A 72089-nucleotide genomic window follows, 5' to 3' on the forward strand; every position below is an offset into this window, starting at 1 on the left:
AAGAAGAAGAAGAAGATACTTCTTGAAGACGTAGCTTGATTGAGTTGATTGTAATAAAAAATTTTCATGTAAGTTAAAACACTATACAAATAATCAAACTTAATCAAATGCATTAAAATTATTAAATTATTTTTTTGAAAACTGTTGACTTTACAACAAAATTTTATCAGACTTTTTTGCTCTAAATCGTGCACTTAGCCCGTACCTTGAAGGAACGCACTATTTTAAGGGACTAAGTATATACAAATATTAGAGGCAGACTTATTTTAGTATATTTTATCGACATTTTAATTGTTAGTTATCGGTTAATGTAAAACGACAAAAATAAAGTCTTTTACAATTTCAACGTATTTTATACTCAAAGCTCAAGTTTTTAAACCATATCACAGCATAAATTATTCTTTTTCAAACCTCTTTCACAAAATCTAAAAATTTTAACAAACACTGGTAATTTACTGAACACCTTTTAGTACTACCTTTCCCCAGGTATCAACTTTGGTTAAACAAAATCAAACCCTTAGTTATGATCCGCTCGTTTTCCATTCATATACCCAATCCACCTTTCCGCAGTCACTTTATAGAGCGGCTCATTTTCGATAGTACTTAACAACAAAAGTTGATTAACATGGGTAGCATGGTAGTCCCACCTGGCCAAATTAGGTGCAGTACTGATCGTGAAGTGCCTTAAATCATAAGAAGTAACGCTGCCCATATCAAACAAAGGTAACATATTTTTTAGAGAAATCATACCTTCATTGTATAAAATTTCCGCTTCCTGCGCTTCTCTGTGAGGTGCTATGGTTATCAAATCATACAAACCTAAGAGAGAATAAATGAAACCGTTGAGTACGAACGACGCTGGTTCGGTGGGGTACTCTTCGTACCAGTTGTAGGTGTTGAGGAACGTTGCTCGGACTCCTCCTTGGGAATTGGGTACTCGGAAAGGCTTGAGGCCTCTCAGCGCGGCTGTAAGGTACCTGATGTCGCCCCCGGAGTGATAGTAGGCTCTAGACAACACTGATAATGCGTGGCCCTGTCCCATTGATGAATACCAACCTAAACAATCATTTATATTACTTAAATAATAATCACTTTCTTAATACTTAAATAATAATAATTAAAAAAAACTAAGTTTTCAATCTAATAGCACATAAAACAACATCCAAAAATATTATTCTACATCCTACCAGACTGAAAACAATGGGAACCTTCTCTGGTAACACCTCCGAGGCTTCTACAATTTGCAAGCCATAACGGATGCTGAGATTAAGGAAGATGAGGGAATTTTACAATTTATAATTCACGTCCCATCTGCTCAGCGCGGTAAAGTTCCAACGAGAATGGTTCCCTTCGTACTCCAATCAGAGTAATCATGTTAATCAAAAATGAATAACCATTTTCAATTTCGTTGCAACACGAAACTACAGTCGCATAATCATTCCAGTTCAATCAAAAAATGCAGCAAGCACCTCTACCGGTTTCGAAACTTATAAGTCTCTCATCAGGAGGCACATATACTGCGCTCTCGGACCCAACTAGGACAAACCCCGGCGTAGGGAACCATTCTCGTTGGAACTTTACCGCGCTGAGCAGATGGAACGTGAATTATAAATTGTAAAATTCCCTCATCTTCCTTAGTCTCAGCATCCGTTATGGTTTGCAAATTGTAGGAGCCTCGGAGGTGTTACCAGAGAAGGTTCCCATTGTTTTCAGTCTGGTAAGATGTAGAATAACATTTTTGGATGTTGTTTTATGTGCTATTAGATTGAAAGCTTAGTTTTTTGCTAGCAGTTGCCGCTATGGCATCCTTGCCATTTCATTCGTTGCGATCCGTGACTGCACGCCGGGGTTTGTCCTATTTGGGTCAGAGAGAGCAGCATATGTGCCTCCTGATGAGAGACTAATAAGTTTCGAAACCGGTAGAGGTGCTTGCTACACTCTTTGATTGAACTGGAATGATGATAAAGCTGTAGTTTCGTGTTGCAACGAAATTGAAAATGGTTATTCATTTTTGATTAATAATAATTAATTTCTATTTTGTAATTGGTCGCTTTTGTAAAAAATAGCCGCTGAATATTTTCTTTGTCACTGCTATCCATACATAAGCAATGTCAGAAAAGTGTGCAATGCATATAAATACTACTACAGTTTTAGCTACAGCTAATAGAGAGAGGTGTATCAAAAGTATGACGTTATATCTGTACGAATTATAAGTCTATGTAAGACGGAGAACGTTGAGAAATATGAAAGGAGACAAGCAAATTCAATCTTTGAACTTTTATATCTGACCACAGTAGGAAAAATGAAAGAATACCCATGCGTCATCGATGATATGCATACAAATCAAATCAAAAATTTCTAGTCAAAACGTCTAAACTAAGTTAATACTGTAAAAAAACGGATGTGACTACTACCCCACCGTACGATTTTTCGATACGTAAATGTGTCAAAAATTTTTTGTGATGTTATTCTTTTTCTGATAATACCTATATATTTATTGGTAATAAATGTTACTTTTACTACCGTAATTAATTATTTGATATATATTATATATTAATAATACAAAAATAATGAGTAAGCAAATATAGTATTATGAATTTCTCCATGTTAAAGTTGCCAGATGTAAAGAGTAACAGGAATTTAAAAAATGTAATTTATGTCAGCTGCATTAAGTGATTTAAATGAAAGTAAACTTAATGAATTCAGATCATTTTGGTATCCAGATCATTTTCCAGACATTATCTGCAAATAAATGTACATTCGTAAAAATATACTAATCTGTAATTTTATACACTATGATTGAAAAGTCAGAGTAATATGTAGTATGATTACTTACAAATTTTATTGACGTATTTTAATTAAATAAATACTTACCAAACCAAAAATACAATATATGTAATATCAAAATAGCTTTTAAAAGAACTGAGTTTATTCAAGTAAATACGACTGATTATTAAAATTTATAAACTCTACCGAACCTAACCCAGTTTCACTGTCAAAGTGACAGAAATTGAATCTGTCAGATTATAGTTGACCAGCACGATTACTCGAATAGTAGTTTATACAACCATTATCTCTACTGATGTTGATCGTGTCTTTAAGAATGACATTAGAAGTACAGAAATAGTCAAATGTGAGTTTAAATTTTCTACTAAATTAATATAACTACGTTGAACAATTGTATCGTCGTCTCACTCTATCAATTATAAATATGTAACTGCGTATGTCTTGGATAACAATTTTGCTGTGTAGACAACACTTAATAATTTATCTCTCTCGTTTGTTATTTATAGAAAAAGGCAGCAAATCCAAAATATGTACTTGATATGATCGTTCATGGGTATTCTTTTATTTTTCCGACTGTATATTTGCTATATTTATCTGGTTATTTATCTCGTTGTTACAATCGTCTAAACTTTCCGTCTTGGATTTTTTTTTTTTTTGGTACAAGAATTCTGAGGATCGTCCTTTCTATTATTCTTACTTTGTCTTTTTCTCTAATAGCCAGGCATATTATCTCTGCTGGGTAGGTTATGACAGATCTGATTGCTGTTTTATATATTTTACTATTGTACTGAAGCTATTTCTTTGTGGCATTTATGTAATTTATTATTCTAATTGCGAAATAAACCACAATTTAACTTGAAAAAATAATAATTGTATTACGTTTCGACTTTCACTTCGGACGTCGTTGTCAAAATACAAAATATTAATATTCGTCCGAAGTGGAAGTCGAAACGTTAATAAAATCATTTTTCAAGTTAAATTGTGGCTAATTTCCCAATTAGAATAATAAATTATATAAACATTTTACTTTTGTGTTTTTACTGATATGTCTATCTTAGAAGTTTTTGGTATTTTCAATATGATCTATTGCCCGCTATTACGCTTTTAGTTATCTCTGCGTACCTGTTATTTGAGCTGTCTATTGTTTCGCCTGGTTACTTAAATCTCTCTACTTTTTGAAATCTCTATATTATCTATATTACAATTTTTCTTGAGATTAATATATACTTCTTCTTTTCATCATTTATTTTTAGTCCTTTAATTTTCGCTTCTTCTATCAGAGTCATCAGTGCGTATTCTAAGATTTTTATTCTCTTGAGGCTATTACCATGTCGTCAGCGTATCCCATAATTTGTGTAGAGCTTTGTATGATCATCTTATTATGATCCCAGTTTTATTATTCGCTTCGTCCAGTGCTATGTTAAAATAGTAGTAGACAGGCTGTGACCTTGTCATACTCCTCCTACATTTCTATGAAAGAAACTATATTGATAGTTTCTGTATTTCTTTCGTCTGTGATAGTCTAATCAGTTTTGCTAGTATATTCATGTTTTCCATTTTGAGTAAAAAATGGTGTCTACTCACGAAGTTAGTTAAAGGCTTGCCGGAAATATATAAATAGTAGGTGTATTTACGTCATGTTCGCAGCACTTTTCAATGAGCTCTGTTAGTAGCTGAATGGCGTCTATGGTCTATTTTCCTTTTCTGAAACCTTGGTGGGTTGCCCTAGTGTATTTTCGGTGTATTTATTCTATTTCTCAAGATGCTTGTCAATGTTTTGTATGTGGTGCACAGTAGCATGATTCCTCTAGAGTTACTGCTATCCCCTAGATCTCCTTTTTATATATCGTTATTATATGACCACTTCTACTCTCCATAGGCATTTTTAGAGTTCCATATATTTTTTATTAGTTTATGAATCCGGTGCACCAGTTCTTCCCCACCATTTTTCATTAATTTATTATTGATTTCATACGGTTCTGCTGCATTTCCTGATTTCAATGTTTTCACTGTTATAAGTTACTTGTATGTGAGAGGGTTTTCTTCTTTGTCTCTTTCACCCCTTATCTTTAGTTCCCCAATATTCGTGCTTTGTTTGACTGTATAAATTAGAAAAATGCTGTCCCCAGTTTTCTTTGCTGATTTTAGATGTTACTGGTATTTTATTGTTGGTTAATTATTTTTTTTTTAATATTCGTATTGTCTTTTGTTATCTTTGTTATTTGCTTCTATTGCTTCCATTTACTCTTTAATCGATTTTGATTTTTGTTCTTTTATGTCGCTTTGCCGCTTCTTGTTTTTTCTTTTGTATTTATTTAGTTTTTTATCTGTTCCGTTCTTTATCCATGTCGTCTACATTGTTTCTTCTGTACCTATGTATTTAGCTTTGCATTCTTCATCAAACTATATTTTTATTCACTCTTTTGTCTTTGTCCTATTGTTTCTCCTGCTGCCTCTATTGTTTTGTAGTTATTCTAGTCAGTTTCTCTGTCTTCTGTTTTGCCGTTTGAAGTTTTTTACTGTCGTCTGCGTATATATTGTTTACCTCTTCTGTCTTTAGCTTGTCAAAATTCCAATTTTTTCCTATTTCGATGAGCTTGTGCTCTTATTATTTTCATTTTTAATTTTGCTATTACTATGTGGCCTGAACCAGCGTTTACTCCCCTGTATGATCTGACATCTTGTATTAGTTTTAGCCATTTTTTTGACATAAGTACATGATCTATCTGGTTATCTTCTCTTCGGCATGGAAAGCCGAATTTTAATTTAATCCCCATTAGGCTAAGTAACCTGCGATATGCAGATGATACAATAGTGTTTTCCAATACCATAGAAGGGCTGCAAAACTTAATGGATAAAATAACTGAAACCAGTAGAACATATGGACTAGACATAAACACCCGCAAAACCAAGCTAATGATCATCAGCAAGCAAAACATAACTGGAGTAAATCTGTATGTGAACCAAATGAGAATTGAACGTGTCTCACAATACAACTATTTGGGAACTATAATCAATGAGTCGTGGGACAATACTCAAGAGATTAAATGTCGCATCGGAAAGGCAAAGAGTGCATTCTTGACTATGAGCTCTGTGTTCAAGAGCCATGACATCACTCTAAAAACAAAAATAAGGCTCCTTAAATGTTACGTGTACTCAGTGTTTCTATACGGAGTAGAAACGTGGACATTGAAGGCGGAAACTCTATCGAAACTTCAGGCTTTTGAGCTATGGTTGTATAGAAGGATCCTGAAGATACCATGGACAGACAAAGTCACCAATGAAGAAGTACTACGGAGGATGAACACAACCGCAGCTTTAGTCAACATCGTGAAGGGCCGTAAGCTGCAGTACTTGGGGCATATAATGAGAAATCAAGGCAGATACGGGCTCCAGTGCATTTTACAAGGTAAAATTGAAGGAAAAAGGGCTCCAGGACGAAAAAGAATATCCTGGCTTGCTAACCTGAGAGCATGGTATAGAAAGACCTCAACACAACTATTCCGTATAGCAACTAACAGAGTCATCATAGCCAGAATGATCGCCAACGTTCGGAGCGGACAGGCACCCTAAGAAGAAGAAGAAATAAAGTAGATACATACCTGGCTCTAGATCTTGAAAACCAGCGGCTAATTTCCGTTTGACAGGAATGGCCCATCCTCCGGTGTCGACGTCTTGGTGCCTAACGAACCATTCTGCGGCATCATAAAACTGCTGGATGTGCTCCGAAGAGGAGAGTGTAAGATTGTCGATAGCTCCCGAACCTCTCAACGTTATATCGATGACTTTCATCTTGGATCTGGACAGTTTGGGTTTCGATTTGTCTTTATCCAAATAAGCGAGACCTTTGTGAAGATCTATAATCAAATCTCGCGTCATTTTCTTCCAGCTCGGGTTTGTTCCGATGCCGTGGTAAATGTTATTATCCTAAAATAATATTAAGAAAACTTAAAAAAAAACGGAACAAATAAAAAAACCAAAAATATAAAGGAGTTTAGTACATTTCATTGGTTTAAATTGCATTTCCCCCACTGTTCTCCCAGAGTCTCACTTTACATTTAAAGCTTTGTAAAGGGTTTATTTTAAATGTGTTTTTTGCAAATTAGGTAGTAAAACTAGAAATATTAATTTACTAAATAACTTTTTTTTGTTCATTAAATTTATAAACAAAGCTATAGGTATAAAATTTTTGAAACAAAGGGCCAACTTTTGAAAATATGATTTCTTGATATATTTTTTTATTAAAGTTTATTTACTATATGCAATCAATAGATAAAAATTATTCGCCGTGTGCAAGTACTTGGAGGGGATACGAGAAACGATCGTGCGCGAATAGTGGAGAAATCTTGCAACTTTCGTAAATAATTCATTGTCAATTGAAATTGTCAAATTGACGTATATTTCATATCTACTGTCAATGAAGAAGAAAAATTATATTATGTTGCTCCACAATATTGATATGATATGTAATTATCATATAAAAGTAAATGTAATTAATTGCATTTTGCTTGTAGTAGTGCATTTTAATAATTAATTTTATTTACTACATACAATTGTTTACATTTTAATAACATAACCTTAATATTACTTTTTCTTCTTATATTTTTTTGAGCTATAGCCTTAACAATTGTCCAGTAACCAGGACCAATATGATTGGCCAATATAATTAAAAGTGCGAAAAATGTTGCCGAGCTATGAAACCAGGTGTCGCTTTTCCGAACTTGCACGGTCCCAATAAGAATGTTTTTGCTTGTACAAAATCGTGTATGTGTAAATTTGGATTTGTTATCCAGTGATAACAAAAACTCTACTAGTCTCTTTGATTATTGAAATGGCCTTTAATGCTAAGTACTTCACTACATTTCGCTTCACTTCACTGCTGCTTAGAACCTATATGGTAGCTCCAATGGTTTATGCCTCTTAAATCTCCGAGTCTGCTCACTATTATCTAGCAAGATAGTTTGTAGTAGTGCAAGATTGTTTGGGTGGTTTTCCAATTTTACCAAATAGAGGCTCTCTATTCTATTCACTTACTATTTCCTTAACTTTGGCAACTTGGAGATCGTCTCGGATTTCCCTGTTTGGTATAAACCAAGGTGAATTTGTTATGGTCCGTAGTACCTTCGACTGAAAGCGTTCCAATATCTCTATGTTTCGAGTTTGCGGCCGTACCCCATAGTTGTACACCATAGGTCCGTATGGGTTTTAAGGCTACTTTATAAACCAATAATTAGTTTTATAAGCTAAGTTTTGACTATCTTCCCAATAGCCAATAGTATTTGATGAGTTTCAAGCCAAGTTGTTTTCTTTTGTTGAAAATGTGTTTTCTCCAGGTCAGTCCTTTGTCCAAGTGCATCCCCAAACACTTGACACTGTCAGATTGAGTCAGATTTTGTCCATTTAGTGTAACAGGTGGCACTGTACCTCTGCACTTGGTAAATGTAACCTGAACTGATTTTACTTCGTTGACTTTGATTCTCCAGTTTCTTGTCCAATCCTGAATTTTCACTACAATTTTCATTATTAGATGTTGTTAGAGAATTCTTGCAGCTATGACTGGTCTTTGTGTTTGACCATTAACGCTTTATCATCTGCAAAAGAAGCTGTGATTGTTTGGTTGCTTACTGGAAGTTCAGCTGTGTACATAAGATAGAGAAGTGGACCAAGAACACTGCCCAGTGGTACCCCAACTTTCTTGTCTGTCTGTACCTCACAGTTAAATATATTTCTTTTAGCTAGGATTCCATAATAATGTACAGTGTATGGGGAAGTGATTTTTTTTTAATTTAAATAATAGACCATCATGCCAAACCTTACCAAAGGCTTGACTCACATCTAAGAAAACAGTCGTGCAGTAATTTTATTGCTCAAATGTTTCATTTATTTCGTCCACTACTCTATGTATCTGTTCAATTGTGCTATGATCCTTTCTAAATCCGAATTGGTGTTCAGGAATCAGGTGGTTTTCTTCTATTATGGGATTCAATCGGGTTATGAGTAGCTTTTGTAGGAGTTTACCAAGGACTGGCAGCAGGCTGATTGGTCTGTATGAAGTTACTTCATTTATAAGTTTTCCAGGTTTCTGAATAAGTATAAGCTCGGCAACTTTCCACTGCGCCGAAAAGTATCCTAGTCGTAGCACTGTGTTAAATATTGTTGTTACTAGCACGATCCATTTTCTTGGGAGTTATTTAATAAGACGGCCTTTGATCAGATCAAACCCTGGAACCTTGTCTGGATTTAAGTTACTTCTGATCGTTTCATGTACCTCTTTGACTTTGAAGAGTTTTGGAATTTGGGACATTTGGTGTGGAACTTCAAGAGTTTCTTTGATCTTAGCTTCTATTTCGGGCGTGTTTTGCGATGGAAGAGGTTGAAAGACTTCCTCCAGATAATTGGTATTAATATATGAATTCTTGATATATGAACTGATATAATATAGCATTCTAAAATTGTAAAAGACTTACCTGAGAAGTAATCCAAATATCCGACGTGATATAGTGCAAAAAATAAATTTCTTTATTTTCCCTGTTTTGCAACGTAACAGTAATACTGCTGTTACTATTCAAAAAAACATCCATACTCATAACAAAGTACAAAACATGATCCATCTTCAGTCTAATCCCCTCCATATAATTTTCACTGGTAACAAATTTTAAAATTTTATTATTAGAAGATTTTTCTAAGAGCCTTTCTAGCTTTGCAGTTGGCGGTACTGTCCACTTGGCTAAGTCTTTTTCGCAGTCTTCTACCATCTTCCTCCTAGGTTCCGGTTCAGTCAGGTTTTTGCTAAAGTGGGAAAGCCCAAACTGAGCTATCTGGGTGGGATAGTAATAACCTGGAATATATAGAAAGATTTTAATCTACGACCAATAAATGCTTATCGAACTGGACAAATTTTAAACTGTTAATTGGACTGATAGTCCAATCAACAGCCTTTTTCTCGTGGAATTTTGAGAACCAAGGTCGATTTCCTTGAAAATTTGGATTTAGATAGTAATTATTATCATCATCATCATCATCAGTAGCTCGACAACCCTTTTTGGGTCCTGGCTTGTTCTAGGATTTTCCGCCATTCTGTTCTGTTCCTTGCATTGTTTTTCCAGTGGGTAATCTCAAGTGTTTTCAGATCTTGTTCCACTTGTTCCATGTATCTAAGTTTTGGTCTTCCCTTTGACCTTCTCCCTACTGGTGTTTGCTTCATTATATGTTTTGGTGTTTCGGTCTCCAACATTCGTTCAACATGGCCCATCCAGCGCAGACGTCCGATCTTTATGGATGTTATGACATCGGGTTCGTTGTATGCTGCGTATAGTTCAAAATTATATCTTCTGCGCCATACGTCATTTTCTTTCACACCCTTATATATGTGTCTAAGGATTTTTCGTTCAATAGATAGTAATTATAACCTTTGTCAAAATCTACCCTATGCCGAACTGCGCTTTTGCCCTGGGGTGAAAACAACCCCATCTAGGTGATGAAAATTTTTTAATCAAAATAAGTATGGAAATCAATAGAGTCACCAATTCTGAGTAAATTTTGTTCTATACAATTTTTTTGGAAAATTGACACTTTCCAAGTTATTTGCGATTGAAACTATGCATTTTTTATTGAAAAAAACTCACGTTTTATAACCGTTTTTCATGAATAGCTTAAAAAAATTTAATTTTATGGAAAAATTCATTAAGAACAAAATTGTAGCTAATAAAGAAACAAAGAGATTCGCGTCTGAAAGACATATGTAACCCCATTAACGATTGAGTTATTGCTCTTTAAGAGATGGTTATTTTCGAAGAACATCGAAATGGAGAACCTTTAATCTCAAATAACTCGAATGTGGTGCAATTTTTTGGCAAAACTTAATAGACATCTTTTAAAGCTCATTAAAAAGCCTTTCAAATAAAGTGTGATAAAAGTTTTTTGTATAAGAACTGACTGACTTATGACGAAAATAAAGTCGCTCTCTACTTTTTTCTTTTTGAAATGTAAAAATTAATTCCTTGTCGTTACAATCCTAATAGAAATGAATAGCTTTTCACTTGAAAGTAACTTTATTTAGGTATAATTGATACGATCCATGTGATTTGACCGATTTGGAATGCTTAGTTTAGAAAAAATAGTTGATTAAATTGAAAATGACATTTTTAATTATTAAAAGTATTCATAATATGAAAAAATGTTTCAAATATTAATTGTAGAATTTTTTTTACTGAAAATTTTCTTTTTTTGTTTTTGGATCATGAATACTTTTAGGTTTATTAAAGAAAAATGCACTTTCTTTTTAATTATAATAATGTCATTTTCGATTTAATCAACTATTTTTTCTAAACTAAGCATTCCAAACCGGTCAAATCACATGGATCGTATCAACTATACCTAAGTAAAGTTAATTTAAATTGGAAAGCTATTCATTTCTATCAGGATTGTAACGACGAGGGTTTAATTTTTACATTTCAAAACGAAAAAAGCAGAGAGCAACTTTATTTTCGTCATAAGTCAGTCAATTTTTAAGCAAAAACCTTTTGTCAGAGCTTATTTGAAAGATTTTTTAATGAGCTTTAAAAGATGTCTCTTAAGTTTTTCCAAAAAATTGAACCACATTTGAGTTATTTGAGATTGAAGGTTTTCCATTTAGAGGTTGTTCGAAAATAACCATCCTTTTTAAAGAGCAACAACTCAGTTGGTATTGGGTTTACCTAGGTCTTTCCGACGCGAATCTCTTTATTTATTTATTAGCCACAATTTTGTTTTTAATTATTTTTTCTATAAAATTAAATTTTTTTAAGTTATTCATGAAAAACGTTTATCAAACGCGAATTTTTCAATGAAAAATGCATAGTTTCAGTCTCAAATAACTTGAAAAGTGTCAATTTTGCATAAAAAATTTATAGAGCAAAATTTACTTAGAATTGGTCACTCTATCGATTTCCATAGTTATTTTGATTAAAACATTTTCATCCCCTAGATGGGGTTGTTTTCACCCCCAGGGCAAAAGCGCAGTTCGGCATAGGGTAGATTTTGAAGAAGAGTGTCAACAGAGCTTAAAACCAAATTTTCATTAAAATCGGTGTTGGTTCTCAAAATTCCACGGTTTTACAGTTTTTTACCGCCTATGAGTGGTTTATAAACGATATCCACATTAATTGTACAATTTTTTCTGAAAATAATGAATTGAATGTAGGGAATATAGAACTATTTACTAGTATTGATGTGTTTGGAATATTGTATATTAAAATTCCAACATCTTTGGTATAAATAAAAACAGTTACCTTGACTCTCCCATTGCGTAGATACAGGTACTCCCTCTATTCCACTAACGCATTTAACTCTATCTCTGACTTCTACATTATAATTTTCAAAATACATAAATACCCCCCTGGGATCATATTTGGCTTTAGGACGATAGACTTTGCTGTAGCTATGAGACCACTCAAATCGTTCTGTCCCATCATACGTGGCTAGCTTTCCATACACTTCAAAATATCTAAAAAAAATTAAAATTGCAAAACATGCTAAATTATTTTTAGAAAAAGGCTGCACTCTAGTAGTGTCAGAATTACGGTTATCTTTGTATAGCAATCAATCACACAAATGATTATCTACATCAGCTGAAAAAGGCCTTAGGGTCCCAAGGCTTCAATGGCTTTCTTCCATTTCTTCCTATCGTGCTAGGGTTTTCCAGTTTTGTACTTCTAACAATCCCAAGTCTTCTTTTACCGATTCCGTCCATTTTCTTCATGGTCATCCTCTTTTCTTTTTTGTGCCAGCTTCAATATTTATTAATTCTGTGGGAACTCTTCCTTCCTGCATTCTAGCTATTTGTCTGAGCCATCTTAGTCTTTGAACTTTCGAAATGTTTGAAATTTTTTGTTGTTCATACATTTGCATCATTTCGTTATTTGTTCATCTTCTCTAGATATGTCCATCTTTTATATCTCCACGTATTCTTCTGAGTATCCTCCGCTCCCAACAATCTAGCATCAGTTATATGGTTTTACTTAAGATCCAGGTCTCGCTAGCATAAAGCACCATTGGTCAGATAACCTATTACTTGTATAATCACTTAAGTTACCTACTAATTCAGGTAATTAATAGAATAATTATTTTTTCACTATGTATTCAGTGATTACAATAATTTACATACTATACAATAAAAGCTAATAATAGATAATAATAGAATATACCCTGATGTATTCTGTGCTTGGATCTTCCATAAATACTAAACAATAAATAACTTTTTATTAATTTCACGTCTTAAATCAATTATTTATCAAATACACTATCAATGTTATTTAATAAACAACTCAAAATATTCCTGACGCCGTGTCAAATATTTAGTAGACTTATTTGTCACTGTCTTGTCACCACATTCTGTTCGAATGTGTTTTATGAGTGTGTTGTATGACAAAGATAGCGAATGTTCGATTTGGAAAATATCACCACGGACATAGTGTTCATTTTTTTCGAATACTGGAAAAACTAATAAATATTTTTAAAAAATTCAAAGCAGAATGAAATATTACATCATTACCAAGGGTAGAAAGTCCCTTAGAATAAATAAAAAGTTTCTTTTGAGAGAGATATTTGAAATTAAAAATCACACTCAATTTTCTCTGCTTTTTCACCCCTGTAACTTATTAAAATAAACATAGAAGTTTTCAGGGACTTTTTACCCTCGGTAATGATGTAATCTTTAATTCTGCGTTTAAATTTTTCAAAAATACTTATTAGTTTTCTCAGGATTCGAAAAAATTAATTCATTTAAAAATAATTGGAATGAAATTTTGCGCCTACGCTCTTAATAGAAATAAATTACAAATTACAAATAGTAAATATCAATTTTTTCTTTGGAATAATAAAAGTTTAACTTACTTGTGTAAAAATGAAAAGGGAATATAAACATCATCCCCCTCTTTGCGACAGCCAATGATATAATCGCCGTTTATTTCACAATCTAGTTCTTCAGTGACCTGAAGATCAAACGATTTTGAGCTAAGACTGTTCAATCTATGCCATTCCTTATCTGAGCTTCCACAAAACGAATACAACGTTAACACTGTTAAAATCCCAACAAACACAAGAAACAGTAGTGCTATTTTAATGTTAAATCGCATCATAATAAAAAAAAGTGGCGGATCCTGAAAAGATAAAACAAACTGTATTCATTACAAATGTTTACATACTAAATGCTATTTATAACATCGTATTACTTGACTAACAAATAGATTAATTAATCCTATGCATGTAGTGTCATACAAATAATAAAAATATACATTAGGAATAATAAACAGTAATGGTTCTTATTTAGATTAAGCTGTAGAGCTTTTTTTAGCTTTTAACAGCAAACCACCTCTACTATGTTTTGAAAAAGGGTTCATAGAACATAAAAACCGAAATGAGAACACAAATTAGTTTTTCCCCTAATTTTATACTACGGGCTGTCCCAAAGTCCAAAAGTAGCGGAACAGTCGAATATTTCGCGAAATGAACATCGGATCGAAAAACTGGAAAATACGTGTTCAATCATTTTCAAAAATCTATCGAATGACACTAAACACGAGCCTCACTCCACCCGCTGGAGGTGGGGTGGGAGTAACTTTGAAATCTTAAATGGAAACCCCCATTTCTTATTGCAGATTTGGATTCCTTACGAAAAATAAGCAACTTTGTGGAGAGAATTGTGGATAGATGACTAATGATGTGTAAACAATTTATCGTGATACCATAGATAAATTATATTATATAAAAGGTCTAATATCTCAAGAAATACACTTCCAAATGAAAAACCAACAAACACGTTTTTAATATTTTTCAAAAACCTATCGAATGACACCAAACACGACCTCCCACTCTACACCCTGGAGGTGTGGTGGGGGGTAACTTTAAAATCTTTAATAGGAACCCCCGTTTCCTATTGCAGATTTGGATTCTTCATGAAAAAATAAGTAACATTTATTCAAAACATTTTTTAGAATGGTTGATAGATGCTGCTATTCGTGATGAAAAACAAAGTATCTGATAGATAGATAGATAGATAAATTTATTGATCTTTTTGTATCATTTACATGACATAAGACAAGTCACAAACATGGTATACTTATAGTACAATAAGTAGGATATTAAAAAATACTACATTAAAGTAAAATAAAGTTATCTTATTAAAAACATTAATGGTAACAAACATTTAGTAGAGAACAAGATTACGAGACTGATAAAATATTGTTAAAAGTATAAAAATATCGGAATCAGTTGCTAGCTATTGTTCCAGCCAATGAATTCGTCTAGACAATAAAAACAATGTTCAGTTAAAAACAACTTTAACCTGGTTTTGAACTTGTTAAAATGTAATATTTCTTTTATTGAATTTGGTAGCAAATTAAAAAATTGTCCTCCGGCATACATTGGAGACTTTTTTAGTTGAAATCGGTTGAATTTGTTTAGGTGGATATCACTTCTATTTCTCGTGTGGTAATTATGGACATCACTATTTATTTCAAACTTATTCTTATTAAGAAAAGTGTAGGTTAATAGTTTGAAAAGATAGATGCATGTGCAGGTCATAATATTATTCTTTTTAAATGTATCTCTACAAGATTCGTTGTAATCTAAGTTAAAAATTAGGCGAATGAATCGCTTTTGAAGGACGAATATTCGCCCAATTTCCATATCTCTGCCCCACACAATTATATTGCAGCTGATGGCGGAGTATACAAATGCATAGTACAAGTTAAGTAGGTAAGATTGATAAAAATTTGATTTCAAACTATTGAAAGCAAAGTAGAGTTTATTTAGTTTTTTACAGAGAGAGTCAATTTGATGATTAAAATTTAATTTGGAAGCTAATTCCATTCCAAGGAATTTAGTGTGTTCGACAGTCTCAAATTTTCAATTATTTAATGTTAAGGTTATATTGTCACCTTCCTTAAGTGGAGATGTGAATTGGATAAAAATGGTCTTATTTTCATTGATAAGAAGGTGATTTATTTGACACCAATGAATGAATTCATTCATGGTTATTTGTATTTTCTTATGCAACTCGTCTAAACCATCAGCTACAATTACAATTGTTGTGTCGTCTGCATGTATAAAAACATGTCCATTTGTTATACTTAAAGGTAGGTCATTTATGTAGAGGAGAAATAAAAGTGGTCCTAATACTCCACCTTGCGGAGTTCCAATAGGAGTACTAAACTCATCAGACAACTCATCATCAACCTGCACTTTGAGTGTTCTGCCAGACATATATGAGTTAATCCAAGATTGAATTGGACCTCGAATACCCATGGCTTCAAGTATTATTGATAAGTAGTTATGGTTAATCGTGTCAAATGCACGGGTTAGGTCGAAAAATATGCCCACTAAGTAGTTGTTCTGATCAATATTTTCATGGACATATTGTACAAGCTCAATTGAAGCAGTTTCGATTGAATAGTTCTGGCGCAAACCATGTTGGGATTGAGTAATTATTTTATTGTGGTCTAAGTATTTAATTAACTGTTTGTACACTACCAATTCAATAATTTTAGAGAAACAGCTAAGTATACATATCATTCTGTAATTCTCGACACATTGTGGATCATCTTTTTTAAATAAAGGAATGGTTCTATTTACTTTTAGTTTTTTTTGGGAACTTACCTTGAGTAACAGATAAATTGGTAATGTGAGATAGTTGGACAGAAATTATTTCTACACATTCTTTCAATACGACAGCCGGTATTTCATCAATACCAGCAGGGTATTTCTTTTTAAGCGTTAGAATTATCTGCTGAATATCATCTTGAGTGACCGGTGAAAAAAACATTGAATTCAGACCTCGTATCTTACTTGATGTGCAAGAATTAAGGGGTAGATTTAAGCTGTCGATCTTATCAGAAACCGAATTTGCGAAATAGTGACCGAATGTGTTTGCGACCTCTTTTTTCCCAGTTATGCTCGACCCATTATTTAACAATATAATTTCTTTTTTTTTTTTGTTTCCCTCTATCCAGTTTTGAGTTAACCATATTCCATAGAGACTTAGCTTTATTATTCGAGTTGTTTATTATATTAGAATGGTATAATTTTTTCTCGTTGTAGATTTTTATATCGAGTGATTTTTTTTGTTTTTTATAATATTATGTTAAGGAGGAATCATTAGCTTTTTGTTTTAGCCAATTCAGGTCTTTTAATTGTTCAAGTTCAGAGTCTAATTGACTAGAGAAGGGTATTTTATTTCTGTGTTTGGCGTGTTTTGGCAAAGCACCACTGAAAATGTGACATGAAATCATCAAACACATTATCAATGTCCTTCAATGTTACGTCTTCAATTGGAAGTGTTTTTCCGTATAAGGTTTTAAATTCTAATAACGAGTTTTTATTAAATTTCCTTATTATTGTGTTTTTATATGACTTTTGCTTAATTGGGATTTGTAAAGACCATGATAGGATTTGCGCTCAGTGATCCGATGTACCTAGGCAGATTACCCTAGAGGTATGATTCTCGATGTTACTGACCTCCCTCACTGATGTTGTTTCCAATTACCCTCACTGCCCCTTCTACTAAACAAAACGAAGAGTTTCTGTAAAAAATATTATAGACTAATAATGAATATTTAAAAGAATTGATAATATCTAAGAATTGAAGAAAACAAATACTAAAACAAAACATTTGGGAAATGTACTGAGAGCAAGAGTTGATAAATACATATGCAAGAAATGGGTTTGTAAAAATGAAACCAATTCTCTGCAATAGAGATCTTAGCTTAGTACTGAGAATTGGAGCTCTCAGATGCTACATGTTTTCAATACTACAATATGGTCTTGAGAGCTAGACATTGAAGCAAGGATGCATAAATGAGCTATAGTCAGAAGTATTGCATGCAATGGGCAAGGAATATGAAATACAGTGGAACCCCGATAAGTCAGCCTTTGATAACCCAGAAGCCCATCTAACACGGACTGATTTTCACCAGACGAAATTGACACAACTGAAACTGACATGAGTTTTTACCAAGAAATGAAGAACACTGTATACAACTTTACGTAATTTAAGTAGATGTACTGTACATATGTACTTCATGTTTTTGCAATTATAATGGAGTTTATCTGTAAGTATACCATATTTTATTCATTTTTATCATATTCTCCAGCTAATCCAGATGGTGTGCTTTTAGGAGAAACAATAGAAAAATTGAACAGAGGGGCGTAGTGTTTTGAAGAACTATTAAATGCAAATAAACGAGCAGAACCCCAGGAAATAAAACAACAACATCAGGATAACAAATAACAGAAACGGGAAGAAGAACCGACACTACAAGAAGTAAAAGAAGCAATATTGAAGCAAAAAATAACAAAAGCGCAGGAGAAAGCGGAATTCCGGCAGAGATTTTTAAAGCAGGAGGAGAAAAGCTGCAAGAAAAAATTTTCACAATAAAAATAAGAAAGTTACAATATCTGGGACACGTAATGAGGGACAGCGATATGAAATGCGATTGATAATACAGGGAAAGTTAAGAGGAGAAGGAGTATATGAAGAAGGAGAGTGTAATGTTTGAAAAATGTGTAATGGGACTGGTTTAAATGCAATTCCAGAGAACCCTTTAGAGCAGCGGAAGATAGACTAAAGATAGGGATGATGATATCCAACCTCCGATTGGGAGGCGGCACTTTATAGAAGTAGAAGGAATAATAGCAACCAAAAACTATATTACTGAATTCTTTTAATACTCACCCCACTCCTGGTATATCCAGGTCTCTTGTCAACAAGATTCATTTAGTATTTTACATAATTTTAATCTAATTAAACAATCGGATTTATTTATTTATTGATTGGACTAATAATGTATTATCTTTATTTACCATTTACTTTTGGTATTTATTAAATAAACATTAATAAAGATATGTCACACATATGTCATTTATCATGTGTACATTTACAGAAACTGTCACTGTCGAAAAGAATATCTTCTTGTTCTATGTCCGTATACCTCTGGGCTTAACAACCACTTTCATTTATTTTCCTTTTTTTTGTGATTTTTTCTTTCGTAAATTGTTAAGTAAGAAGTATATTTTTGTATCAGGTATTTACACAATACGTACACTTTATAAAGATGGATATAAAAGAATACTCGAAGGTCTATATTTTCTCGTCAAAAGGATTTTTGAATCTTTTAAGTACGAAGCCAAGGAGTTTTTCTCGTTGGCCTAGATCTTTTACAGATTAACGAAAATTTAGTCAAAACTTTTTCAGTTATTGTAATTTAAAAATATACTTTTTTATTAACTTAATATAAATATGCGCCCACCACAGAATCGTCTGAAGAAAAATCTCTATCATAATCATATGCTTTCTTAAGTCCAATTATCGTCTGTTTATCTGATTTGCATAAAACCAAACTGATTATTGGATACCTATTTCGATTTCTTCACGTATCCGTCTATCAATTACTCTCTCACATATTATTAGGGCCTGATGTAGTTTTATGACACTGTAGTTTTGTGCAACCAGAAAGTCAAAATAAGAATTGAGAATCAAATATCGGAATAAATAGAAATTCTTCGGGGTGTAAGACATAGGGCTATATTTACTATATTATCACCACAGCTGTTTAATATAGCAAAGCCTTATCTCCCACGAAGCTTTATGAGAGTGTAATGGATAGGATGATCATAAATGATGAAATCCTTAATAATATAAGATATGCCGATGACACTGTTATATTTACTTCAACTCTACAAAGTCTGACAAACATATACTTTACTGGAACAACTAAACGAAAATTGGAAAGAAAAAAATTCATTATGGTCATTACAAAACATTCAAAAGACAATGAGACATTCCATATTAATAATATCCAGATGAAAAGGGTAGACAAACACAAATATCTAGTAAAATTAGAAAATCTACGGTTTCGTTTTGATTTAAATCCGTCTCCTGCCATCCCCGATAGTACTATTTATAGGTCTACCCATGATACTATAAATAAAGAGATAGTATTTTCCCGTAGCGCAAATACGTCAGAGCTCGCGCATTGATGATGTAACTGGAGACCGGAAGTTGAATTTGAATTCTTGTTAAAGTTAAATGGGATTTGTATGCATTTTGTGATGAAATTATTGAATTAGCAAAGTAAAATTAAACTTCAATGTATTCGAAAAAAATTTAGTGTCGAGATTCCAGTCAAAATAACTGTCAAAGATAAAATACAATCGCGAACAATTCAAAGTAATCGGACATTACGAATGATTACGAACCATTACGAACTTGCCGGTTTCCAGTTACGTCACGACTTCCGGATGTGCAATATATTATCTTGTTATTTATAGTATCATGGGTCTACCTGTTGTCAAAGAGGTTCTGCAGAAGACAAATTTACACCAAAACGTCCGTAGTTCTCGGTACAAAAATAAAATTATTTATACCGTAGCATGATACTATAAATAACATTTATAGTATCATGTGCCGTTATTTATAGTATCATGTACCGTAGTATGGTTAGAACGCCCTCTAACGGGGAATAAGTGAAATGAATGTCGACTTGATTCAAGTTCTCTGTTTAACCCAGATATGACAATATCAAAAGGCACCGCTACGAAAACATTCCAATATGCGGTTCAAAGAACCCGTATGAATCGAGTCTTCGTACCTACTCTAATACAGAGTATGGCATTAGTAAAATTAGAAAATCCTCCTTGACAACAGGTAGACCCATGATACTATAAATAACGAGATAATATATTGCACATTCGGAAGTCGTGACGTAACTGGAGACCGGCAAGCTCGTAATGGTTCGTAATCATTCGTAATGTCCGATTACTTTGAATTGTTTGCGGTTGTATTTTATATTTTATCTTTGACAGTCATTTTGACTGGAATCTCGACACTAAATTCTTTTCGAATACATTGAAGTTTAATGTTATTTTGCTAATTGAATAATTTCATCACATTAATTCATACAAATCCCATTTAACTTTAACAAGAATTCAAATTCAACTTCCGGTCTCCAGTTACGTAATCAATGCGCGAACTCGGACGTATTTGAGCTACGGGAAAATACTGTTTTCTCTTTATTTATAGTATCATGGGTAGACCTAGAAATAGTACTATCGGGGGATGGATTTAAATCAAAACGAAACCGTAGATTTTCTAATTTTACCAATGCCATACTTTGTATTAGAGTACAAAGACTCGTTTCATACAGGTTCTCTAAAACGCATATTGGAATGTTTTCCTAGCGATGCCTTTTGATATTGTCATATCTGAGTTAAACAGAGAACTTAAATCGAATCGACATTCATTTCACTTATTCTCCGTTAGAGGGCGTTCTAACCATACTACGGTATAGTTTTATTTTTGTACCGATGAGAACTACGGACGTTTTGGTGTAAATTTGTCCTCTGCAGAGCCTCCTTGACAATAGGTAGACTTAGAAATAGTACTATCGGGGGATGGCAGGAGACGGATTTAAATCAAGACGAAGCCGTAGATTTTCTAAATTTACTAATGCCATACTCTGTATTAGAGCACAAAGACTCGTTTCATACAGGTTCTCTGAACCGCATATTGGAATGTTTTCGTAGCGGTGCCTTTTGATATTGTCATATCTGGGTTAAACAGAGAACTTGAATCGAGTCGACATTGCGGCATAGTCTGTTGCGTTTGATTATAGAGGCAAAATAAAATGTAAAGAAATGTAGGAAGAAGACACGAACCTCCCGGTTACGAAATCTAAAGAAATGGTTTAGTCTGACCTCTAACCAACTATTTAGAGCTACTGTAAGTAAAATAAGAATTGCGATGTTGATATTCAACCTTCGATAGAAGATGGAACCTAGAAGATGGAAAGTTTGTGCATTGTTATATATATCTCCCTAGTTTTGGTAGATATTACCTATACTACTCTCCATTCGTCAACTTCCATAATTCTATTAAACCTGTTAACCAACTTGTTCCTGTCTCTGTCTAAAACTGTCCTCACTTCTCCAGGAATATCACCTGGTCCAACCGCTTTGCCTTCCTTTATTATTTGAAGTTCTTGAACAACTTCCTCGCTTATTTTGGTGACTATTTATGTTGCTTTCTTTGTTAGCTCAAGTGTAATTTCAATTTTCATTGCTTTAAATTCACATTTTCCCCACTATTCTCCCAGAAACTCGTTTAATGACTTATGTTAAATGATTTGTTCTTTAATATTTATAAATCTGTCAGTTTTGAAAAAAAAGGGCTAACTTAGTTCTTGTGAGTACCAGGCCAACTTTTTTTAATTCTTAAAAAAAATGGACAGTTTCTAATTTTTTTTTGGCAGTTGCTATAGGGCTTTTCATCGATTGTCATTTGTTTCGAGCTTCTGTAAAATGTCGTATTGGGTCCGTACAAGTTCGGAAAAGCGACACCTGGCTTCATAGGTCGGCAACTTTTTTCGCACTTTTAATTATATTGGCCAATCATATTGGTCCTGGTTTCTGGATAATTGTCAAGGCCGCAGCCGAAAAAAAATTATAAGAAGAAAAAGTAAGATTTAGGTTATGTTATTAAAAGGTAAACAATAGGGAACTTGCATACATTTTTAAAGATTAAAATGATATTAAAAACCATAAGGTTTAAAACGCTTGCATGCGAAAAAAACAAATATTTTTAACCCGTACGCTAATTACGCTTTGAAAATGCTATAAAATTCAAATATCTTAGGAGGCTCTTGAACGTCCTTCTATTGGTCCGACGTCACGGGCCACGGTCAACCGGGCTAGGGAAACAACGCCATTAGGGTAGGTATCACGGGTATATTATATTTTAATCGTCTTTAATGGAAAATTCCTATGTATTATTTATGTTCATCTTATATATTGTAATAAGTAGTTCCCCAATCAGCTTAGTTTTAAACTGAAATTGATAAAGTTGAGTGTTACTTTGTAAAGAGTTTAAAACGCATAATATGACGGACGAGGGTAAGTCTGATAACTTACCTACCGTTGATGTCTTCATGGTGGCAACTTTTATATAAAAAGTAGTGAAAGCTATTCTATTGGAGAAATACGAGGTGTCAAGGTAAATAAGTAAGAGTTATTAATAAGCATGTTTAAACCGCTTATAACAATAGTTTGGGACCATTATATTATAGTATACGGTTTACCACGTGGGTTTGATCTACCTAACTCTAATCGAAGGATTTCGTATATCCTGGAAAAGATTACGGTGTAATTTGCATTTTAATAAAGATTATTGTAATGTTTATTAGTACCTACTGGAGCCTTTCATTATTGTGTTCAAAGCCTTCTGAGAAAAGATTATGGTGATTAGCAGACGTACCGATAGAACGTGTACATAGCCAACAAAATCCTTCTTTACAAAGTTAATAATACGCATATACAGGGTGTCCCAAAAGTAGTGGAACGGTCGAATATTTCGAGAACTAAACATCGGATCGAAAAACTGAAAAATACGTGTTCAATCATTTTCAAAAATCTATCCAATGACACCAAACACCAACCCCCACTACACCCCCTGGAGGTGGGGTAGGGGGTAACTTTTAAATCTCAAATAGAAACCCCCAGTTTTTCTTGCAGATTTTAATTTGTTACATTAAAGTAAGCAACTTTTATTCAAGACATTTTTTCTAACTGTGGATAGATGGCGCTATAATTGGGAAAAACGATTTATTCTGATACCATAGGTAAATTATAGAAACGGTCTAATATCTCACGAAATACACTTCCAAATGAGAAACTAAAAAACAGATTTTTAATCTTTTTCGAAAACCTATCGAATAACACCAAACATGACCCTCCAACCCACCCCCTGAATGTAGGGTGGGGGTAACTTTAAAATCTTAAATAGCAACCCCACTTTTTATTACAGATTAGAATCCGTCATGAAAAATTAAGTAACATTTATTCGAAACATTTTTTAGAATTGTTAATAGATGGCGCCTTAATTGGAAAAATTCTATTTATTAGCGCCATCTATCAGAAATTAAAAAAAAAATTCGAATAAATGTTGCTTAATTTTTTATGACGAATCCGAATCTGCAATAAAAAGTGGGGGTTGCTATTTAAGATTTTAAAGTTACCCCCACCCCACATCCAGGGGGTGGGTTGGAGGGTCATGTTTGGATTTATTCGATAGGTTTCCAAAAAAGATTAAAAATCTGTTTTTGGTTTCTCATTTGGAAGTGTATTTCGTGAGATATTAGACCGTTTCTATAATTTACCTATGGTATCAAAATAAATCGTTTTTCCCAATTATAGCGCCATCTATCCACAGTTCGAAAAAACGTGTTGAATAAAAGTTGCCTAATTTTACGTAACGAATCCAAATTTGCAAGAAAAACTGGTGGTTTCCATTTAAGATTTTAAAGTTACCTCCCACCCCACCTCCAGGGGGTATAGTGGGGATTGGTGTTTGGTGTCATTGGATAGATTTTTGAAAATGATTGAACACGTATTTTTCAGTTTTTCGATCCGATGTTTAGTTCGCGAAATATTCGACCGTTCCACTACTTTTGGGACACTCTATATAAGAAGAATCATTATTGTAATTTTACAAGTTAATATCTTTATCATCTCAGCTTATACTTACACCGCATCCCTCGGTAGACCGCAAGCTGTAGTAGAAACCCGACTGTAGACCGCATACTATAGTAGCACCAATACTTTTTAGTTACTCCTACTTTTATTAGTAAAAGTTTTGTTTATTTTTAAGTTACTTGTTTCTTCTTTGTTCTTCAACATAAGAAACGACAAAAGTAATTTCATAAAAAAGAACTTTTTGATACATGTCAACAGAGATAAAATGTTAATATTTTGCCTGTCACAGAAAAAATCATTTTTGCCACAGAGTAAAACAAGATATTTCAACTATATTATTTATCTATGGGCAAACTGCATGAAATGCAATAGCCCACCGAACGGGCAAACGATACTAGTGGCCTATGACGTCAGACCCCAGCTCTCGCTTTTGAAGTTGTTTGAAACGAAAATTTTAGGCGCGGAACTTTGATCAGATGTTGTACGTACACTATTCATTGTTAAGACGTAATATTTTGAATATAACATTTTAAAACATAAATTAACAATTTTATGCAAAAATTTTTTTTAGTGCAAGTTCCCTATTTTATGTAGTAAATAAAATTAATTATTAAAATGCACTACTACAAGCAAAATACAACTAATTAAATTTACTTTTATATAATAATTGCATATCATATCAATATTGTGAGCAACATATAATTTTTCTTCTTCAATGATAGTAGGTATGAAATATACGTCAATTTGACAATTTCAGTTGACAATAGTGTGAATTATTTAAAAAAAGTTGCAGGATTTCTCCGCTATTCGCGCACGATCGTTTCTCGTATCTCCTCCAAGTACTTGCACACCGCAAATAATGTGTGTATAATATTAATATATACGGATTATACATATGACAGAAGCTCGAAACAAATGACTGTGAATGAAAAGCCCTATTGAATAATTCTAAAGCGGTGCGCCAGGAATCAGGAACGCACAAAAATCTAGAAACCTACTTAGTAACACAAGATTTTTCAAAGGGGGTATTACTTGCCATATGTTGCCAGTTAAAATGTGATTTTTAATGAATACACCATTGAAATGACACAAAAACAATTTACAACTATCTTCAGACGCTCACTGTAAATGTTGAGGATGTCTGTTTATTGACGGTCCGTTGACAATAACGGAAGTAAAACTGAATTAGATCGTTTTTTTTTCTACTTCCACGTAGTTTAGAATCAGTTATTTTTTCCGTAATTAATCTGCAAAAGCTTTTTGCTAAAAAAAAAAAAAGTTTAGGCAATCATAAACAATTCTAGTTTTCTGCTTTGTACTAGACAAATTGCGCTCAAAAATACAAAAAAATAACACAATTTTTATTTTTTATTACAAATATAACTCAATGATCATCATCTTTATTTATTAACGCTTAAAGTAACACAAAAATAGAAAATTTAAAAAATACAATCACTTTACAATATCTATCTCTTTTTCATTTTCTTTTTGTTAAAATTTCCGCTATTCCTTTGTTTTTTGGATTTTTTTAACTCGCCGATTTGCTTCTTTTGTTTATTCTTATTCTTCTTAAGTTTCTTTTGTAGTTGATTTGCTGCTTCCATAGGAACATCCGTCCAGTCTATTTTCTTGGATTTTTGTACTTGTTTGCTATCTTCTGAACTTTCTGAATTTTTTTTCTTTTTCTTTTTATGTCCAATATTTGACTGAATATTTTTGTTTGTCGCGGAATTTGAGTTTGACTGGTTTTCGCTTTTTTGCTTAAGTTTCTTTTTCTCTGAACTTTGGTTTTTAGAAACTTTTTCGTTAGTACTGTCCGGTTGCTGTTTGTTTTTATTATTAAGTTTATCTTTATTCTTCTTATTACTTTGTGAGTTCCCAGTCGTTATGTTTTTCTTTACCTTTATTTCTTCTACTTGTTCTCTATCTTTAACTTTTACTTTTTTTATTTTTAATTCTTTCTTACCTTCTTTACTATCACCTTGTTTATTTTTCTTATCTTTGTTTTTAGTCTTCTGCAAATTTTTGTCAATTTTAGTTTTCTTTTTAGGCGGTTGTTGCTCTTCAACCTCTTCCTCCTCCTTCTCTTCCTCAGGTTCTAGAATACTCATTTCTTCTTCTCCTTCCTCTGTTGTATCAGACTTCGGAATCACATCAGAGAACTTCTTGAGCTTAGCTACGAAGAATCCATCCATGTTATGAGTATGTGGATAAAACCGTTTGGTAAGTTTAAGGGTAGGGTGGAAACGATGTTGTCTATAATTAACAAAACCGTCTGTTCCGAAATCTAAGCCGGTTTCAACAAGTTTAACGTTACGTTTCTTTAAAGCGAAGTCGACCACCCATTCATTTTCTTCCGGGAGAATGGAACATGTTGAGTAGACTATATAACCACCTGTGGACGATTTCGCACTAACACAATCTATGGCTGCTAAAAGTAATTGTCGTTGAAGGTTATAGCACCTCTGAATGTCTACGTCATCCTTGCTGGTTTTTACGCTCTGATCTTTTGCTACTACTCCAGTACCTGAAACATGTTAAAACGTAAAACATTAAAAGGGTAAACCCTGTAGTTGGCTGTATACCTTTGTTAAGACAACGTAGAATGAAGTAAACACTTCTGTTGTATATAGGTATATTATAAATTTATTAAAAATTTTTTAAAATTCATCCACAAGGGAGTGGTTGTACAAAACGTTTTCGGTCAAACTGACCATCCTCAGTGTAAACGTCCAGTGTACAAGTAATTGAAACTAGCCACTTGAATAGGTGTAAAACCTCAAAATAACATTATTGCTACATTATGAGCTGTATAGTAATCGACAATAAGTCGATGTCTTAAGATTAAAAATGTATCACATGTGGATGTATGTCATCCTTGCTCGGAATTAGCACAAGGTTGTGATCAGGTGAGAGGTTAACAACCAACTAACTCTAAAAAAAAAAAAAAAAAAAAAAAGAGTTGGTTGTTAACCTCTCACCTGATCACAACCTTGTGCTAATTCCGAGCAAGGATGACATACATCCACATGTGATACATTTTTAATCTTAAGACATCGACTTATTGTCGATTACTATACAGCTCATAATGTAGCAATAATGTTATTTTGAGGTTTTACACCTATTCAAGTGGCTAGTTTCAATTACTTGTACACTGGACGTTTACACTGAGGATGGTCAGTTTGACCGAAAACGTTTTGTACAACCACTCCCTTGTGGATGAATTTTAAAAAAATTTTAATAAATTTATAATATACCTATATACAACAGAAGTGTTTACTTCATTCTACGATGTTAAAACGTGTTTAACTCCAAAAAAAATGTTACCTGTGTTTTATAAAAAAAAGGCCAAAGTCCTAAAATGTATAGCATCCTTTTTACATCAGGAGCAATTTTTGTATTGTGAAACTATGATGTAGTCCAGGAATCGAAGCCTTTCACCTCGCAATTTTTACAGAATGGATCGATTTGCTTGAAAATTTGAGAATAAGTAGTGGATAGTCCAAGGATCAAAATCTATATCATGCCGAAAGGCGCTTTTACCATGGGGGCGGTTGCCACCCCATCTCGTGGGTGGAAATTTTTTATTATATTTAGACCGCAAAAGTTGATAAAAACATTCATTCTAAGCAAAAAATGTTCTATACATTTTTTTTTGATGAAATTAATAGTTTTCGATTTATTCGCTATCGAAAGTGTTAGTTTTATATCGAAAAAATCAATGTTTTTCGATAATACTCATTTACGATTCACTCAATTTTTGCTGTAGAAAAAAATTTTTTAAGCTAAGTTCTTGGGAATTAAATAACCTACAATTTCATATTTAAACATTTTTTCGTATCTCTGATGCTAATCTTTCTATTCTGAAGACAATGGCATTTTTTACCAAACTACAAAAATTCGTCATTCGCTTTTAACTACAGTTTTTTAAAAAGTAATCATTCTAAGCCAGTCAAACTTCTAGAATTTATCAATAATACATAAATAAAGAAGAATGAAAAGGTCAATAACTAAAAACACCGCTAACTTATATTATTTTGCTTCCAATTGGATTTCTCCTTTTTTTTTTTTCAAAAAAAAATATTGATTTTTTAACCGTAACTTTTTTATTTATTATCTTAGAAAATTTGGTAAAAAGAATTTTGTAGGTTTTTACAAGATCTATAGGCCTATTAATATTAAATCTTTTTAAAATCCTCAGTCGCAAATAGAGGTGACTTTGAAAGGGTTGGTAAAGGTGGTTTTTGCATGTTATTACCAGGCAAGTTTTAATTAATTATCAATAGCTCACTCAATTTTTGCCACATGAAAAATGATTGCAAACCAGGTTCTTGGGAATTACGTAAGCTACAATTTTATATTTAGACACATTTTCGTATCCTCTGATGCTAATCTTTTTATTCTGAAGAAAAGGCCATTTTTTTCCAAACTACAAAAATAAATTATTCGCTTTTACCTCCATTTTTTTTAAAAACTAATCATTCTAAGCCGGTCAAACCTCTACAACCTATTAATAATACATAAATAAAGAAGACCAAATAAGGTCAATTACTAATTTTAATTAGGGTGTTGATTAGGAGGTTGCTTCCGATCACTTTTTCGATGAAAAAAATAGGGACTGACATTCTTTTCATTATGTCACTTAATTTTTGAGCTAGAGACTTTTTTATTTCTGGAGATAAATATTTTTAAATACTTTAAATTAGTTTGAACAAGTTATCATCGAAAAATGTATAGTTTTCCCGTCTTTTGACTTTAAAACTACAATATTTAGCATTTGACGAAGAAAAGCTAACATATAATAAAGTATAGCTAGATTACTATTGGTCTTGAAGAAAATTAAAAACGACGGTTTTATTTATTTTTTTAAAAGATACATTTTTGTTAAGTAAAGTTGTTTTGATAAAACGAAAACTTTTGGAGTTATGAGCAGAAAACTTATTAACCCTCGTAAAGCGGTGCTTGGATTCTTACGTAAACAACGGTGCAGGGTGCATTTGCACCCCATCTGTATATTCATTTTTTTATATGTGAACATCGGGGAAATTAATTTGAATCATAATTAGGACTTATTTATTATTGTATAAAACATAATTTTACAAAAAAATACTCATTTCTTCTTAAAAAAAAATTAATATGGTTGCAAGACAAACACATGCAACTTTTCACAGAATGAGCAACACAAAGTTTTTACACACAATACAGTTATACCGGGACTTTCGGCCTTTTTCTCTAACGTAAGTAACACTGACCTATCCCGCAGCTCTGTTAGTTCCAGGTGGAACATCAGAAACGTCCAATTCAGGATAATATGAAATTTTCATCATTTGCACCCTACAGTCATTTTTCCAAAAAAGCACGTAAATGCAAAGAGTTTTAAATGCTGTAATGGGTGGAATACGTTTAGAATTGAATTTAATACGAATAAAAAATAGACAAAAATCAAAAAAAAATTATTAAAAAAGATAGGTGAGAAAAACGAGGTCTGGGGTGCAACTGCACCCCGCACCGCCTTACGAGGGTTAAAAACATTGATTTTTTCGATATAAAGCTAACACTTTCGATAGTGAATAAATCGAAAACTATTAATTTTATCAAAAAAATATATAGAACGTGTTTTGCTTAAAATGAATGTATTTACCAACTTTTGCGGTCAAAAGATTTTGCATCATATAGATTTTGATCCTTGGACTATCCACAACTTATTCTCAAATTTTCAAGCAAATCGATCCATTCTGTAAAAATTGCGAGGTTTTTTCCTATTTTAAGCTTTATTAATTGGACTTATGATATGAAGAGACAGTTAGTTTGAATTTTTTAAAATCCCTCAATAATTTGCCGAGGCAATTTAAAAAACTATTTTTTGCAATATTTAATAAATGTTAATAATCATTGGGCTGAAAAGTTCGTAGGCTAACATTTTCTTTAGAGAAACATTTTTTTTTTTGATAAAATTTGATTTTATCATCAAATATCAAAAGGACCTTCGAGGGCGATACAACGATTATAGCGGTCATACAACTTTTCAATACTATTTTTATAATACAATTTTTTTTTAGCCTCAAAATAAGCCTCAGTATCGGCGATTATCTCTTCATTGGTACTAATTTCTTTCCAGCGGGCATTCTCTTGCGGTCAGCGAACATGTTGTAGTCGCTGGGAGCCATATCTGGTGACTACGGTGGCTGCGGAAGCAATTCGAAGACCAATTTATAAAATGTTGCCATCGTTTTCATTGATTTGTGACACGGTGCGGTGTCTTGATGAAATAGCACTTTATTCTTCTTTCAAACGCTCCAATAACGCAATGTAATAGTCGCTGTTAATGGTTTTTCCCCTTTCAATGCGCATCCCAAAATACTGATGCCATAACCTTGCCAGGCGACTGTTGCGTCTCTCTGCCCTTTGGAGTGTGAAATCATGGAGCCATGTTTTATCCATTGTAACCTATCAGCGCAAAAAACTGGGTTTTACTACGATTGAACAGCTTCAAACACTTCTCAGAATCATCAATTATTCGTTGTTGTTTTTGATCGATTGTGAGCTCTCGCCCCACCCAATTTGAATAGAGCTTTCGCATACCCAAATATTCATGCACAATATATTCAACACGTTCCTTTGCTATTTTTAGAGTCTCAGCTATCTCGAACAACTTCCATTTACGATCATCCAAAATTATTTTGTGGACTTTTTTGATATTTTCAGGATTTATATTAGCATCCAAAAACTAAGAGTAATCCATATCGATTTCATTTTTAAAAAGTCTTAAACAAATATTATCTCCATGCATTGTTTACATTACGTAAATGGGTGACATTGGTTTTGCAATGTAGGCCACTCGTTTTGAAAACACCGAAGTCGGCAATTATGTTACTATTAGGAATTCACGGTCACATTCGGGTGTAGTCAATCATAACAAAACAATTACGATTTATTTATAGATACGGAGAAAGTAAAGAAGAGATTATTCATTATTCAGACATCGACGTGGTTATATCAGAGACGTTATCCACCAACTAGTTACTGTCGTATTTAGTGTTCTAAATAAATATATTCTGGTAAATAGTGTTTTAACAAATCAACCCCATCATCGGGGGTGAAAACCCCCGTACCACCATAGGGCGTCTAGAGCTTGCATCGTCCTCGGGGCTCATTTCGCCTCGTTTAAATTTAGCAGGCTAATTTTTCTCTGTTGATTTTCCTGGTGCAGAGTCCAAATAATATTTACCACGCCAAGCTTTGGTTTCAACAGTTTTTTTTTCGCCAAAAAGCAATGCTTTATTAAGACACGAAATTACTTTTTATCCATTTTTTTAAACTTACATAAGTTGTTGACTCAAAATGCTATATCTCATAAACTAATAGTTCGACTTCTGTAAAATTTATACTCGCATCTTTTGAAGCCTAGGGCTGACTAAAAATCATATGGATTTAATACCAGTAGTGCCATCTATGTGTCAGCCTACGAACTTTTCAACCCATCTGTTAATTTAGGCAATACTCACAGTAACATATGTATCTTGATAATAAGGCTATTATATGTCTACATTATGCAAAATTTCAAACAGATAGGTTTGTCCGTTAAGGAGTTTTTTGGTAAATGCTTATCCCCGATATAAAAATATTTTAGCAGCAAAAATGCATTCCAACGCAAACATAAATATAAAGTGTATTATATACAGTTTATTAAAGTGCTTATTAAAAATGACAAATAGCCGAAACGTTTAAGCAATAAGAATATATTATACAAAGACTCTATTTCAGTATGTCCGCCTACAACGTCTTCAATGGGCAGACCATGTATTTAGGGTGGAAGAAAACAAGCTTGAGAAGACGACTGCTGAGTTTAAGAATGCAGGGGAAGGGACCCATTGGAAGCGAAAAAGCGATGGGAAGATGATGTGGATGAGGGCACAAGAAATCTCCTAGCACTCGATCTTGGAGGAAAATGGCTACAGACTTCCAACGAATGGAGAGCTTTGCTAAGGGAGGTCAGGACTCGAATTCGGCTGTAGAGCCATAAGATGGATAGAGATGATTATTGCAACGATGGCACATCCAGTTCTAGTCTCCAACTCGACAGAAATGCGTGCTCCAACTATTTCCCACTACGACCATCGCAGCAGGGCGCGAGGTTATATTATATCCACTGATATATATCACGATATATATCGTGATATATATCATGATATTTATTTTATATATATCGTGATATATACCATAATATTATATTGGTACTTTTTTTCGTACTAATTTTTACATAAGAAGGTTAAACCCAACTACAATAATTGCTGTCGCCGTAGAAATTTGGATTCAACTGGAAAAAGATCTGAGTGATCAACCAATTCAAATTAAGAACTTTTATTACAAAATGAGGAATATGGCTCTAGGTTTGCCTCATTTTTTTGCAAACTTACTGGACCATCGCTTTTTGGGAGAAAGACTTACTGCCGATCAAAAAGAACAGGCTTATGAATATTATAATTCAACCAACACAGATTTTGTTCCGTTTGTAATGGCCCTAACTTCGAAGTCTAAACCTTTTCCGTCTTTCATGTATGGTCCAAATTTAAAAAAAAAACATCTCCATTATTATGGCGGAAGTCTGCTCCAATCGCTGAATCTGCTTGGCCTGATAAAAACATTTATCGAACGAATTAACCAATTACTTACAGCAGTAGCCTCAACGGCAGGCGTTGAAAGGTGCTTTTCAAGCTTTGGACTTGTGCATTCCAAATTACGAAATAATTTAGGAACCGAAAAGGCTGCTAAACTTGTATTCATGTTTAAATATTTAAACAGTTCTTCATATCAAAAACATGACAATTTGGAATGGATTTGGCCTGAACAAGAAACTGAAAGAAGGGAAAAATGAATAGGCAGAATTAAGTCTTGGGTGCTTTACTGGTTTTGATTCAGACCCTTCCGATGTTAAACTATCATCGTCATTAATTTTCTAAATTTTGATTTTATTTTTTAAATGTTCAGAATTTTAAGTTATTTTGGAAAAATAGAAATACCTATTTGTTAAAATTACTGTTTTCAATATTTTTACTTAATTTAGTTGTTACTTGGATACTCGTATCATTTTGTTTTCTGTTTATGTAATATACTACCATACATACGTTCATATTTTTGTATTTTTTATTAAGTAAAAATATAACTTTTATACTGTTACATTCTACATTTAAATTTAGAGTCTTATTTTGGTCAATTTAGTTTCTCTATTGAAATTTTCCAAAATATCATAAATAACATATAAATATCAAAATCAATGGGAAAGTCCCCGTAGCTGGCTGTATACCATAGTTAAAAAACCATACTGAAGTAAAAACTTCTTTTGTATATTGGTATAAAAAGTTTTATTAAAAAACATAAAAGTCCTCCAAAAGGATTTGCAAAACGTTTTCAATCTCAATCTCAGTGCGTTCTGCTTCACAAAAGAAACTAGCAACTTATTTAGAAAGGTTACATCGATATAAATGGTTTACATAACAATTAAGTGATATTTGTAGCGACTCCAAGTCGATGTTACAAGATGAAATGTGCTAGGAGTGCTCAAAGGGCAACATGGTTCCCTGCTCGTTAAGAACTCGTGGTTCTTGCCAGTTCAATGGACACAGACCAACTGACCAACCAACTTTAGTTGGTCTGTGTCCATTGAACTGGCAAGAACCACGAGTTCTTAACGAGCAGGGAACCATGTTGCCCTTTGAGCACTCCTAGCACATTTCATCTTGTAACATCGACTTGGAGTCGCTACAAATATCACTTAATTGTTATGTAAACCATTTATATCGATGTAACCTTTCTAAATAAGTTGCTAGTTTCTTTTGTGAAGCAGAACGCACTGAGGATGATCTGATTCAGATTGAAAACGTTTTGCAAATCCTTTTGGAGGACTTTTATGTTTTTTAATAAAACTTTTTATACCAATATACAAAAGAAGTTTTTACTTCAGTATGGTTTTTTATATAAATATCACATTTTGGATATATATCGGAGATATATCATATATATCCGATATTTTGATATTTATATAAACATCATGGATATTTTGTGCCCTGCATCGGAGGCAAAGAGGTGGCCCGCCAGAATAATATGAAAATAAGCGAACGAGGTAGCAGAAGTTAGTCTATGGAGAACTTATTTGAAGACTCAACTGGTTCGACCCGGAGCACTTTAACGTACTGATTTAAAGCCAAATCGTGTAGCGGTTCAGAATTGATGAATCGCTCGCGGACCGTTACTCTTCAACCGTGAATTGAACAGTTACTCCCCTCTTCGTCCTGATGCCCGTTGCATGTCCTTTGTTGATGTGTGTTGGAATGTACTAACATAGCACCGTATTTTTAACATCTAGTAAATATGTATATTTATTTTTATTTTACAGATAGCAGTCTGGGGACCTCATTCAAACCTGCGCGGAGAAGTAAACCTTATTTTGTTGTTTTTATTTTATTTTGTTGGGTTATAAGAATATACTTTTATTTATATTAAACCTGTTTTATTGACTCCGTTGTCCAACAGAGCTAACCCGTCACACTATCTGCTTTTGTCTAACTGTCTGTGTTTCTCAGACATATACTTTCAAATAATTGTTCACTTACACAAATAAACTAAAATACTCAATTATTTACAAAAGCAATCTCTTACCTGTACAAGGTGCATCCAAAAGGACTCTATCGAACCCTTTCATATAACTGGGATATTTTCTGCCATCCATACAAGTAATGACTGAATTCACGACTCCCATTCTGTGAAAATTACCAACTACTGCTTTTATCCTATCTTTATTCAAGTCGTTAGCGAACAGGATACCAGTATTTTTCATAATAGCCGAAATATGAGATGCTTTACCACCAGGTGCAGCAGACATGTCCAAAATACGTTCGTTTTCCTGAGGCGCCAAGGCCATAACAGGCAACATACTGGAAGCACCCTAAAAATATTTAAATATTATAGTATAATTAATTTAATTAATCCTAACAAGTGCGATCCTTTAAGGAATCGAAATGGAAGTGAAAGTAGCAGTAGCAAAAGCTAAAGCAGAAGCGTATTCAAACCTATACGATCAACTTGATACCAGGGAAGGCGAAGCAAAGATATATAAAATAGCCAAACAGAGAGCAAAGAAAGCAAGAGATTTTAATCAGATTAGATGTATCCGAGATGAAAATAATAAAATACTAATTCACGAATAGGATGTCAAAAAAACTTGGAGAAAGTATTTTGACAGTTTATTAAATTAAGAATTTGACACACAGCCTGTGCAGTTAACGGAGACAATAACAGAAATGGTTATCAGAATAACAAATTAGGAAGTGGCTCAAGTGCTTCAAAAAATAAAGAAAGGAAAAGCAGTCGGACCAGATGATATTTCTGGGGAAGTATGGAGAGCATTGGGAGAGACAGGAACAAGGTGGCTAGCAGGTCTATTTAATAGAATTATGGAAGTTGGACAAATGCCAGACGAATGGAGAAGCAGTATACATATTAGTACCTGTCTACAAAAACAAGAGAGACATACAACAATGTACAAACTACAGGGCTATAAAACTACTTAGCCACACCATGAAAATATGGGAGAGTTTAATTGATAGACGGATACGTGAAGAAACTGAAATATCCGATAATCAATTTGGCTTTATGCAGGGCAGATCAACAGCCTTGTAAGGCAACTGATGGAAAAATACAGGAATAAAGAGACCAACGCTCATATGGTATTCATTGATCTTAAGAAAGCAAATGATAGAGATCCTCGAGAGATTCTGTAGTGGGCACTCAATAAGAAAGGAGTCCCTGGCGAATATGTAAAGATTGTGAGAGATATGTATGAGGGAGTAACGACTAGTGTTAGGACAGGTGTGGGAGAGACTTATAAATTTCAGGTGAAAGTAGGATTGCACCAAGGCTCGGTGCTTAGTCCTTATTTATTCTCATTAGTTTTGGACCAGATAACAGCGAAACTACAGGGTAGTGGTCCATGGTGCCTAATGTATGCTCATGATGTAGTGTTAATAGGAAATAGTGAAAGAGACTTAGAACAAAAACTGGAACAGTGGAGACAAGCTCTGGAGGAAAAAGTTTTAAAACTTAGTAGGACAAAAACAGACTATTTGGAATGTTCATTTAAAGATGGAGTTACTACAAATAAAATGGTATCTTTGGATGGTGAAATTATTGTGAAAAGCAATAGTTTTAAGTACCTAGAATCGGTATTACAGAGTAATGGAGAAATAGATGGAGATGCATGCAGTAGAATTAGGGCTGGATGGATGAAGTGGAAAGAAGCGAGTGGTGTGTTGTGTGACAGAAAAATTCCAATGAAGCTGAAGGGGAAATTCTATAAAACAGCCATAAACCCGCTATGATGTACAGAACTGAATGCTGGGCAGTGAAAAAGAAAGAGGAACAACGAATGCATGTGGCGGAAATGAGAATGCTTAGATGGATGAGTGGAGTGACAAAGAAGAATAAAATTAGAAATGAGTATATTAGGGGAAGTCTAGGTGCGGCACTAATTGATGCCAAAATGAGAGAGCATAGGTTAAGATGGTTTGGTCGTATTCAACGTCGAGACGTTAATCACCCAATGCGAAGAATAGCTGAAGTGCAGATTCCTGGAAGGAGTAGGAGAGGAATACCAAAGAAGACCTGGGGGAGACGATAAGGCAGGACATGTTGGTAAAGGGGATTAACATTGATATGACCCAAGATAGAATTGTGTGGAGAAATGCAATTAGGGAAGCCGACCCCGCATAGGGATAAGGCAAAGAGAATGATGACAGTGCGATCCTTTACGGTTTTGGATATAATACACAATTTAAAACAAAAAAGTAAAAAAGTCCTATAACATTATTTTCTAAAGTGAACTGTTTCTAAAAAATACATTGTTTTCCATATATGCATGAATTTTTATTTTCAAAAAATTAAATATTCTGGCAACGTCGTACGCGGTGAAAGTACTGCTGAATAATAACTCGTTTATGACTGTATATCAGGGTATTTAATATAATCCATTCTCTATACTCAATAAAACTCATGGTTGAACCTTATTCTCCATACCACAGTCGCAGATGGGTCCCAATATTCTTAATATCGTTTTTCAAAAGTATTGAATAGGTTTAGTATCTTTTCTGTCATGATCCGTGTTTCTACGCTATATGCTGCTATTGGTCATATTATGATAGGTAGTTTTATATATTTTGATTATATTTGATAGTTCAAGAAAAATAAAATAATAAACAATAGTGCCATCTCTTATCTGTGGAATATTCTAGCATATATAAAATATTGAAACTAGAACTAAATTGTAGCCTTAGGCTTTCTTAACATTTTCTTTTGTGATGCATTTGCTTATGTTGGATAATAAAAAGTTATGTACTTTAACAACTAGCCATGTTCTTCATCAATACAGGGTTTTTCTAAATAAGTGCGACAAACTTTAAGGGGTAATTCTGCATGTAAAAATGATGACCGTTTGCTTTATAAACATATGTCCCCAAATGCTTCGTTTCCGAGATATGGAATGTTGAATTTTTCTTACAAACTGACGATTTATTTATTTCTCTAAAACCGGTTGAGATATGCAAATGAAATTTGGTAGTAAATAACTACCTCTTAAAACCTACCAAATTTCATTTGCATATCTCAACCGGTTTTAGAGCAATAAATAAATGGTCAGTTTGTAAGAGAAAATTTAACATCCCGTATCTCAGAAATGAAGAATTTGCAGACATATGTCTAAAAAGCAAACAGTCATTATTTTTTCATGCAGAATTACCCTTTAAAAGTTTGTCGAACTTATTTAGAAACTCCCTATACTGATGAAGAACATGGCTAGTTGCTAAAGTACCTAACTTTTTTATTATCCAACATAAGCTAATGCATCAAAAAACATAATGTTAAGAAAGCCTAAGGCTACAATTGAGTTTTAATTTCAATATTTTATCTATGCTAGAATATTCCACATGGTGTTCCGAACTTTAAGAAAAAAACACAGTATGATTGTTGCACCCGGTATAAAATGACATTTACCTATCTAGCAACAATATTATTACACTATTATTATTTTATTATTGTTAAATAATAAAATTATAACATACTAAAAAAATCAATCAAATTGGACAAGAGGTTTAGGAAATTCGAGACATCTAACATGTCCCATTTTTAAGATGTTCCATTAATTTTGCCGGTGTGTGTAGTTGAAGCGCACTCTTTTTGTAAACTATTAGTCCCCTTTCATTTTACATTTAATTTCCTCCAAATATTTATTACTTGTTAATAAATATTTTTTTCTACAAGAGTTTTCTTGCATTTCATTATTTTGTGCAAATCATTCAGGAATTTTCAGATTGCAATTGGTACACCGCACACTATCATAGAGCTATATGCACAGGTAGACAGCATCCTAGAGGTAACGAGCATACTATAGTAGCACCGAAAAAAATATATTTATTGATCCATAAACAAGACTAAATCACTTACCTGAATAATATAATGTCCAGCTAAATATTCCGGCGTAGCCCCCATAGGAACTTGAGAGGAGTACACCACAATACCAACTTTGCTCCATTTTCCAACTGGATCCAAATTTACCCCCCTATTGATTAATGCTTGAGCTAAATCTCTGCGACGCGTTTTGAGGCTGTTGGTCCTTATGGTTAGAGGTCTCTGTACTTCACTAGCTTCTAGAAACTCCAAAAGTTCTGATAAAGGAAATATCTGCATTAGTTTTTCCATTAGGAAGTCATTATAGCTGTAGTATACACATAGATCATCTTTGAGAATATCTAGATACTCTGAACGAGAATGTTTGCCATCTCGAAGCTTTTTAAAATCAGATAGTACTGTTATTACTTCCCTAATGCGTTGTTGGACATCTTGTAAGCTTTTAACTTCTTCTTCGGATCCTTTCGAAGGAAAAATGAATTTTTCTTGATCTGCTATGTTCATTTGTAATTCTTCCTCTGCTAATTTATCTTCCCTCTCTTGTTTCTTTCTTAATTTTTTGCTCTGCTTTTCAATAGGCAGCATATCATCATCGTTATCATCATCATCATCATCTGCTTCATCAGAAAATTCATCATTTTCATCCGAGTCGTCGTCAGACAATTCACTTAATTTCTGTACTTTAAGACTATCTTCATCTTCATTCTCTGAAGCATCCTCATCTTCTTCTTCTTCCGCTTGGTCTTCGTCTTCAGCTTCTGATTCAGCTTCTGATTCATCTTCAACTTCAGATTCTTCATTTTGTTCTTCGTTAGAATCTTCATCATTCTCTGAGGCATCATCCTATGAAAAAGATATTAAGAATTAAATAACATACAGGTAAAAGATGATGATATCCTTTTTCTCATGAGCATCTTTCAGTGCGTCATAGTTTTTTGATTTTTTTTCTAACGCATTAAATTGTATGTGACAGAAAAAAGGGCACGTCTGTGATTAGAGACATTTATAACATTTATTGTAGTTGTCGATAGATGGCGCTATAATCGAAAAAAAATAATAGACGGCCGGAGTGTGACGTCACAGCCAACTGCGGCTATATTCAGTGTTATGATCACTTTCTAAACAAAGATTGTAAACAAGTTGAAAAGATAGGGTTTACCGAATCTCAAGACCTTTTTAATTAGTATAAAGTTAAAATTTTGCTTCCTGTGCCATTTTTTATGTTTAATTATAGTGTTTTTTTAAATTTCACTATTTTAATTCGGTCTCCTAAACCTTACTTCACCCATACATACATTTTATTGCTTCTTCTTCTTCTTCCTCCTTGTATGTAGGCTATAAAGCCTGTTTCTTCTTCAATATTATCCTCCTAAATTGTTTAGGTTATCGCACCACCTTTTTCTTGGTCTGCCAATACTTCTTCGTCCATTTGGTGACTTATCTCGTGCTATTCGTACTATCCTATCCTCTGCCATTCTACTAATGTGTTCGTTCCACTCCTGTTTCCGTTTTGTCACCCATCCATTTATGTCTTCTATATTGCATGATCTTCTTATGTTTTCGCTCCTCTCCCTATCCAACAGACTTTTCCCTGATATTCGTCGGAGTATTTTCATCTCTGTTGTTTCTAGTAGTCGTCTCGTTTTAGATGTGTCAGGCCTTGTCTCCGCCGTGTATGTTAATATAGGTCTAATTGCTGCTTTATAGATTCTTGCTTTTGTGTCTTGTCTTAAGTGTTTGATCTTCCAGATTGTGTCATTAAGAGATCCCGCCGCTTTACTTGCTTTTAAGCTTTGTTGTCGTACTTCCTCTTCAACATCTCCGTAACTGGTTATATCAATTCCCAGATATCTAAACCTTGCTTCCTGCTTTATTATTTTCCCATCAATTTCGATTTTACATCGTAGTGGGTATTTAGATGTTGTCATACATTTGGTTTTTTCTGCTGATATTATCATATTGTATTTCTTGGCTGTTGTATTAAAGATGTGTGTTAATCTTTGGAGATCGTCTTCTGTCTCGGCGATTAATGCGGCGTCGTCTGCATAACACAATACTTTGATTTCTTTATTCCCCATTCTGTAACCACGACCTTTACGTACTGCTTCTATTATTTCGTCCATTATTATATTAAAGAGCAGTGGGCTTAATGAGTCACCTTGTCTGACTCCACTTTGTACTGGTATAAACTGCGTTAGTTTTCCATTTATCTTTGCCTGTATTCGATTATGAAAGTATATGTTTTCGATGGTTTGTATAATATTGATTGGTATGTTTCTTCCATACAGTAAATGTAAGACGTCTTCGACTTGGATGCGATCGAAAGCCTTTGTCAGGTCTATAAAACATAGATATGCTGGTTTATTGTACTCAATGGCCTTTTCTGTGATTTGTCTCAGTACAAATACGGCGTCTACGCAGGATCTTCCGGATCTGAATCCTTGTTGTTCATCTGATAAAGTTGTTAGTTTATTGATTTTGTTGGTTAGGACTTTTGTGGTTAGCTTAAGTGCGGTGTTTAGTAGATTTATACCTCTATAATTGTTGGGGTCTTCTTTGTCTCCTTTTTTGAACATTGGTATCATTATGCTGTTTCTCCATGCGTCTGGTATCTTGCAGTGCAATATTAGTTTTTGTATAAGTTTTGTCATCTCTAGGGTTATACTTTCTCCTCCGTATTTTAGAAGCTCGTTGGTTATTCCGTCTGGTCCTGGTGACTTCCTATTTTTGAGTGAATTTATGGCTACCCCTACTTCCTGAAAACTGATTTCAATTTCGTGTCTTAATTCAGGTAGGTTATTATTTTGATTATGATTTTCCTTTCCTTTAAACAGTTCCGTCAAGTATCTTTCCCATTCGTTTGCTGGTATGTTATTGTATTCCTTCAATTCTGCCATTTCTTTCCGTTGGTTTCTTATGAATCTCCATATTTGTTTTTGTGTTCCGTAGAAGTCGCTTTCCATCCTTTTTGTAAACTGTTCCCAGTGTTCATTTTTTGTTCTTCGTACCAATTGCTTTGTTTCATTTCGTATTCTTCTATAGGTGTCTCTGGATTCTGGAGTGTTTGATGTTTTATACTTCATGTAGGCGTCTCTCTTCTCTTTACATTTGTCTTTTATTTCTTTTCTGAACCATGGTGTATTGTTGTTGTTTCTTTTGTTCAGTATGACTTTGCGTTTTCCTAGAGCTTCTGTTGCTGCCTCTTCAATATTGTTTTTAATTTTCTCCCAGCTCGCGTTTATATCTTCGATGTCGTCTATCTGCTTCAGCTGTATCTTCTGTGCTAGCCTCCTTTGGTACATTTCTTTGGTAGAATCGTTCCACAGTGATTCTACATTGAATTTTTCCTCGGTGATTTCCTGTGGAAAATGTTTTGGTGTTAGTTTCATTCTTATTTTTGCTAGGACTAATTTGTGTTCACTCCCTGCGTCTGCCGAGTTTAAAGTTCGAATATCTAGAATCTGCTCTGGGTGGATTTTTCTATTAGTGACTATAAAGTCAATCATAGATTTGTGCCCCCTGGAGTTTTCAAACGTATATTTATACTAAAGCTTATGGTCGAAAAATGTATTATTGATTCGCAGTTCGTTAAAAGCACAGAGATTAGCCATGAGTTCTCCATTTGAGTTGACATGGTTTTCATTGAATCTTTGTTTTACTCCTGGAACTATTTCATTTCCGATTCGTGCATTAAAATCCCCCATAAGAATTAAGTGTTCTTCATGAGGTATATCGTCCAGGATGGTTTGCAACTTTTTATTGCTATTTATATAAAACATCATGCTTTATTATTTACACAACCTTGTAAAATTGTTGTAGTAACTATAACAATACTTACATATTGCATAAAACGGAAATATTCTCTGTAAAATCAATAAAAAATACAAATTTGCTACACTAAACAACGTTTGTTTAGAAAGGTTTGGAAAAATCTGACATATATGTCAATAAAAATTGACACTTCTACGCCATCACTCCGGCCGTCTATTTACAAATTATATATATTTTCTTATTTTTTATTTATTAAATAGACGGGATCACCCCATTACAGCATTATAATACCATTATATTTTTAATCTAATTTATCTTATAACATGGTTTTAAATTGATTTAAACTAAAATTAAAATGATCTATATCACAGTGACTATTTAAAAATCTTAAGTTTATATGAACAAGTTCAAAAGATCTTAGTCTATGCTGTGGAATATTGAAGCTTATTTTACTTAAAAGTTCCTGACATTGAAATAAATTATTTAATAATTTATAAATAAATACAAAATCAAACTGAATTCGTCTGTTGCAAAGTGTTGTTAGATTTAATCTATCTAAAATTACTTTTTTGTCTGTATTTGCAACTGGAATTTCCATTTTGTAACCGCAATACCTAAGAAACTTCTGAACTTTCTCAATGGAATTGATATATACTGGTCATACATAGGAGACCAGACTAGTGTGCCATATTCTAATTGAGAGCGTACAAGAGAACAATACACAACTTTCGTTACATCAATTGGGAACTCACTACAGTTTCTTAATGTAAATCCAAGAAGTTTAAGACCTTTCAAAGTAATCTGTGAAATATGGTCATTGAAATTAATGCCCAGGTCTCTAACTAGATTTTTATATCGTAAGTTAACATTATTCATAAGATAGTTTGAGTCATATTGGTTGTTCCCCCTAAAAAAACTGATATAATAGCATTTATCGATAATTAATGTAAGATTATTCTGTACACTCCAGTCCCATAACATGTCAATATCATTTTGCAATATATGTAGGTTTCCTTTAAAGACAATCGTAATAAAAGTCCGTTTGATGTTTAACAGTTTTAATTAATAAAATAGATGACTAAATTATTGATACTATTAAATTGACGAAATGTAAAAGTGTTGTGTAATTGCGACTAAAATCTTACGTGTTCTTATTCTTACAAAAAAGAAATGTATTTATAGATAATTTGCGTCTAATCAATATAATACCCGTCTTAATTCGTCTTTTTACGTCTTATTAACCCCAAGAGCACGTCTGTAGTCGCTGTGATGTTATAATCGACTGAATGTATTCATTCTCTTTCCCTACGCTAAAACAAACCCACTTAGGCTAATCTCCTTTTTCCTGTGAAACAACCCAATTAAAATTGGTTCAAAGCATATACCGACATCTTCCAATAACCCAAAACTACAAAAATTAGTCAAGCTAGCTACTTCGCTACTTGTTGATCTTTAATGATCGAAAATAAACACAACGATTAGATACGCCCACACAGCTGCCCTAAGGGACGGCCGTTCGTTTCGTATTTCTACTAATAATCAAGGAAAAATGATATACAGGGAAATTTAAAATATAAGGTAAACTATTTACAATCCTACATATATGTATGTCAGCTACAGACTTTATACATCTATATAACTTTAAGTCATCTGCAAAAAGTAAAACTGATGATTCAAGATTATCAGAAATATCATTTATAAAGAGATTAAATAGTAATGGTGAACAGTGGCCTCCTTGGAGAACACCTGAATATATACGAATATAATCTGTACAATTTATAAGCCTATACAAATCAAAGAAAATACCATTTTATAAATGCAATAAACACAATTGATTTGTTTTTATGCCAAATTGCAAATAAAATGTGACACTTGTCAGATTTAACTAAAATGTCATGTTATGCTCATGAAAAGGACTTTATATTTGCAATTCTGATGCGCCTTTTTTATTTCCTCCGATGTGTTATTACTGGGGTTAACCGACGCCCCTAGATAAAAAAGACAGTTTTGAAGCTTTGGACAATTATACTTACACTTTCTTCTTCTTCTTCCTCCTCAGACTCTTCATGTTTTCTTTTCTTGGGTTTTAACCACAGTTTATTTTCATCTGAAAATCCAGAAGTACTAGGTCTAAGAGGTAATTCATCATTAGATTCTTCAGATGATTCTTGAACAAGATTGTTTCCGTTTGTTAACTTTACTGATTGTTGCTTTAACTTTTGTTTCTCCTGCCTTTGCTGAACTTTTTGCTGTCTTTTCTTCGCCCGCAACTTTTGATGACGACTTAGTTTCTTATCTGGGCTTGTTTCCTTGCCTACAATAATATTTGTATTTTAGTAAGGAGAGCTTCACAAATTTGACAAACACGCACACACTATGGGAATCTTTTTCCATAAAATCAACGTTTTCATGAGATTCTGACTATAGACCAGGAAGAATCTGTTATGATAACATACCCTTAAATAAGATGTGGGAAGTTCTACATGCTTCACCAGTAAGCTACACTCTCACCAATGCATTAAAAAATCTATATGCAGGATCACGTTCACGAGTAAAGATAGGAAACTCACTTACTAACAGCTTTCCAGTAACTAAGGGGCTTAGACAAGGATGTTGCATATCTCCGACCCTGTTTAAAATCTACGTTGCAGCAGCACTTAAAGGTTGGAAGAGGAAAGTAAATGGAATGGGCATCGAGCTAAACAATACATGCCTCTACACGCTCCAGTTCGCGGACGACCAGGTCGTAATAGCAAACGACAGGGAAGACATAGAATACATGATGCGTAAGTTGGTCGAGGAATATTCAAGATGGGGATTGGACGTCAATATAGATAAAACAAAGTACTTATGTGTTGGTTCAAAAGAGAACGATATTCATCTTACTATGGAAAATAATCAAAAAATTAAAGCCTGCCAAGATTATAAATATCTAGGAGTAACATTTGATAAAACTGGAACTAATGACAAAGAAATTACTTCCAGAATTATACAAGCAAAAAGAGCAATCCGATGTCTCAATAATATTCTTTGGAGTACTCAAATATCGAATAAGAGAAAATTTAATATCTACGAAACTATGATTAAGAGTAGTTTATTATATGATGCTGAAACTTGGAGGCTTACAGAAAAAAACAAAAACAAAATTGAAGTAGTGAAAATGGATGCAATCAGAAGGTCATTACGTATATCCAGAAGAGAACATATCAGAAATGAAGACATTAAAAATCGAATGGGAATAGAAGGAACAATAATGAAAGATATAGAGAGAAGACAACTGATCTGGTATGGACACGTAAACAGAATGAATGACGAGAGACTTCCAAAACAATGTCTGGAATGGCAACCTCCTGAACATCGGAAGCGAGGGAGACCGAAAGTTAATTGGACCACCGGCATCCGGAAAGCGATGAGCGCGCGAGACCTCAGGGATGACCTGTGGCAAAATAGGAAGGAATGGAATTTGGGAATCGGACAACGCCGCAAGACGTTCTAAACCGATCATATATATATATATATATATATATATATATATATATATATATATATATATATATATATATATATAGAATCTGTTTTTAGGAGGATGTGAGAGGTGGCATTCGGATTTTTGTGGATAAAGTTAGGTGATAAATTCGTTAATAATAATTGACTTATGCTCCTTCTCAAATATGCCCGAAACATTAATAAAAAAATAGAATATTTAAAAATTTCAAAAAATTTCGTTTTTTTTTCTTTCTTTGTTTATAACTTTAAAACGATTCATTTTGGAACAAAGTCGTATAGGAATTTATAAAACAAAGATAATTAAATTTTCTATCAGATACGATTGGTTAAAAATGTCTTAATTTAACACCCTTACTGCAAAATAGCAATAAATATAAAATAAGGGGGCAAAACAAGCCAGTCCTTATTCAATGTTTTTCCATCACTTACCACACTTGGAACCTTCCTAATTCGCTTAGAAAATTTTTGTAATGTGCTAAAACCGTCCACCAAATTTAATTAAAATTGACTTACTAGATTTTGCATATTAATTTTGCAATCTAAACATTTTTTAAAAAATTAAAATTTTTTAAAATCTTGGACAACAAAATCTAGAACATACAAAGATTTGTCAATTTTTTTACATATAAAGAAGCACTCCACCTATCTAATGCACTTTACAGAATTGAAATCGGATTATTTAAGCAGCCTCAGCAATGTTTTAAAGTTATAAACAATCTTTTGGATTATAAAAAAATTAGTGCTGTGTCGAGGAGGGGGTGCTACGGGCTCTTTTATTTAGATGAACTTAGCCAAGTTCTTGAAGTTATACTTCTTTACCGGCGATAGAGGGTGATTTTTTTATATGTTAAAACCTATCAGCCCGGCGCATGCGCATTATAACTTTGTTCTGATTGGATGTTCAAATGACATGTCAAAAATTATCCGATATGGCAGCTGTGGTTTGGAGATAAAGGTAAAGGTAAACAAATGTATAATATATTAGTTTTATTGTTTTGAGGACAGAAACAAAAAAGTTTATAATATTGTAGTGACTTTTAAATAGTTTTTAAAAGCAACAGGTACGTAATAATTGTTAATGTATCATGGGTATAAACCTACCTATTTGATCTGCCAAATACATAGTATGTAATACTTTTATTTATATAATTTGATTACCATCAAAATTTCTATCAATATTCACCTAATATATTGTTTTTTACTCTATGTTTTGTTGTATTTTTTCAATTCTAAATCATTTCAATTCAAAATTAAAATAATTTGATCAATTTTCAAAATATCAAAATATCACAAGTTTAATCCGTTTAGTTAGTCGATCTTCGTAAATAATGACGCATAGTGTCCGTGGCTAAGCGGAGAAGGCGAATGAATTCCAATACCAACCGCTCTTATCAGCGCTGGTTCGAGTCCCAATAGAAACTTTCTTTTTTGTTTTTTTTAATACATTTTATGATTGTAAGTATATTTATTATATAATTGTATTTTCAGAAAATACGTATTTAGTTAAAAAAATTTTCGACAATTAATGTTCAGACATCATTTGTGGTTTGTTTAATGTGTTTGTGTGTGTTTTATTCTTTTATTATTTTAATTTTTGGCACTGTTCTAATAAAAATGTTTGAGAAGTAGTAAGTATAACTTAGTTTAATATTTAAACAAAATATAAATAAAAAGTATATTAATTTCGTTTAAATCATATAATAGAAGTATAACTTCTTACGTGCGTACAAAGTACACACATTCTTTTTTTTTTTATGTATTTTGACCCATAGAACACGGATTTTTTGGGTAACAGTTGATCCAGATGTCGATAAGATTGTTATAAACAAAGAACTTAAGGAATTACATAACATCGATTTTTCGCAAAATAAAACATTTTTTTTGTATTTCTTGGGTAATTCTAAGCAAAAAATGTTCTTACAAGTTTTTTCGTAGGATGCATAATTTTCGAGATAAACGCGGTGGAACATTCAAAAAATTGAAAAATTGCAATTTTTGAACGAGAATAACTTTTGATTAAAAATAAAATAGCAATTCTGCTGACAGCATTTGAAAGTTTAAGTCAAATTATACCGGTTTTAATTATTTGCATTGCTAAAAAATAATTTTTTTATTATTAAACAAAGCTATTTGTTTATAAGCCAAAAAATTGTTTATAATTTTAAAACATTCCTGAGACCCCTTAAATAATCCGATTTTAATTCTGTAAAGTGTATTAGATAGGTAGAGCACCTCTTTATATGTAAAAAAATTAGCCAACTTCTAAATGGTCTACTTTTTGTTTAGAAAGATTTTAAAAAATTTGAACTTTTTTAAAAACATTTATATTGCAAATTTATTATGCAAAATCTATTAGGTCGATTTTAATGAAATTTGGTAGACCATTTAAGTAAGTTATAAGAATTTTCTAAGCGAATTATAAGGTTCTAAGTGCCACCAAAGTGGTTAAGAAACATTGAATAACAACAGGCATATTTTGCCCCCTTATTTTGTATTTATTGCTATATTGCAGAAAAGGTAATACCTTAAGACATTTTTGACCAGTTGTATATCATACAAAATTCAATTATCTTTATTTTATTTCTATACGACTTTGTTCCAAAACGAACCGTTTTAAAGTTATAAGCAAATAAAATAAAAGAAAGCAGAAAAAAATAGATGTTTTTCGAAATTTTTAAATATTTTAATTTTTTTATTAATGTTCCGGGCATATTTTGAGAAGGACCATAAGTTAATTATTATTATTGATGGTGTCGCCTAACTTTATCTGCAAAAATCCGAATGCCACCTCTCACATCCAAAAATACGCGTTTCTTACAGATTAGTCCTAGTCGACTATTAAAAAATAAAAATGTGTTCACTTGAAACACAAAAGGTGAAATTAGATTAGGTAGGTAGGTACAGATTTCAAAGGTAACTTTTAATGCAAAAAAATTAGAATCGACATTAACCAGTGACAAATATTAATGTATAAGGAAAAATGACTACATTGCAAAATAGAAACAATTTTATATTATACACTGACGGGTAAAAAATTTAGGTCACTTTTAAATTTTGTGTTTTGAGGCAGTAATTTGTTTACGGTTGTATGGGTTTCTTAGTAGACACTGATATATTGCTTTCCGAGAAATGACGTATCATTTGTTCTTGTTACCTATCAGTTCAGTCTCCATATTTACAATGTTCATGACTTGTTTTATGGAAAATTTCACATTCACTCACACATTTGCATTCACTCTTGTGGAACATTTACAGTTAATTGCTAATTTTTCAATGTTATTTTTTTTTGTGTAAAACCTATCAGTGGTACAGTGTATTGTTGATGGTGTATATCTATTGAATCATAATGCCCTTAGATCTTGTTAGTGTGGCAACAGTTGCATAATTGATACAAAATGTCTGAGACTATCTGTATGGGCTTTAAGAACGGTATATTGTGCTTTGGTTGTATCTAAAGTGGAATATGTATCTATTGTATGGTCTCCACAATACCAAGCTCATTCGACTACGTTGGAGAGATTGCAGAATAAATTTTTGAGCTATTGTGCACACAAATTAAATATACGCATTACTAATCATGATTATACCTATATTTTAAAAACACTCAACATGAATTTATTAAAAACTCGACGAGATAACTCTGATTTGGTATTTGTGTTTAAATTAATAAATGGTTTAATTTGTTGTTCTGAACTTCTCCAATCTATTAATTTATAGGTTCCCTCCAGAAGTCTCAGACATGTTGATTTGTTTTATATACCTTTTCATCGAACAAACTATGGTATGCATTCGCCCATTGAGCAAACACTAAAAATTATAAACGAGAAATATTAGGTGTCTCGTTGGCTGCATTTAAGGATCGGATTAAAAGAGCTTAACAGGTACTTTTTTTGTTTACTTTGTGGAATTGTGTTTTAATTGATTTGTGTAATAGATGTAATATGTGTAAAGAATAACTATTAATATTTTGTTTTTATTTAATGTGTAATTAAGACTTTAATTTTACTCTAGTTTATAAGAAATTACAAAGATTGATTTTATACTGTATGTTTGGTATTCAGATAATCCCTTATATAAATAAATACATAAAATGGCTGCGGACTACATGAAATTGCAAGAATTGTTGGAAGGAGTCTAGGTGCAGTTTAAAATGTTTACCAGTGCTATGAGGAGACTTGTCTAATAATCAGAAGGCCAGAATACAGGCAAAATCACATCACTACCCAAAGAGATGATTGGTTTGTAATGTCCGCACATTTGTGGAATAGAAAAGCTTCTATGGTTTTCATATGAAATGAACCTCATGAGGTGAGAAATGTCAATGTTGGCGAAGGCACCGTTAGAAGAAGGCTTTGAGCTGGTGGATTTTTTTGCAGAAAGATGGCTACAGGCGTACCATTACAACGCTCGATAGCAAGATTAAATTTTGCCCAGACTCACCTTCATTAGAATAATATAAATTGAAGCAATGTAGTGTTTTTGCATGAGTCGCGTTTTTATCTCAATGGGTCAGATCGATGTCGTCGAGTATGTAGAAGACTCAGAGAAAGATATGCTGTGGCTTGTATTGATGAGCGACTCCCATTTAATGGTGGGTCGGCTATGGTGTGGACAGGAATTACTTCATAAGCATGCACAGAGTTAGTCTTCATACAAAATGAATTTTAAAAAAGTTATTACCAAAAAAAAGGCAGACTTAAAAGTACCGTTGGTAAGTAATTGTCAAAAAAAATCCAAATGTGCTGGGAGACTAATGAATGAATGAACATTCAAAAAAAATTACAGCTTTGTATACATATATAAATAAAATATTTGAGTAAAGTAGTACATATACCGATAAGTGTCTACACACTTGTTTCGGTTATAAAACATAAAACATTCGGTTGGTTAACAACATTTAAGAAATCAGTTGAGATTTTGAGCATTAGGTACTTAATAACTTAACGACGTTCTACACCTTCGTTGCGGGGTATGCCTCTCAGAGGAAAGGGGGGAAACTTATATGCAAGCGAAACAGTATTTTCGAAACAGTATTTTCACTTTTATTTAATAATGGTACGTTAAACAATCCTCATTTTTTAATATGTTATTCCTTACAAAAAAACCTTTAATTTAAGCACAAATAATTAAAAATCGTAAATTTGGGTCAAAAGTTATTAACTTTTTAAGAGCGAAACATGATTTCGAAACAGTATTTTCACTTTTATTTAATAATGGTATGGTAAACAATCCTCATTTTTTAATATGTTATTCCTTACAAAAAAATCTTTAATTTAAGCACAAATAATTAAAAATCGTAAATTTGGGTCAAAAGTTATTAATTTTTTAAGAGCGAAACAGTATTTTCGAAACAGTATTTTCCATTTTATTTAATAAAGGTACGGTAAACAATCCTCATTTTTTAATATGTTATTCCTTACAAAAAAACCTTTAATTTAAGCACAAATAATTAAAAATCGTAAATTTGGGTCAAAAGTTATTAACTTTTTAATAATTCCCATAAGAGCCCATGTTAAAACTTAACTTTGAACCTTAATATTAATTAAACGGCACGGTAAAAAAACTTTTAAAAAATCAAGTCTTAGTTTTTTGAAGTAAACTATAACATACTAAAATTTCATGCAAATCCTTAATTCTTTGCCGAAGGTGTAGAACGTCGTTAAGCTACTAATTTAATTGAATTTTGTTTCATTTTAATTTTGGTTTGTTTGAAATAAATAAATACCGGCTACAGAAGTCCGGCTAATCCGGACCGATTTTCATCAGGCAAACATTTTAACAAATAAACAATTTAACAATTTTATCAAATAAAAATGTATGTAGGCAAAATAATATTTGAGAGATAATGTGTATTTGTGTAATTTGAACTATACAATAGTAAAAATGATTCATGGCACACGGCAGCAGAGCGACCGTCTCGGCTTATCGGAAAGAACAGGCACCAGTCTGTATTCCTTTTCCTTTATTTATGTCAATGTATTTATTTAAAAAATTCCTTTTTAAAACAATGGTCTTAGTCTGTTCTTAAATAACAACATTGTTCCTTTTGACGGTATTGTTCCATTCAGTTTATTGATGTCAATATACAAAGTATTTACATAAGTCAAAGTCTGTTAAAATGCATCATTGAAATACATTGGCAAGCTAACACTTAATAAGTAAAGTCTATAAAATTTTATCACCTATTCTAAATTACTTAACACAAAGTTAGAATATTAGCATAAAAACACAAGAGCACACAGAACATTTAAGAGAGCTGTAGGACTATCACAACAGGGTAGCCCCGAGATATTCCTCCTGAGAATAGTAAGCACCCACCAAAAGAAGTTCTTTGATTTTTATTTTGTATGTATCTAAGGGCAGTTCTCGAATTATTAGGGGTAATTTATTAAAGAAGTGTATAGCCAGACATGATGGGCCATCTCTGCACCTCTCCAACCTACGAAACTTTGGGGCAAGGTTCCCTCTAAAGCGTGTGTTAATATTATGAATCTGTTCATGAGTCTGGAATTTATGCATATTGCATTTTACATATATAAGATTATCATATATATACTGGCAAGGTAATGTTAATATTTTCCAATCTATAAAAACTTGTCTGCAATCGGCTCTATATGGCAAGCCTGCGACAATGCGAATGGCCCTTCTCTGAAGTCTGAATACATCCTTCGCTCCTGCACTATGGCCCCATGCGAGAATAGCATAGGAGATATGTGAGTGACACAAAGAAAAATATGCCTGCTTTAGTATGGAAGCGGAAACACAGGATGAAAGTCCACGAAGCAAAAATGTATTTGATGATAGCTTTGCCACTAAAGAGGTGGTATGAGCATCCCATATCAGACCAGGGTCCAGCAAAACACCAAGAAATTTAGCACAGGATGCATTGTCCAGTTCATCAGGAATATTTCTAGTTGAAAAAAGTAAGGACTGTGTTTTGGTTGTATTGAGAAACAGCCTATTAGAATGGAACCATTGTTCTGCCTCCGACACTGAACCCCACGAACTCCCCACTGCTGTTACCAAATCCTTACTGCAGGATGAGATTGTTGTATCATCTGCAAAGAGAGTGAAATGCGCAGTTTGACATGAAAGTGGTAAATCATTGATGTATATCAAGAATAATAAGGGACCCAACACAGAGCCCTGAGGAACTCCTATGCGCAAGCATCCTCTCTCCGATTCAACACCTGCAAATCTCACCCTCTGGCAGCGGTCCATCAAATAATTTTTTATCAATGATATACTGGAGATTGAGAAGTTATATTTACTCAATTTAGCAGTAAGAATTTCGTGGGACACACAATCGAAGGCTTTACTTAGGTCGCAAAAGTTGGAAGACACATAGTTACCTTGTTCAAAAGCATCTTGGATGTATGTTACAAGATTCAAAATACCCTGAACAGTCTTCAAACCCTTTCTGAAGCCAAATTGACATTCAACGAAGAGCCCGTTAGACTCAAAGAAACTTGCTATTTTTCCAGCAAGACATTTTTCAAATATCTTCGAGAATATAGGTAACAGAGAGATAGGTCTGTAATTAGACATTTGATCTGTCTCTCCGTTTTTAAAAACCGGAATGACCACCGCAGTTTTTAAAACTTCAGGAAAAACCCCCTCAGCTATACATAAGTTTATGAGCTTGGTCAGAGGACATATTATTAGATCTTTTATCCCTTTGATTAAGCTGACAGTTAAATTAAATGGGTCCTTACTTTTTTTATTTTTGAGAGAGTTCACAATATCTCTTACCTCATTAAAAGAGACTGGTTAGAATTCAAACATATGTTCAGCATAAGGTGGTGCATAGTTGAGTGGGTCATTGTAGGGTGCAGGAGTACGGCTATGCAGCTCGGAGGCAATGTTTAAAAAATAATGATTAAATTGATCAGGTGTTATATTAGAATTAGTTTCAGTTTTTGTGATGCCTCTATACTCATTAATGATATTCCACATTGTTTTAATCAGGTTATGAGAGTTTGAAATTAGTTGGTCATTGGTAGCTTTCTTTGCTGCTTTTATTGCCTTCCGATATTCATTTTTAATATTTTTTATGTATTCCTGTAGGTAATTTGGTGCATCAAGCTGTTTATTAAGTTCTATAAAAAATTGAATATTATCACGCATTGTTCTCAAGCTATCATTAAACCAACTCACCACACCCGCCTGACCCTTTCTTTTAGAGTAAGACTTTTCCGGGAAGCAGGTCAAGAATGCATTGGAAATGATGTGAACAAAATAGGAAAACTTATTATTCGCATTCATATTAGTGTCCTTAATAAAGTCCCATGAAATGTCCTCTATCATAGAGAAGAACAAGCATCTTCCTCTCTCAGTGATGGGTCTAAAAAACACTTTTTGAGGATCAGAAAATTGTTCTCCTCCCATTAAGGTAAATTCCAGGTATATACCTCTATGGTCAGATATACCAGGATCAACAACTTGTAGCTGAAGGTCCTGTGGATCCAAATTGGAAAAAACATTATCGAGACAGTTTTTCTGTCTGGTGGCTTCGAAATTATTTTGATGAAAACCGAAACTATGCATTAGGTTACATAATTCTGTACAGTGAGGAGAATCTGTATTAAAATGAATATTAAAATCCCCAAGAATCAAGATTTTCTTAGTAGGGTTAAGTGATTGTAAAGCTCCCTCCAGTACTTCAATAAAAACGTTAAAAGAGCCTGACGGAGGCCTATATACAGTTAATAAATATAACTTATATTTTTCAATATATGCACAACATAATTCAATTTGTCCCTGTATGGACAGATCTTTTACATTATGCCACTCTTTAAAGAGAATGTTTTTATTTATTAAAATGGCTGCTCCGCCTCCCTTACAGTTTGTTCGGCAGAAGGCTGAAGCTGGCAGAAAATTGGAGACTCTTAAGGACCTGTATTCCAGATCTGATAGCCAGTGTTCAGCCAGACAGAGTGCATCCGGTTCTCTCCCAGTCATGAAAGCCTCCAGCTCATTAATCTTATTTTTTATGGACAAAACATTAATAAATAAAACCTTAAAACTAAATTTTGAATAAAATGTCTTATTATAATTTATATTATTTTTGTCTTGCGCAGGACTTACACTTTCCAGTGGTGAGTCTCCATAAACCCCATTCAAAGCTATTTTGGTAGAGTGGGGCGCTGCAGGTTTATAAAATGGTTTATTAGAGCACCATTTGGCCAAAGTTCATCATCCATGAAGGTGACCTTGTGATTTGAAGGGACGCCCACCTTAAAAGAACTACAGTGGTTGTCTTTTTTGGTTCGTAGTTTATAACATTGAATTCCATTGGTAATTTTTAATTGTTCTAAATACTCCTTGACATCCTTGGCTTCAGTCTTTGGATCGAGACCGGATATAAATATCCACTCCAATGGACATGAGATTGTGGCTTTTAGAGTGCAGTCATTACTTCTGCCCAGTTTAGGAGCGGGCCTAGTATCCTTACGTGAGGGATGCTTTTTTTTCTTGGATAGCACCTTCTTCCATTCATATTTTTGATTTTGGTTACGTTTATTTTCATTTATTGTCTCTGTCACATCATCGTTTGTTTTGTCAAAAACTTCATCTGTCACTACTTCTTCTTCTACCCGCATGATTTCCGTGGCTATTGTGTGTAGTACAGTCGTATTGTTCACTTCTGTTCTGTAATCGTGCTTCAGATTGTGTTTGCGTGTTTTTGTCTACGTAATGGCAACAAAACATAAAAATTTTGTAGTGACAATGGAAAAGAATCTAGAAGCATTAGGTAGAATTGATAAAGACGAATCTTTAAAATCAATTTATTGCAGCATCATATGGTGTTGGTACATCTACAGTATGACTGAGTTTTTTACCAAGAAATGAGCAATACTCTACACTCTATACAACTATACGTAATTTAGATGTGTACTGTGCATAATGTATTTCATGTTTTTAACTATAATGGAGGTTATCAAACTGTAAGTATACCGTATTTTATTAATTTTTACCATATTCTCCGGCTAACCCGGATCGGCCGCGGTCCCAATTAATCTGAGTTATTGAGGTTATAACATATTAAATAACTACTATTTATTTTTAACTTGTTGAAAACTTGTGTATAACACTGTATTATGTTTAATATACCATACTGGTTGCTGGCTTGATTGTAAACCTATTGATATTGTCTTTAAAATGTCAATTTTAACTGTTTTTTAGGTGGAAATATCTTTTTACTGTTTTTTACACTTAACCAGCACAGTTAAATAAAACCTACTTTATCCACCTTTAAGACCTTCGGGTCAGAATCACTTTCATTTGACTGAAAACGGCTTTCAATCTGGATGCTGAAAGGTTAAAAAAACTGGTCCCAATTTTACAATAATGAATAATTCCTATTGTATGTTAGTTACAAAGGTAAAATGTTATCAGAAAATACATTCAGAGCAACTATAAGGATAGGATACATTCGCATTCGAACTAATATTGAAAAGAAAAAAAATGTTACCTAGAATAGGAATTAAAAATGATGGGTCCTTCTGTTTCTTAGCTTTTCTTCCTGGTCCTTTCTTGACAACTTCCCCTTCTTTATTAAACCTTGCTTTTCTACCCATATTTCTTTTTATAAATTAAATGAACTTGGGACTTATTCTAAGTAATAATTTGAAAAATTCCATGTGGTAAAGTTTACGTGATTTTGAGGTTATGTTTACTGTCAGATCATTAACGACTGATCTTCTTTTTTTGAGTTATTACCAATGTGCAATTCATCCACTTATACATTTTTGAAAATATACTCATAGTACATGCTCATACTCATGGCATTATTATTTTTGCTTTATGATTCTTGCTTAGAGTAGAAAATTCCTTACTCCTTGGATAATAATGTTCATGTGTTATAAAGTTTATTTTCAGTTATATTAACCAGTGGCGAATCTAAACGCTTCCCTTGGGGGTGAGAAACTTCCAACAACCAAAAGAGATAAAAAAAAAGATAAACTCAAAGTACGTAAAAGACATAAATAATAACTTATATTCATTAAGTTCCCTTAATTTTTCTAACTAGCAGCACAGTATTAAAAACAAACAACATATAAAATAATAATGATCAAATCAAAATCATATTGGAAAGACTAAACTTGAAATTAGATAAGAGACCAAGATGAAGTAACCAAGGCGGATTCCATGCCAAACGTTCTATTATATCTTGATTACATCTGTAGGTATCTTTAAAATTATCTTGGTACGAGCTCAAGTTTAAAGAAAGCAAAAAATGTATTGAAGAAAAGAAAATTATACAATGTGAAAGGTATGTACACCCAATCCCCAGAAGACACAGAAGTACAAAGAGAAAAACAGAGAAGTAAAACAAATAAGAAATTAAAGGATCATGTGCAGAAATTAAACAGAGGAACAAGAAAATCTGAATCCTGGAAAATATTGAAATCTTTAAGGAAACTATCAACTAAAAGTCCAAATACAATAAATAGGTAAGTATCAGAAGAAGATTGAGAAGAATACTATAAAGGGCTACTCACAGAAAACCGCCCAAATATCATAAACAGGCACAGAACATGAACAAAAAAGAAATGGAAATGGAAATGAATAACAGATTTAGCAAACGGTAAAGCGAAGTGCAGGATAGATTCTCGATACAGCAGAATGCTCATACATAATATTTATAAGACAGCTACAATGAAAATACAAATAGATGAGAAAACCAAAGCTATACCAATCAACAGAGGAGTTCGCCAGGGAGACGTTATTTCACCAAAGCTGCACACTGGGACTTGAAGACGTGTTCAAAGACATTAACTAGGTAGATAAAGGAATAAATGTTAATGGAAGAAAACTGAGTCATTTAAGATATGCTGACGACATTGTAATATTCGCTACAAGTTTCGAAGAATTACAGACCATGATGACGCAACTATTTCAAGCTTCGGAAAAAGTTGGTCTTAAGATGAACTTGGAAAAAACAAAAGTAATGACGAATACACCGAACATTACAAAAATAACGTTGAATGACATAGATTTAGAAACAGTAAGCGAATACATCTACCTGGGACAGATAATGAAAGTTAACAAAGAAAATCAAACTGCCGAAATTACTAGACTAGAAGAATAAGGTTAGCGTGGGCAGGATTTGGAAAACTGAGTTGGATCTTGAAAAACACTAAAATAGAACAATATTTGAGAACCAGAGTTTACGATCAGTGTATCCTCCCTATACTTACGTATGGTTCACAGATGTGGACACTCACCAAGTCCAATATGGATAAAATAGTAAAGGCACAGAGAGCGATGGAAAGATCAATGCTCGGGGTGAGGCTCACAGACAAAAAAACAAATACATGGATTAGAAGCAAAACCAAAGTAAAAGACGCAGGAGAACATGCTGCCAAATTAAAATGGAGCTGCGCAGGACACACTGCCCGACTGAAGGATAAAATATGGAATCACGAAATACAACAATGGAGACCGTGGTTAGGAAGAAGAAGTAGAGGAAGGCCACAAATGAGATGGGCCGATGACATAAAGAAGTGTGGAGGACACAACTGGAAACAGGTGGCGCAAAATAGACAACACTGGATTGAATTGGGGGAGGCCTAGTCCAAAATTGGATTACTGAAGGCTGAAGAAGAAGAAGAAGAAGAAGAAGAAGAAGAAGAAGAAGAAGAAGAAGAAGAAGAAGCGAAGTCAAGAATGCTGTGAGAACTCCAAAGAAAAAATCAGGGGACCAACAGGAATCGTAAATTATTACCTCGATAAATAAAAAGGGAGATATAAAGAAATTCGAAAACTACAGGGGCATTAGTATGATATCATATATGGACAGGTTATATGGGAAAATAACGAAAGAAAAACTGGACAAATATATCTCAGACAGGATTCACTGCAGGAAGATCCTGCATAGACCAAATAATTTCACTCCAGCATCCAGCATTTAATTGAGAAAAGAAAGGCAAAAAATAGACGGGTACAAATGTCAATACAATCATCGATTTAAAAAAAGTTTATGACACGGTTCACAGAAAACTATGAAGGAAATTGGGATAACACAGAAGTCATAAAAAACATAAACAACAACAGGGTAAGGGGTAAATAAAACCGGCAATAAATACATTCTAGAATGAATTTAAAGCCACAAAAGGCTTATTGCAGGGGTGGACTGCATCACCGACCCTGTTTAACCTTCGGATGACCAAGCGGGGGAAATTGTGACCCCAGCGTATGTTATTCCTTTAATAAATTCAAAATTATTTTCAATTTTTAACTCATTATTTTTTTATTTGACTTTAATATCATTCTAGATATCGTCATATTTTGAAATAAAAAAAATTCCTTATATTTTACGAATAAAAAATATATCCTAAAGTTGATGTTTAGTAAAATACCGTCTATTATGTGTAATTCCAACTATTTTTAAGCTAATGACGTCGACTTTGCAAAGTAACAAGACACTTACTCAACATACACACTACACATGACACTAATACTCATGTTGTGACTGGCTGAATGACATAAAGTCCATGCCATAAATAAAAAAAAATATTTTTTTGTTAATTGTCATTTTTGACATTTTTGACCTGGGGTCATTTCCCCTTGGTCATCCGTGTAACAAAATAAGGTTGGTCATCGGAAGGCTAAGATATTCCTAGAACAAATCAGTAGCGGATCTAGACATTTGCCTTGGGAGGGGAAATTTGCCTTAGGGGAAACTTTCAATGAAACACAACCAAGAGACATAAAAACAATAAATCCAAACTACATAAAAGACATAAATATTGTTCGTCCGCTATAACTTTTCCCATGCGTCACGATTCATTTTCAAACAAATTAGTCAAAACATAAAGTGAAACGTACGCCGATGTGTGTAGTATATAGTATACAGCATGATACTATAAATAAAGAGATAGTATTTTCCCGTGGCGCAAATACGTCGGAGCTCGCGCATTGATGATGTAACTGGAGACCGGAAGTTGAATTTGAATTCTTGTTAAAGTTAAATGGGATTTGTATGCATTATGTGATGAAATTATTCGATTAGCACAATAAAATTAAACTTCAATAGGTATATTCGAAAAAAATTTAGTGTCGAGATTCCAGTCAAAATAACTGTAAAAGATAAAATATAAAATACAACCGCGAACAATTCAAAGTAATCGGACATTACGAATGATTACGAACCATTACGAACTTGCCGGTCTCCAGTTACGTCACGACTTCCGGATGTGCAATATATTATCTTGTTATTTATAGTATCATGGTATACAGTATACAAAATGTATATACACATCGACATTCGTTTCACTTTATGTTTTAACTTAGTTTGTTTGAAAATGAATCGTGACGCATGGGAAAAGTTATAGCGGACGAACAATAATAACTTATATGCATTAAGAGGATGGGTACGTATTTTCAGCTGCAATGCTATTTAAATGGGGATTCATTTTTTTCGAATCCTGAGAAAACTAATAAATATTTTTGAAAAATTTAAACGTAGAATGAAAGATTACGTTATTAGCGAGGGCTGAAAGTCTCTGAGAACTTCTATAATATTTATTTTAATAAGCTACAGGGGTGAAAAACTAAGAGAAAATTTAGTGTGATTTTTAATTTCAAATATCTCATTCAAAATAATTTTTTTTTATTCTAAAGGACTTTCGGCTCTCTGTAATAATGTAGTCTTTCATTCTGCGTTTAAAATTTTCAAAAATATTTATTGGTTTTTTCAGGATTCGAAAAAAATGAACACAATGTCTGTGGTAATATTTTCCAAATCTATCTTCGTCTTACAACGCACTCAGTCGAATAGAATATTGTCAGTCAAACATTGACAATCAGTGACAATTGTAAATATTTGACATGGCATCGGGAATATTTTGAGTTGTTGATTAAATAATATTGATATAATATAGTGTATTTGATAAATAATTGATTTATAACGTGAACTTAATAAAAAGTTATTTATTTTGTATTATTTGTGGCAGATCCAAGCAGAGAATACATCAGGATAATATATTCTGCGATCCAAGTATTTTTTTGTTAAAAATGTTCAAAACTGTAAGCGTTCCATAGTAACAATATATTACTAAGAAATCACTTTAACAGTTTTCATCTTTTCTCGATTGAGTATTAGTTTTTGTTGTATATATAAATTATTACAATCACTGAATACATAGTTAGTAAAAAAATTATCACATTTATTAACTGAATTAATAATTTGCAATTATACAAATAACTGTTATCCAAGAACATTCAAAAGCCATCTCTTTAAGTTAATGATGACATTTTCAAGTAGAATGACATTCTAGTAATGTTTACATATCGATACCAGTGTGAATTTTACTACACGTAATTTGCCGTGTAAAGACAGTAAAAGTAGGGATAGCCGTAAAAAATTTGCGAAATATGTACCGATGGCCTTAAGTTTCCTTGATTTTCCTAACTGGCGTGTTTATTTTGTTGAATTTGCCTGTCTGTGGTGTAAGTGACATGTTTCAAAAAATTGTTTCTTTAATTTTACCCCTTGTTAGGGGGGGTGGGGGGAATTTCTCCTTTTTCTATCCACATATATCCGCCACTGGAACACAAATACAAAGCCATGGAAAAGAAAATGTAATTGGACTGGAAAAAACCTAGAAAAGACGGAATACTTACTTAACAACAGAATAATAACTAGTGGGAAACTTGGAAATGGAAAGTGGGAGATATGGAAATTAACGGCACTGAAAAATTCAAATATTTATGATTTGTAATGATTATAGAGTTTGATGATTTACGGAGCATATAATTGTGTAATATACAAACGAAATAGGTACAAAATTAGGTATATCAAGTGAAATGGAGTTCATGAAAAGAAGCAAGCTGAGTAACATGACTTGATCGTATTAGAAATGGGGAAAAATAGAAGAATGGCAGTAAAACAAGACATACTGAAGATTCTACATTGAAGAAAAATGTTTAACTTGGTATGGACACATGAGCAAATCATACAAGATGGATATCAAAGATTTCGAATTGGAGCCCATTAGGAATGAAAAAGGAGGCAGACTTTGAAGATCACGGAGGTATGAATTGGTCGAGCCTATGGACAAACGAGACCTAGAGATTGAGAATGGCAGGATAGAATGGACTGGAGACGATAGCCGAAAGAAGTAGATCATACAGACAAAATTGAAGAGAGTGGTTTTTATTCGCTATAAATGAGACCTTTATATCAGCAGTAAATAAGTTCTAGTGGTAGGGGAGCCCAAGCGGGGATTTTTGCAGTAACTCAAGCGCGTCAGATTGGGGAGAAACCTGGTACCCTGTAGATGTCACTCTACCATATATCGGTTCTAAACACAGGGGCGTTCTAAATCGTCAGATAAGTTAAGTACATGCAAAACAGTGTATATTTAAAAAATCTGACGATTTGGGCGGGGCGTTAAGGAAATGGGTGTCACAAAGTTTCACAAGAAAAAAGCGAATATTTCGCGAAATGAACAATAGATCTAATAACAAAAAATACATGCTTAATATTTGTCAAAAATCTATCGAATGATAACAAACACGACTCCTCACGCAGAGGGGTGAGGGATAAATTTGAAATTTTAAATACGAATTCCGCGATATTTCGCTAAATGAACATCAGATCGAAAAACTGAAAAACACCCTTATTCAATATGTTTGAAAAATCTATCGAATGACACCAAACACGACCCCCACGGAAGTGGAGTGGGGGGTTAGTTAAAAATTTTAAATAGGAGCCCCCATTTTTTAATGCAGATTCGGATTCCTTAGGTAAAAATAAGTAACTTTTATTTGAAACATTTTTTAGAATTATGAATAAATGGCGCAATAATCGGAAAAAACGATTGTTGGAAATGGAAAATTAAATTAAAAATGGAAAGTCCCCACTAAAATGGAAAACTTTACTTTACTTTTTTTGGTTTTAGAACCTACTCTTCACAACCCAATAGGTCCCCAAAGCGCTCGAGTGACTGCACATTTAGCATACTTTCCTCCCCTACTAGATAGTTTTGACGATTTTTAACCTCCGATAGGGATGACACAATAAGAAAAAAAATCGAATTATCGTCAAATAAACTTATCTTAAAAATGTATTTTGAAAATACTAACCTGATAAAAGCATCCATCATAAAATCATACATTGATATCTTGTCGTTTCATCATCATCAACCTTGGATCAACAATCCTTTGTGGATTTTGGCTTGCTCTAAGATTGGTCGCCATTCTGTTTGGTTTCTAGCGACCTGTTGCCATCTTCTGATTTTCAATATCCCTAAGTCGGTTTCAACTGGTCGACCTCTGCCTCTTTATTCTACAGGTGTCCCTGTGCTTAGCTTGTTTGCAATCGTGTTATCTAGCATTCGTGGTATAATATATACCTACAGCCCACCTAAATCGCTATGCTTTAATGAACGTTACGACGTCTGGTTGATTATAGAGTTGATATAATTTGAAGTTATACCTTTTGAGCAACTGACCTTGGTCGTTTATAGCTCCAAAAATTTTGCGGAGTATTTTACGCTCACATATTCTCAAAAGTCTTTCATCCTTGTATGCTTCGGCGTAATATGTGAGGATCGGCAGTTTTATGTTTAATAATTTTAGTTCCTCTTTGGATGTTTCTTGAGAGGAATTGTTTTTGGAGTCCATAGTATGCCCTATTTGTAAGGTTTATTCGTTTTTTAATTTTCTTGCTTGTTTTATTAATATTAGTCACCAGTAAGCCAAGGTATGTGAAGCTGTTAACACGTTGGTATAGTTTCCAAGACTGTTTCCCGTTCCTCGTTTGTCATAGGATCCTTAGAAACCAACATGTACTTAATTTTTTCTTGGTTTATGACTAGGCATTGCCATCCTCGTTAATCGGATAAGTTTTTCTGGTATGCCAAATTCATGCAAACATTGGTTCTCTTGACACTGTTCTCTTGACACTGTCGTAAGCAGCCTTGAATTCGATGAATATATGGTGGTTTTTACTGTATTATTGAATGAATCTGGTAAAGGACCCGCAACACTCCTTATGGAAAAGTGGTACCGGTCAAATTTAACGAAAGTTTGGTCAATGATACTACTTCTCGGTGTGTAGATTAAAAATGTCCATGGAACCTGGGTCTGAATAACTACTATTCTCGAGCTACAGCCTTCTGAAATTATTGGATTCGAGTGCTCGGTTTACGTTAAATGCATTAATTCATGGTCAAGTAAACGAAAATATTTATTATTGGAAGAAGAGAGACCCATTTTCTTCATGCATACTTTCGTCTTTTATATTATGAATTCTTGGTCAAAAATAGATGCATCGTATTTTAGTCTTCAGGAAACCTTTGAAAAGTTCTCAGAAAACTAAAGTAGTGTGATATAAAATGTGCTGCTAGAGCGATATAAGAATTATCGTTTTCGTGAATGCTTCATAGTTATGCAACACCAGCAAAGCTGCAGTTTCGCCTTATCTTTAGAATACTACTGAACAGTGGCGGATCTAGAGGGGAACTGGGGGAATTTCTCCCGTAACAAGGTTCAGAACTAAAGAAAAAGTTGTCGAAACATAAAAAATACATTAGCTGACATGAAACTTGTCCCGCATATCAAATATAAGACAAGTAGAGCACATGGACTTGATCTCAATACGAAAAAAACAAAGTACTTGGTAGTCAGTAAACGCTATATATTAATTACAACTGTCTATGGAAAAATCGGGTTTTAGTCATCTTTGACTATCTGTATGTTAAGATTTGCTGATTTCGGTTAGATGCATCATATGTCGTGTTAACTAACGACCTATCAGGATACTTAATATTGGGTTGATGTCTTGCAAAGCCTAAAACCATAACATACTGGCTATATGAGCACAAGTAGGTACCCACAGTTCTTGCACCAGATTGACAGGTACAGTAGTACCCGCTAATCGGTTCTTCTGCAGGCTCATCTTCATCAATCGTGTAGGAAATTAATATTTGGTGTTTTGTAGCTTGCCAAAACCTAGAATATATTTGAACTCGTATGAATCCCGGTTCATACATATTCTCATCAATTTGAAACTCTTTGTCATTGTCTCTAATTATTTTATCTTGTATGTAAGACGGTGCGAGTTTAATTTGATATATCTCAATCGTAAGGTCTTTTCGATATTGTAAATCGAAAACAGGAAAGTTGGCAAAATCATGATTGTGAAGCCTTCTCCAGTGACCATTTTTTATAATCAGATTATCAGTCTAAACTCTAGCTTGTACAACATTGGGAATTAATAACCTCTAATAATTGTTGAGCATCTTCAGCTGTAGCACCTTCCATTGTACAATATTTTGTATTAAAAATTTCATCATCACTGGTTCTAGAACCTCTGGTGGACCTCGGCCTGTTCAAGAATCAGCTTCCATTTCTTCGTATCCTTTGCCTTGCTTTTCCAATTTCGTACTCTTAGCACCCCTAACTCGTCTTCCACCTGGTCCTTAAATCGTACTCTGGGCTGGTTTTTTCCTCACACCACCCGGTCTTTGGTTATAAATGTGTTTTGACGGCTCCATATCGTTCATTCTCGTTAAATGAAGAACAAGTTTTACTTTAATTCTGAAGCATGTTACGGGTGGGATTATCCCATTCCCCCTAGATCCGCCACTGTTCAGTAGCATTCTAAAGAATAGGCGAAACTGCAGCTTAGCTGGTATTGCATAAATGTGAATCGTTCATGAAAACATGATAAGTCTTATATCGCTCTAGTACCACATTTTATATCTCACTTCTTTAGTTTTCTAAGGACTTTTCGGAGGTTTTCTGAAAACTAATATACGATGCATCTATTTTTGACCACGAATTCATATAGAATACGCAAGTATGCATGAAAAAAATGAGTCTTTTTTCTAATTGATGGATTCGACCGTTACTTGATGAAAGTTCATTTTACCTCACAATAAAACACTGAAAACTTTTGTTTTCTATACTTCCACAAAATTTATTATTTACAACTATCTGACTACAGCTGTTTCGGCAGAGTGCCTTTCTCAAGTGATATAATTTACAATGTGTTTGCCTTTTTAAGTGTCTAACTGAAGAGGTTGAGGAGTGGGGAGCTGTTTGTCTCGAGTTGGTCATTCAGAATTATATCTGTATTTTTCAGTTTATTAATTTCCATAGATTCTAAAAAAGATAGCTTAAGGCCTTTATTTTGGATATGCAGAATTTGAAACTCTTCATTGAAAGAATGATTATGATCTAGAAGGTGAAGTGCGTATGTAGAAGTGTCTGTTTTTCTATTGTTGAAAGCCCTTTTGTGTTCTGCTATCCGTTTGTGAAAAGTTCTGCCAGTTTGACCGATGTACGTTTTCAGACAGTCACCACAAGTTAGTTTGTACACACCACTCTATAGTTGCTTTCTCTTTCGGCTTTTATTGTTCTTAATATATTTGCTTAAGTTGTTGTTAGTTCTGAAAGCTGGTATTATTCCATTCTTTTTTATGTATCTGGCTATTTTTGTTGTTATCTTGCCAGTATATGTGAGAGAGCAGAAGGTACTGGGTTCTTTCTGTGGTGGTGGATACACTAATTTCAGGGCTTTCTTATGGAGTTTTTGATTTAAAATTTTGTTAACTGTTTGTTCGTTATAGCCGTTGTTTACTGATATTTGTTTAATGATGTTTAGAGGCTAGCAGTAAACAACGGCTATAACGAACAAACAGTTAACAAAATTTTAAATCAAAAACTCCATAAGAAAGCCCTGAAATTAGTGTATTTACCACCATAGAAAGAACCCAGTACCTTCTGCTCTCTCACATATACTGGCAAGATAACAACAAAAATAGCCAGATACATAAAAGAAAGGAATAATACCAGCTTTCAGAACTAACAACAACTTAAGCAAATATATTAAGAACAATAAAAGCCGAAAGAGAAAGCAACTACAGAGTGGTGTGTACAAACTAACTTGTGACTGTCCGAAAACGTACATCGGTCAAACTGGCAGAACTTTTCACAAACGGATAGCAGAACACAAAAGGGCTTTCAACAATAGAAAAACAGACACTTCTACATACGCACTTCACCTTCTAGATCATAATCATTCTTTCAATGAAGAGTTTCAAATTCTGCATATCCAAAATAAAGGCCTTAAGCTATCTTTTTTAGAATCTATGGAAATTAATAAACTGAAAAATACAGATATAATTCTGAATGACCAACTCGAGACAAACAGCTCCCCACTCCTCAACCTCTTCAGTTAGAGACTTAAAAAGGCAAACACATTGTAAACTATATCACTTGAGAAAGGCACTCTGCCGAAACAGCTGTAGTCACATAGTTGTAAATAATAAATTTTGTGGAAGTATAGAAAACAAAAGTTTCCAGTGTTTTATTGTGAGAGTCTTTTTCTTCCAATAATAAATATTTTCGTTCACTTGACCTTGAATTAGTGCACTTATCGTAAACCGAGCACTCGAATGCAATAACTTCAGAAGGTTGTAGCTCGAGAATAGTAGTTATTCAGACCCAAGTCCCATGGACTTTTTTAATCTACACATCGAGAAGTATTACTGACCAAACTTTCGTTAAATTGGACCGGGACCACTTCTCCATAAGGAGTGTTACGGGGTCCTTTTTGATCTTTGCCGTTTAATCATAACATATTTGAATTAATTCTAGCTCGATTTTTTGTATCCATATCCCCTTTTTTGCCTTTTCTTTTTCTTCTTCCTGCTTCCTTAATAGGCTCGCGCCTGTTCCATCTTCGGATGCCGCCTCATCAGATATTCAGTTTGTCACTCCCTCTCTTCCTTGGCCTTCCTACACTCCTTCGGCCGTTTTGCCTTTTGAATTTATTATTCTTGGTATGGTTCTTGCTTTGCATTGAAAGCAACATAGTTGTTTATCTGAAAAAGGGTTAATAAATAGTAAAGGCGTAGTCCATCAATAATTTTTTATTAAAATTTGCAAACTAGGTATTCAAAAATGATCCAGGAGAAGAAAAATATCAACATTATTAGACATACGAGAGAAAGCAATGTACTTTTCACAAACTCGATAGAATTTATAGAATATTTACAATTGTGGGCTATTTTCCTTCCTCATTTTATTTTCATTAGTGTTTATTCCACCAAGAATTCGTTTACAATTTGTATATTTTAATACTTTTTTGCAATTGAGTAAATATTCTATATAAAATGTAATAATTGCCTAACTTTGCTTTCTCTTATATCGCATAAAGACTTGGATTAGGTATCTTAATTTGTTTTCATATTTTGAAGTAATTGTTACTTAATTTTTTAAATACAGGTTCTAGATACATAATAGCTAAGTGACAAATACTTTTTATTAGTTGTCTGTAATAATATCCAGTACGTTCATAAATACCAATAAACCTTTTACTTTAGTGTCTAATTGGTTAAAAGATCAATAAAGTTAATGATGTAGATGAAAAATATCCAGGGATAATTGCAATATTAGTAGGAATAAAAAAGTTGGTAGATTTGGAAGAAGATTGATCATCAGTCGAGAGAAGGTTGATCAAAATGTATAAAAATAAAGAAATAAATTATTGTACGATATTTGTTGATCTTGAGACAGCATAATATGAATAAGAAAGGTGTTCCCAGTGAAGATAAAGCTTGTGAGAATATTATGATTGAGTGGACTATTGAACAGGTATAGGACATACATACTTCTTCTCTTCCTCATCAACAATTTTACATCTACTCCTGAAGGTAGGTCTCTTCCAATTGCTTCCATCTTCTTCTATCATGCACCAATCTAATCCACTGGCTGCCTGTCACTGCTCTTATGTCATCTACCGATCTCTTTTGAGTCCCAACGTCATTTCATTTTTGTGATTTCTTCAACGATATCCATGATCCTCGTTCTACGTTTTTTCTTGGCTGTTTCTGAGGCATGCATTGATAGGAAAGTAGGATAGCATTAGGGTTCAATCATTGATTCTAATGTATTTTCATTAGTGTTGGATTAGATAAACGGAAAATTCCAATGTGGCAATTTTTGGTGCTTAATTATTGATGATTTTGGTGCTCAATACACTGATGATGTGGTGTTTTGACAACAACGTTTTGTAGCGTTGTTTTTTAAAGGTATAAACTATTGTATTTTTAAAAATGAATAACCATTTTCAATTTCGTTGCAAAACGAAAACACAGCCGAACCATATTCTAGTCCAATCAGAGAGTGCTGCAAGCACCCCTACCGGTTTCGAAACTTATTAGTCTCTCATCAGGAGGCACATATGCTGCTCTCCCCGATCCAACCAAAACAAACCCCAACGTGCAGTCCCGGATTGCAACGAACGAAATGGCATAGATGCCCTAGCGGCAACTGCTATTGTATTTTTGTTTGATTTACATGAAAGCACAGTTCACTTGTTGCACAGTTAATTTGTTCTTGAAATGAATAAATTATTCTTACTTATATTTTGTTCCTCAATTTTTTTATTAGGTACTTTTATAAACAATACAAAACCTAGATTACTTAATACAGTAAAGGTTTAGGTATTTGATGAGGGTATACTATAAAACAGACATACCAAGTTAAATAGTCAACTATTAAGATACTCAAGTCTTTTATAAAAAAAGTTAAAATTTTGGTAAAATTTACATTAGAATCTTCAAGTGGAAATAACTAAAATCTAATCGATTTCTGTTCCTGATGACCTTTAAATAGATCTTTGTTGATAAGTAATTTTTTTACTACTTTTTACCATGTCCGTAATAGGTAGGTATTTACTATTATGAACATGGTAATGTCCATATAATAGTACCTTCTATGTCCAAATTACAACAAGTTGTTATAATTTGGATATGCATAAAATTTTTGTACAATTTTGGTCATACAGTTTGTCAAACCTAGGAATAAGTTTGACAAACTGTAGCTATCCAATTATCTATTTACTCTTGAAAATTTGAATAAATATATTAATTTTCGTTACATAGTAGGTACCTTCAACTTTCATAATTTAAGAGACAAAAAATTGCTTAATCTTACTTAATAAATTGTACACGATGTTTCCAATCTAGTGGGGCACACTGTATGTGATAAAACTGTATTTTCGCCTTAATTATCTTAAGTTCCCGTACAAGATCTAATGTAAATAACTACCAAAAGTTTTATTGGGTCTAATATAAGGTAATAAACCTGAGTCACGAATACTACTATTAATAATATTGAATATGGAATGTTTGAATACAATTCCCGAACAGCTCCTTTTTTTTTGTAATTGTCGTATATTTATTAATTAGTAGCAATTGTGTCTCAGCAATACGCAAATTCAAACAGAACTTACAAATGTTGCAGGGGGTGCCTAACACTCGACCATGAGAGAGCTAAACTACTTTAGGAAACTTTTATAACAGGCCTTAAAATATAACCTTACTTTTATTGATGTACTTAGTCAAATATGAGTCTATAGCCATTACAAAAAGTGGAATACTTTTGAACTTGAAAAATATAAAATTTTAATGAAACAGTTACTTTTGGCCTACCTCAAATAACGATTACAACTCGGCAGACTGATAGGCGGAGCGTAGACTCTACAAAATTGTCCAAATCGAGAAGTAGACAGAATCCAGAGCGCGATGAGTAGAGATGGGCGTATATTTAATATAAAACAAGAACGCTGTTAAATAGTAGAGTTGTTGAATAAGATAATTCCGAACTGTAAACTTTTAAAATAAATAGTTTTATATAAATAAATTCCTTACAGGCGGCGGAGTTTATTACAGCACTGGTCTCGATAATAACACAGATGGCCATTTCTATATATAGACAAGGCGGAAACGGCGGGTTCGTTGGGAAAAATATTCCCATGAGATTTTTTTGCATAACCACATTCGTGAGACATCCCAGAATAAGGTTCAAGAAGTCGCCCACGAGAAAAGTGGGCCAATTTTTTTTTAACAATTTTTTTTTAATCAAATTACAAAAATCAATATTTTTGGCCCGGACTAATTTTTTTTAGGTTTTTTGGACCATTTTGGACAAAAAAGGTCTCTTATAATTTTTCTCTAAAGTTGATCTTTTTCGAGTTATAAGCAAGTTAAAATTTGAAAAACGCGAAAATAACCATTTTTAAGACTTAATAACTCGGTCAAAAATTATTATTTTGAAAGTCAGAAAGTGACTAAATCAAAGTTTAAAGTCGCCGCTACATGATCCTGAAGAAATCTTTGTCATTAATTTACTACTAAGCTGTTATTTTTAATTAATAACAATGAATGGTTAGATCGTATTGACGCTGCTGTAAATGTGAGTGCGAGTAAGACGCACAATTGGACTGCTGGAATGGCTTCTCTCTCGCACTTAGCATTTACAGCCCCGCAAACGTGCATGGCGCTTATTATTATTACTTAAAAATATCAGCTTAGTATTAAAATAATGACAAAAATTTCTTCAGGATCTTGTAGGGGGACTTTAAACTTTGATTTAGTCATATATTGACTTTCATAATAATAACTTTTAACCGAGTTATTAAGCTTTGAAAATCGCCATTTTTCGTTTTTTTCAATTTTAAATTGCTTATAAGTCGAAAACTATCAACTTTAGAGAAAAATTATAAGAGACCTTTTTTGTCCAGAATGGTCCAAAAAATTAAAGAAAAAATTGTTCAGGCCAAAAATATTGATTCTTACAATTTAATTAAAAAAAAATTGTTAAAAAAAAATTGGCCCACTTTTCACATGGGCGACTTCTTGATCCTTATTCTGGGATGTCTCACGAATGTGATTATGCAAACAAATCTCATGGGAATATTTTTCCCTTCGAACCCGCCGTTTTCGCCTTGTCTAGTGCAGTTGGGGTATTTATTTATAGCCATTACTGCGCTAAAAACAGGTCATGAAACATTCTTCGATTTCATTTTTCCTCGTTATAACCAAATATGCCTCGTTACACCTCGAACACCTAATGTACCTCGTTATAAGCGAAACCTCGTAATATCCGTGTTCTTTATAGAGAGAAGTCCACTCTATTTTCAATAGTGGAAATATTTATTATACAGGTGCTTTTCGAGTTTTCTGATTGACAGATGTCTATAATACATATTTGAAAAATCGCATATTTTATCAAATCATTTTCAATGCACAAAGTTGCTAACCGAT

At 33.2% G+C, this 72089-nt stretch overlaps 2 protein-coding genes across 2 annotated transcripts; both read right to left on the reverse strand.

The window, feature by feature from the left end:
- Positions 1 to 332: 332 nt before the first annotated feature.
- On the reverse strand, positions 333 to 18690 carry LOC114325857 (D-glucuronyl C5-epimerase B). Its single transcript, XM_028273992.2, has 6 exons — positions 18497 to 18690; positions 13660 to 13925; positions 12057 to 12271; positions 9255 to 9625; positions 6390 to 6714; positions 333 to 1056 (listed from the first exon to the last, which is right to left on the reverse strand). The coding sequence occupies exons 1-6, from the start codon at positions 18536 to 18538 to the stop codon at positions 518 to 520; spliced, it is 1758 nt and encodes a 585-aa protein (XP_028129793.1). The 5' UTR covers positions 18539 to 18690; the 3' UTR covers positions 333 to 517.
- Positions 18691 to 25643: 6953 nt separating this feature from the next.
- LOC114325865 (uncharacterized) lies at positions 25644 to 56708 on the reverse strand. The gene is made up of 5 exons (XM_050647362.1): positions 56495 to 56708; positions 44547 to 44827; positions 38779 to 39585; positions 34945 to 35230; positions 25644 to 26815 (listed from the first exon to the last, which is right to left on the reverse strand). Exons 1-5 carry the CDS (start codon positions 56598 to 56600, stop codon positions 25755 to 25757), a joined length of 2541 nt encoding a protein of 846 aa, XP_050503319.1. The 5' UTR covers positions 56601 to 56708; the 3' UTR covers positions 25644 to 25754.
- Positions 56709 to 72089: the final 15381 nt, after the last annotated feature.

This window comes from Diabrotica virgifera, chromosome 3 (genome assembly GCF_917563875.1).
Source record: "Diabrotica virgifera virgifera chromosome 3, PGI_DIABVI_V3a".
Taxonomy (NCBI): Eukaryota; Metazoa; Arthropoda; class Insecta; order Coleoptera; family Chrysomelidae; genus Diabrotica; species Diabrotica virgifera.

Bases quoted from the DNA above. Each gene is read 5' to 3' on its own strand.
- LOC114325865 (XM_050647362.1), bottom strand. From the start codon at position 56,600: ATGGGTAGAAAAGCAAGGTTTAATAAAGAAGGGGAAGTTGTCAAGAAA. The intron at 44,828-56,494 runs GTAACATTTTTT...ATATTATTGTAG, and splicing joins ATTTTTAATTCCTATTCTAG to GCAAGGAAACAAGCCCAGAT. The intron at 26,816-34,944 runs GTAAGAGATTGC...AACATGTTTCAG, and splicing joins TTTGGATGCACCTTGTACAG to GTACTGGAGTAGTAGCAAAA.
- LOC114325857 (XM_028273992.2), bottom strand. From the start codon at position 18,538: ATGAATCTTGTTGACAAGAGACCTGGATATACCAGGAGTGGG. The intron at 13,926-18,496 runs GTGAGTATTAAA...TTATCTTTTCAG, and splicing joins CTGGATATACCAGGAGTGGG to GATCCGCCACTTTTTTTTAT. The intron at 6,715-9,254 runs GTAAGTCTTTTA...ATATTATTTTAG, and splicing joins ATATTTGGATTACTTCTCAG to GATAATAACATTTACCACGG.